Source organism: Lactuca saligna, chromosome 6 (assembly GCF_052625555.1).
Source record: "Lactuca saligna cultivar CGN05327 chromosome 6, ASM5262555v1, whole genome shotgun sequence".
NCBI classification, from domain to species: Eukaryota; Viridiplantae; Streptophyta; class Magnoliopsida; order Asterales; family Asteraceae; genus Lactuca; species Lactuca saligna.
The window spans coordinates 93,356,048-93,428,136 of NC_136422.1; the positions used below are offsets into that span (position 1 = coordinate 93,356,048).

General features: G+C 33.5%; 3 protein-coding genes and 1 long non-coding RNA gene across 17 annotated transcripts; 2 read left to right on the plus strand and 2 right to left on the minus strand.

Annotated features, from left to right (window-relative positions):
- Positions 1–13,521: 13,521 nt before the first annotated feature.
- LOC145003330 (electron carrier/iron ion-binding protein) lies at positions 13,522–17,839 on the minus strand. 2 transcript variants are annotated; one of them, XM_078962461.1, is made up of 5 exons: positions 17,433–17,835; positions 15,960–16,021; positions 15,466–15,556; positions 14,774–14,876; positions 13,522–14,112 (listed from the first exon to the last, which is right to left on the minus strand). In XM_078962461.1, exons 1-5 carry the CDS (start codon positions 17,633–17,635, stop codon positions 13,597–13,599), a joined length of 975 nt encoding a protein of 324 aa, XP_078818587.1. In that variant the 5' UTR covers positions 17,636–17,835; the 3' UTR covers positions 13,522–13,596. The 2 variants fall into 2 exon arrangements, with proteins under 2 accessions (XP_078818587.1, XP_078818588.1); XM_078962462.1 differs by lacking the exon at positions 13,522–14,112 and adding an exon at positions 14,439–14,706 and having other exon boundaries at positions 17,433–17,839.
- A 6,539-nt stretch (positions 17,840–24,378) lies between these two features.
- On the minus strand, positions 24,379–27,276 carry LOC145002785 (protein FAR1-RELATED SEQUENCE 5-like). Its single transcript, XM_078961981.1, has 4 exons — positions 26,603–27,276; positions 26,266–26,524; positions 25,084–25,740; positions 24,379–24,984 (listed from the first exon to the last, which is right to left on the minus strand). The coding sequence occupies exons 1-4, from the start codon at positions 27,274–27,276 to the stop codon at positions 24,379–24,381; spliced, it is 2,196 nt and encodes a 731-aa protein (XP_078818107.1).
- Positions 27,277–31,555: 4,279 nt separating this feature from the next.
- Positions 31,556–36,467, plus strand: LOC145002786 (uncharacterized). Its single transcript, XM_078961982.1, has 6 exons — positions 31,556–31,756; positions 32,631–32,819; positions 34,755–35,382; positions 35,466–35,630; positions 35,696–35,723; positions 35,804–36,467. Exons 1-6 carry the CDS (start codon positions 31,556–31,558, stop codon positions 36,465–36,467), a joined length of 1,875 nt encoding a protein of 624 aa, XP_078818108.1.
- Positions 36,468–37,824: 1,357 nt separating this feature from the next.
- LOC144999627 (uncharacterized) lies at positions 37,825–43,068 on the plus strand. Of its 13 annotated transcripts, none has more exons than XR_013660940.1 (12): positions 37,826–38,284; positions 38,428–38,502; positions 38,670–38,820; positions 39,170–39,390; positions 39,485–39,570; positions 39,669–39,791; positions 40,015–40,119; positions 40,796–40,915; positions 40,993–41,031; positions 41,431–41,974; positions 42,523–42,588; positions 42,707–43,068. It is a non-coding gene; the product is annotated as an uncharacterized LOC144999627 (long non-coding RNA). The 13 variants fall into 13 exon arrangements; XR_013660942.1 differs by having other exon boundaries at positions 37,827–38,284; positions 38,777–38,820; XR_013660936.1 differs by adding an exon at positions 40,211–40,419 and having other exon boundaries at positions 37,825–38,820.
- Positions 43,069–72,089: the final 29,021 nt, after the last annotated feature.

Below are 72,089 nucleotides of genomic sequence, written 5' to 3' on the forward strand. Positions count from 1 at the left end.
TCCACGCAAATCAAGGAAGCCCAAATACAAGCCTTGAAATCCAAAAATATGGTGGGGGAAGCCTTAAGGGGAATGGATAAGAACTTTGAAGTCAAGAATGATGGAGTTCATTACTTCATGGATCGGATCTGGACACCGAAGTTTGGTGGATTCAGAGAAGTCATCATGAACAAAGCCCATAAGACACGATACTCCATACATCCCGGCTCTGATAAGATGTATTTGGACCTCAAGAAGCTGTACTGGTGGCCGAACATGAAAGCTAAAATTGCTACCTACGTGAGCAAATATCTGACGTGCGCCAAAATTAACGTGGAATACCAAAATCCATCGGGATTGTTACAACAACCAGAAATACCTGAATGGAAGTGGGAGCGGATAACCATGGATTTCATAACCAAATTACCCAAGACGACAAGCAGACTCAACATCATCTGGGTGATCGTCGACAGGTTAACTAAATGTGCGCACTTCCTACCAATCAAAGAAATGGATAAGTTGGAGAAGCTAACTAGAACATATCTCAGGAAGATTATATGGTTGCATGGTGTGCCAATATCCATTATCTCAAACCGACATAGTAGATTCACCTCAAGGTTCTGGCAATCGCTGCAAAGAGCTCTAGAAACAAGACTAGACATGAGTATTGCGTATCACCCTCAAACCGACGGCCAGAGTGAAAGAACTATACAAACCCTAGAAGATATGCTGAGGGCTTGCGTAATCGATTTTGGCAAGGCATGGGACACCCATTTACCATTGGTCGAGTTTTTGTACAACAATAGCTACCACACTAGCATCAAGGCAGCCCCGTTCGAAGCCCTCTACGGCCGCAAGTGCAGGTCACCTCTATGTTGGGCTAAAGTGGGTGACACACAACTAGCAAGAGGACAAGCAACGGACAACACTCTCACTGGGCCAGAAATCATAAGAGAAACTACGGAGAAGATTGTTCAGATCCGGGAACAACTGAAGGAATCAAGGGACATACAAAAGAGTTATGCTGATAAAAGACAGAAACCCTTGGAATTCCAAGTTGCAGACCGTGTCCTACTAAATGTCTCGTCGTGGAAAGGATTAATACGTTTTGGAAAGTGTGGGAAGCTGAACCCAAGGTACATTGGACCATTAGAGATCCTTGCCAAGATCGGTCTGGTGGCTTACAAACTCCGATTACCTCAGGAACTCCGCAACGTACACCCTACCTTTCACGTATCAAACCTAAATAAGTGTTTGTCCGATGAGACTCTCGGCGTCCCTCTGGATGAAATTGCAATAAATGAGAATCTCCAGTTCATAGAAGAACCAGTAGAGATCATGGATCGGAAATTAAGAGAACTAAACAAAGCCGCATACCTATTGTAAAGGTCCGCTGGAACGCCAAGCGAGGACCTGAATACACCTGGGAACGCGAGGATCAGATGAAACAAAAGTACCCACATCTTTTTCCTAACCCGTAAACTCTGTCTTAGACTAAATTTCGGGACGAAATTTCCTCTAACGGGGGGATGATGTGACAACCCTATATTTTTCCAAAACAACGTAACACTCAAAAGTCAAATACAACGAAACTATTTTGAATCAATGAAATGAACCTCAAAAATAAAGTGTTCAAAAATCTAAATTTGGGATGCATCAAATGTTAGATATAGTGCCAAAGTGTCCAAAAACATAAAGAACATTCAAAATCGGGCTATAATGAAGAAATTATGACCGCTCAAATATTCACGACACACCCGGTAAAACATTATTTAACATTAAAAGTGAAATTTCAATAAAATATATTTTAGCCTTAAGTATCTAAACAAAATTCGTAGGGTTCGTTAAACCATAAACGTACATAAAAAGATCACCCAAATTGGACCTCGTATGAAGAAGTTACGAATTTTCTAAGTTTCGTAACAGCAGTAGAGGGCTAAAAACTCGGATTAAAAATCGAACGATATTTAGCTAACGCAACCTAAACGAGAGTTGAAGGTCTCCACAACAGGAGTAAGATGATAAAAAGACAAACGAGAACAGACGTCGGATAAAGAAGTTATGAATTTTTAACGGACTTTAGCAGTCCCGGCCTATTAAAAACATAACATTAAAAATAAAGTCAAAACTAGCCGACAGAGTCTAAATGAAAGTTGTAGAGCATAGTCTCACCTACGCGTGGATATAAAGAACGCGAAAAACGGAGCCCGTACGCAAAAGTTACGGAATTTAGAAGATTGAAGCAGGAATTACGCCCAACGTAATTTAAGAGTACGCCCAGCGTACTCAGGTGCAGGGTCGAGTCCCATCGGCTGCAGGATCTACGCCTAGCTAGACGCGAGTCGTAAGGCATGATGCAAATTTACGCCCAACGTAACGCATACGCCTAGCGTACTCCGGTAGTACGCCAGCGTACTCACGTTTTCAACCCTATAAATAGAGGGCATGAGCTCCGGCTTTTGGTACACCTTTCTCAAACTCTCACTCACTCTCACACACTTATAAGCTCCAGAGGCCATCCCGACGCCCTCGATTCCATACCTGAGCCCCCAGCAAAGGTTCTACGCTACCGAGATCCCTGAAAAGCTCGAAGACGCAGCTTTCCGCAGTTGAAGTTCTGCTCGACTCTAGTCTCACTCTCTTCAAACCGAACAAGTGAGTTCATAACCCTACTTTTCAAGTCTTTTCATGTTTTAGGTGGGGAATACAAGTACAATACAATAAAACATATCATTTTACATAGATATAAATACAACTTCTATCGTATTCTTATTCGATATCAACATTTTACTTTACGTATCAAGTAGTATTTCACCGAGTTACTTTCACCAAATGGAACACACTTTTTGAAAACAAAAACTATAATGGGTATAGTTTGTGAGTTATTCATACATTCTTATGTACACATCTTGAAAAACGAAATACTTTTATCTGAAGGGAAATAACGACTTACTTATCGTAAATCTATTTATACTAAGTATTGTGAGATACTAAACTTCAACATACTCTCAATGTATGCATTTCAAGTCCTATATTATAAACCATAATCTCTTGGAGGGAGAGCGTGATACTTGTGTATAGATCTATACGGGATTGACAACCCCTCACCTAAACTGTTAGCCACAGTTCAACCGGCAAGTCCGGGGTGACAAATGTCATAACACTACAACACCTGAAGAATGTTGTTACAAGCAGCCTATGTCAATAACATGGTTAAAAGAATCACATGAAAGTATAAAACAAGTTTGATTTACGAAACTCATAAATGCATTTAGTATTTACATTATTTTGAGTACAAAATTCATTGTTATCATTTAAAGCACGAAAGATACTAGCGCCCTCCCACTTTGGGAACTTTTCAAACTATAAGTGGAAAATATTGGATTTTTTGGAAACTATGTTCATCTATTTTCTTCCAAAAAGACATACTTTTTCAATACAAAAACACTTCTGAACTCACCAACTTTATTGTTGACACTTTTTCGAAACCACTTGTATTTCTCAGGTAATCAGTAATACAGGTAACTACCAGCTTTTGAAGAAGGAACGCCAAGGCATTTATTATCAAACATTTTGAATCATCATATTGTAATATTCTTTTGTAAATATGTACAACGCAACAATGAACGTTTTTATTATATTTATGATGGTTGTGTTACTTTCTTTACGATATTCAATTGTTATGGTACTACGTGAAGTCATCCACCCCCGAATGTTTCCACCATTCTGGTTTGGGGGTGTGACATTAGCATTCTGTCTGTGTTGTATGGTTTCTATATAATGACAGAAGGCAATACATTTATCAGTGATTGTACACTGGTGGATTTGGATGAACCCGCTAACTACAAGGAAGCAATGGCAGGCCCTGAGGCTACCAAGTGGAAAGAGGTAATGGACAGAGAGATCAAGTCAATGTATGACAACCAAGTTTGGAATTTGGGTAACAATGTAACAGGTCGTAAGGTAGTTGGGTGCAAATGGCTCTTCAAGAAGAAGACTGACATTGATGGAAAGGTACACACTTTCAAAGCTCGACTTGTTGCGAAGGGCTTTGATCAAACCCCATAGGTTTACTATGATAAGACCTTATCACCAGTATCCAAGATTAAATCTATTAGGGTGATGCTAACCATAGTTACATTTCATGACTATGAAATCTAGCAGTTAGATGTCAAAACTGCTTTCCTTAATGGGAAATTCGTTGATAATGTTTACATGTGTCATCCAGATGGTTTTCTGGATGATAAGTACCCGAATAAAGTGTGTAAGCTTGAGAAATCAATCTATGGATTGAAACAAGTTTCTCGTAGATGGAATCTTTGCTTTGATGAGAAAGTTAAAGAGTTTGGCTTCTTAAGAAGTGAAGATGAATCTCGTGTATATGTCAAAGCTAGTGGGAGGATAATGACCTTCCTGATATTGTATGTTGATGACATACTTCTCATCGACATTCCAACTTTGAAAGAAGTTAAGTCTTAGCTTGGAAACTGATTCGCTATGAAGGATCTGGGAGAGGTTGCTTATATTATGGGGATAAGGATTTTGAGAGACAGGAGTAAAAGGCTAATTGGACTTAGTCAAAGTACATACTTGGATAAGGTACTAAAACATTTTAGTATGGAGAATTCCAACAAGGGAGAATTACCAATTCAGAGTAATACCAAACTAAGTAAGACTCTAAGTCCGAGTACCGATGTAGAGATAGCAAAAATGAGTAGAGTTCCATATGATTTCATCGTTGGACCCATCATGTATGCTATGAAATATACTCTCCCTGATGTGGCTTTCGCTTTGAGCATGGTTAGTCATTAGCAGGGGAATTCGGGAAGATCTCATTGGATAACGGTCAAGAATATTCTCAAGTATCTGTGAAGAACTAAGGACTGGGTCCTTATGCTCGGCGGTAGTGACAACTTAAGAGTAATCGGGTGTAGCGCCAGCTTTCAAACAGACAGATACAACTTTCATTCTCAAACTAGATGGGTGTTTACCCTTAATGGAGGAGCGGTAACCTGGAAATGTTCCAAATAGGGAACATTGGCTGATTCTACCAGTGAATCAGAGTATATAGCAGCAAGTGAAGAATCAAAGGAGGCTATATGTTGAAGAACTTCATCAGAAACCTTGGAGTTGTGCCAGCCATAAAGGATCCAATGGAGATTTTATGTGATAATGAAGGAGCGGTTTCCTTGACAAATGAACCAATATATCATGGCAGATCGAGACATACCGACAGAAAATATCATTTTATCAGACATAGAGTAGAAGAAAGACACCTCGTTGTGAAGAGGGTATCGTTAGAAGAAAATCCTATATATCCCCTCACTAAGGGTCTGAGTAGGGTTAAGCATATTCAGCATGCAAGGAGCATTGGTCTAAAGGATGATATTAGTTTTAGTAGTGAGATAAGTGTTTTGAAACTTGTAACAAAGTAAATGTAAGTGTCATTTGATGATTAAGTAATGGGGAACTATTTATAAGTATTGTTTACTATCTTTTGTCAATCGTTTATAAGTGTGTTTCATTTTGCATGTTTTACTTCAAAATTAATTAAATTATTCAGACATCCACAATCAATCGTACTTTTGGAAGTAAGTAATGAAATAAGACTATCATGAATCAGACTGTAGATTGTCTAAGGGTTTAGACATAGAAATAGTTTGTTATAGTATTCTTGAGTACTTTTGAAATGGCGAATTTAAGTATAACCCACGCTTAGAGAATTACTTCTTAGAATTTACGATAATATCTTGTCATCTTTAAACGGAGATATATGAGTTGTTGTTTACAAGTTGGTTGTGCATTGATAATGTGTAAACGCATCAGTAACTTGATGTTATAAATTGTATTGGTGTGCATGATTTGATGAGTAAATAGTACAACATATAAGTCAAAGTTTATCTGTTCTAAAATAATTAGATTATTCAAACATCCACAATCAATCATACTTTTGGAAGTAAGTCATGAAATAATACTATCATGAATCAGATTGTAGATTGTCTAAGGGTTTAGACATAGAAATAGTTTGCTATAGTATTCTTGAGTACTTTTGAAATGGAGAATTTAAGTATTGGATTAACCCGCGCTTAGAGGATTACTTCATAGAATTTATCACAAGTAATTCTGAGATGATAATATCTTGTAATCTTGAAACGGTGATATATGAGTTGTTGTTTACAAGTTGATTATGCATTGATAATGTATAAACGTATCAGAAACTTGATGTTATAAAATGTATTGTTGTGCATGATTTGATGAGTAAATAGTACAAGCATATAAGTCAAAGTTTATATGTTCCTTTTGTCCTACCGGGAAAAGTGATATCTTGGACCCCTCGATGATTTGGTGTTGACTTATAGTGTCGGGCCCAGCCAGGACTAAATTGATGTGTTCAATTAGTAGTTCTTTATCATTACAAATTATAAATCGGGAAACAAAGTTTTGGATAATAAGATTGATTATGTTCCATGTCATTTGTCCACATGATATCTTGCAGCACGGAGGATTATATGATCACTTATCTTAGGACACGTAACTGACTGGGTCAGAGTTCGACAGCGGATTTGAGAGCTATAATTTGCAAATCAATTTTAGAGCATATACTTGCAACTGTACTTATTAGACTTATCCAAGTAGGAGACTATTGGATTAGGTGTCTAAGCCCATAACTATAATTAGTATATACTTGAATTGATAGTAGCATAGTCCTTTTGAGTTGCCATCAAGACTAGCAACTGGGAAGGATGATTTTTGAGAAAGAGGTTGATTTATTAATTTGATTAATAAATTGAAATAATTAATTTATTAATATGTTATGAGAATAATATATTAATTAGAAATAGTAATATTTAATTAATATATAATTAGAAATTAATTAGAATTAATTATGGGATTAAAAGAATTAATTAAAAGTGTAGGGACTGATTTGTAATTGTCCAATAGTTGAGCAAGAGGCAGTCAAGAACCTTCCATAGGCTATGGACACTTTTATTAGAGCCTTAGGGTTTCTAGAATAGTCTCTAATTGATAATCAGGAAATTGGATAATTACCTAGTTTAAGATAATCCTAGACTTGGGCTTATCTAGGGTTTCCTGATTCCACTATAAATAGGGATATAACTCTAATGTTTTCGGATACTTCTTCCTAGAGAATTCCAACTGAAAATTTGTCTCCTTTTTCCTTTTCCATAATCTTCTTCAATTGCTAGTGTTGGGTGTGAGCCACTAGAAGCGTGAAAATTGTGACGCTTGTTCTCAAAGTCTCAACAACATTATTGATTCGGATTGTTATTGCTATATAATAATCAAAGAGTATGCTTTGTAACCCTAATTATGTAATTGTGATTATATACTAGAGTTATGTTGGTGATTTTATATCACTAATGTTATTTAAGTGTAATGGGGTTAATTTGTTGATCAATGTCACTTTTGACAATTATTGAACAAATCAGTATGGTGCGGAGTGCACATTTGTTTGATTTCATCTTTGTTGAAAGTATACTTCTATTTAGGAGCAAAGCCCCTAAACTGACGGGGGTCCGGGGGCAACGCCTCTGGGAGCGGGGTCCAAGGGGAAGAGCCCGTGGCTGGGGTCGATATTCTATTTTTAATATAGTAATATGTTATATTACTATATTAAAAATGCAATTCGGATTTTTGGTAAATGTACCCAGTTTTTTGATCCATATGCTAGACCCGAATTTAAGTTAGTTTATGACCGTTTTTTGGACAGTTTTAAGACATAAAACTGTTATGGCAGTTTTAAGACAGGAAGTTTTTCTGGTTATATGATCATTTTCAAAATCAGTTGTTGGTACTCTTCTTCTCATAACATCTTGAATATTCTCTCTTCTGTTTTCTCAATTTTAAGTCTTATCCGATTAAAGATTGGGAGTACCACCCAAATACTTTAATCTAAAAGTGAAACCACAATTCTCAGAATTTCCAAGGCTATTTCTATAACCCAATTTCTTACAAAGATTAAAGTATTTTTATAATCATGGCAAGTGGTGATTCTATGAAGGAAATTACAAGTAAGTTTGAAAAACTGAACAAGTTTGAAGGGCAAGATTTTCGTAGATGGCAGAAGAAGATTAAGTTTTTCCTTACCACTCTGAAAGTGGTGTATGTTCTGAGTACACCTATGTCATTCTTACCAGAATCTGTTGAAGATGAACCTTTGGAGGCAACAAGAAGAAGATCAAAGTGGGAAAATGATGATTACATATGTCATGGTCATATTCTCAATGGTATGTCTGACTCTCTTTTTGATATCTATCAAAATTTCGAATCTGCAAAAGAATTGTGGGATTCTCTTGAATCCAAGTACATGGCTGAAGATGCTTCTAGTAAGAAGTTTCTTGTTAGTAACTTTATGGGTTACAATATGATTGACTCCAAACCTGTTATAGAACAATTCCATGAAATGTTAAGGATTTTAGGATAGCTTGCTCAACACAATCTGAAAATGGATGAAGCCATTTATGTGGCTATGATCATTGACAAACTGCCCCCTTCCTGGAAGGATTTTAAACATAATATGAAACATACCAAAGAGGAATTGACTTTGACTCAACTTGGAATCCATTTAAGGATTGAAGAGTCCATAAGGACTCAAGAACTTGATAACAATCCTAAAGGCAAGAACCAAGTTGGTTCCTCTTCTGTGAACATGGTAGAAGGAGAAAGTTCAAAGAATCCTAAGAAGTCTAATGGAAAAAGGAAGTCTAAAGGAAAGGATGACAAGTCTTCAAAAAGAAGGCTAAGTTGGTTTGTTGGAATTGTAACAAACCGGGTCACTTCAAGAAAGATTGTCGTCTTCGCAAAGTGAACAAGGATGGTGTTGCACCAAGTGGATCCAAGGATCCAGAAAAGCAACAAGGTCAGATTTCTATTTTCATGCAGAATTCTAAATATATTCAAAATTATATTTCTATGATTTCTGAAGCATTTTATGTGTAGGATGATAAAGTTGCATGGTGGGAGCAACAAGTCATGTTTGAAAAGATCTATATTGGTTCAAGGACTTGCAACCAATTGAAGATGGATCTGTTGTGAAGATGGGGAATGTTGCAAGTGAACCAATCAATGGCATAGGATCTGTTTTACTTACTTTTACTTCTGGGAAATATTTATGTTTGAACAATGTTTTATATGTTCCATGGATTCGTAAGAATCTCGTGTCTGAAATTGTATTAAATAATTGTGGTTACAAACAAGTCTTAGAAAGTGACAAGTATATCTTGTCAAGACATGGTTCTTTTATGGGATTTGGCTATATATGTAATGGAATGATTAGGTTTAATATTAATTATCCTTCTAGTGAAAATTCTATTTGCATGCCTTGTAGTAGTACTAACAATAATTTTCATAAATCTGAATTATGGCATGCTAGACTAGGACACATTCATTACAAGAGATCAAAAGACATGTCAAAAATGAGTTTAATTCCTGCTTTTGATATGCAAAATAATGAAAAATGTAAAACATGCATGCTAACTAAAAGTAACAACATACCTCTTGTTTCCAAGAAGTTTATTTTGAATCAACTAGAATAATACATTAAACCACAGCTCCATATACACCACAGCAAAATGGAGTAGCTGAAAGGAAGAATAAGACTTTGAAAGAAATGGTTAATTCCATGTTGTCATATTTTGGTTTAAGTGAAGGGTTTTGGGGTGAGGCAGTGTTAACTGCATGTTATATCTTGAATAGAACTCCAAATAAAATAAGTAAGAATACTCCTTATGAACTTTGGTGTAAAAAGGTACCAAATTTGAGTTATCTCAAAGTTTGGGATTGTAGAGCAGTTGTAAGGCTCACTAAACCCAAAAGGAAAACATTGGGTAAGAGAGGTGTAGATTGTATCTTTATTGGATATGCTAAGCATTCCAAAGCATATAGATTCTATTTTTTAGAATCTAATGACTCTGTGTCTATAAACATAGCGATAGAGTCAAGAGATGTTATCTTTGATGAAGAAAGATTTACATCTATACCTAGACCAAGGGACATGATTCATCAATCTTCTAGCAAGAGTACTACTCAAGCTGAAGATGTTTCTGGTGGTGCAAGTTCTATACCTGAACCTAGGAAAATCACCATAGCTAAAAAAGCTAAGTCTTTTGGATCTGATTTTCAACTATATATGGTTGAAGGAACAAGTTGAAGAAATCATTATATGGTTTGATACAAGCACCAAAACAATGTCATCAAAAGTTTGATGATGTTGTCTTGTCTAATGGTTTTGCATTAAACCAAGCTGACAAGTGTGTATATAGAAAATTTGATACTTCTAGTAAAGGAGTCATGATTTGCTTATATGTGGATGATATGTTGATTTTTGGTATTGATTTAGAAGAAGTTGATAAAACTATGAAATTTGTATCATCTAGTTTTGATATGAAAGACATGGGGGAGATTGAGGTAATTCTTGGTATAAGAATTAGAAAATGAAACAATGGGATTTCAATTTCTCAATCTCATTATATTGAGAAGATATTGAAAAAGTTTAACTTTGAGAATTTTTCTCCTCTTAGCACTCCTATAGATCCTAGTCTTAAGCTTCTACCTAATAAAGGATCTCCAGTGTCTCAACTTGAATACTCAGGGGCTATTGGTTGTCTAATGTATGCCATGATTAGTACTAGGCCTGATATAGCATATGATGTGGGATGGCTTAGTAGATATACTAGTAATCCTAGTTCACATCATTGGCAAGCTGTGAGTGGAGTATTCAAGTACTTGAAAGGGACCATGAATTATGGTTTAACTTATAGTGGATATCCTTCTGTTTTGGAAGGTTATTCAGATGCTAGGTGGATTAACAACTTAGAGGATCACTCCTCTACAAGTGGTTGGGTGTTTCTTCTTGGAGGAGGTGCCATTTCTTGGACATCTAAGAAACAGACTTATATTACTAACTCAACCATGGAGTCTGAGTTTGTTGCATTGTCTGTTGCTGGTAAAGAAGTTGAGTGGCTAAGGAATTTAATTTATGAAATTCCATTATGGCCCAAACCGATATCTACCATTTCTATCAGATGTGATAGTGTTGCAACCTTGGCTAAGGCTTATATTTAAGTGTACAATGGAAAGTCTAGACATTTAGGTGTTAGACATAGCATGATTCATGAGCTCATCATGACTGGTGTGATATTTGTGGAGTTTGTAAGAACTCAGTTGAATTTGGTTGATCATCTAACCAAAGGGTTAGCAAGAGATTATGTGCACAAGGCGACTGTAGGGATGGGTTTAAAGTCCACTTAAAATCTTTTATATTGAGATACCAAGTTCCCATCTAATGTAATATTAGATGTTGAATTCAATGTGGAAAGCTTGATATTTAAAGATTGAAACACATTATTATTATCATCCCAAGGTATGTGTTCAGTACTGCAAGTTAAGGAGATTGAATTTATATTCTTAATAGTTCTTTTGAAAAATTGCATTTACGGGTGCAAGAATAAAAGGACTACATATATAAGCATGAAGTTTAGCTCCTTCAAGAAGTTAGGACTTGGCTTTGATATGCTTATTGAAGGATGGGACACAAGCTAGTAAAATATAGTGTCAAGTTAGAACTTTGAGAATGTAAATTGTTGTGTATATTATCTTCATGTATTCACTTAGAATAGAAAGGGTTCAATCCTTAGTAACACCCTGATATTCGAATATTTGGAATGAGTAATATACTAATGTGAAAGTCAATCATCACGATATTTCATTTATGCATCAGTTTGTGGTTGTTATGATTTTAATGTTAATTTAATCAAGATTACACTTAAATGGGGGAGGTTTGTTGGTGATTTTATATCACTAATGTTATTAAAGTGTAATTTTGACAATTATTGAACAAATTGGTATGGTGCAGAGTGCATATTTGTTTAATTTTGTCTTTGTTGAAAGCATACTGTTATTTAGGGGCAAAGCCCCTAAACTGACAGGGGTCCGGGGGCAGCGCCCCTGGGAGCGGGGTCGAAGGGGCAGAGCTCCTGGCTGGGGTCGATATTCTATTTTTAATATAGTAATATGTTATATTAATATAGTAATATGTTATATTACTATATTAAAAATGCATCAGAAATCCGGATTTTTGGTAAATGTACCTAGTTTTGTGATCCATATTCTAGACCCGGATTTAAGTTAGTGTGTGACCGTTTTTTGGATAGTTTTAAGACATAAAACTATTACGGCAGTTTTAAGCCAGGAAGTTTTTCTGGTTATATGATCATTTTCGAAATCAGTTGTTGGTACTCTTCTTCTTCATAACATCTTGAACATTCTCTCTTCTATTTTCTCAATTCTAAGTCTTATCCGATTAAAGATTAGAAGTACCACCCAAATACTTTAATCTGAAAATGAAACCACAATTCTCAGAATTTTCAAGGCTATTTCTATAACCCAATTTCTTACAAGTTATAGGGTTTCTACATTCTTGTTCTTATTGTATGTTCAATTAGAGTAAATGTAGCTCAAATCTAGGGTTGCATGCTCACGTAGGATTGTTTGTTATGCTCAAAACTCATCAGAGTTTGGGTTTGACAATTCTCTTAATTTGTGAATTAATGTAATGTTGATTATATTAATTAAGAATTTTATGTATTAAATTGTAAATTGACTGTATAAATTTGTATTTTATATAAATTTTTTGTTAAAATATGAATGAATGCATGAATGAAAATATTAGACCAAAAAAATTTACGATCTTACCCTTTTTTCCAAAAAGACAATTTTGGATTTTAATATATTTAGTAATATTCACAATATATATTTACTTATAAAACACGGGTTCTTAACCTTTTGCAGCTTTCATTTGAACAACTCCTTATATATATATATATATATATATATATATATATATATATATATATATATATATATATATATATATATATATATAGTTTTAAAACAGTCTCATTAGTGAATATATCCAACAATTCATGTTACCTTTTGAAAAAAATTATATTTCTTGTACAAGGTTCTTTTTTGTTGTAAATAAAATCTTCATTTTGTTAGCCTTAGCGATCAACATAAACTAGTATATTATATTCAAGTTTAGACGTTAAACTAATATCTTAAGTTTGACTTTAAGCTAATATTTTATGATAACATCGGCGTTCATTTTTTATGAAAATTGTTTGTATGTTAATTATAGCATCATATTTCATTTCATTGATGGACTTGATACATTGTTTGACATTCATGTCCATTGTACTCTTGAAGACCTGAAAACTACCTAGCTAGCATATATAAATATAGGCTTATTTATATGTATCCTTCCCTTGTGTGAGTGTGTATGTTTAATTTTTAAATATAGGCTTATTTTGTATGTACCCTTCCCACGTGTTAAGGTGTGTATGTTTGAATTTTTATGTGAGTAACAAGGGTTACATAAGGGTTTAAGGCCTATTTATCTTGCAAGAAAGACACACAACTTGAAACTCACAATCTTACCACCAGATCTTCAAAACAAGAATGTAATTAATTGCAATGAAACACAACCATCGATCTCATGAAACAAGACAAAACAAAACAAAATCAACCAACCAACCACCGGTGTTTTATTTAACTAAGAAGAGTAACGAGTTATACAAGATAATTAATTAGCACAATCTAAAGCTGCTCAATCTCCTTAAGGCCATTAAACCGCTCATCAATATGACCAAGAGCTTCTTGATGAATGGTAACCGTAGTAAACCATTTTAATGACTTTTGCTGAGGCTCAGCATCCTCGGATCGATTGAGGAGTTGAGACTTGAGTAACCGACAAGATTTCAAATCTTCAGTGGTTCTGGCATTTGTTAGTTTTTTATTGAGTTCAACCAGACTAGAATACCGGGCCTTCTTAGGCCCAGTGGTGGTGGTTTCTTGGGTCTCAGTTTCCAGATTTTTTAAACCGTTGTTCACAATGAACCGCATCCTATCCCTCAAGTTTTCGCTTCTTATAATTTTCAATTTTGATACCATTGTATCATTCTCTCCTTCTAAATTGGAATTTAGGGCAAACACGTCCTCCAATAAACTGATATTTTTTAAATATCTATCGAATGATTCATTTTCGATTTCCATGTTTCTATCTTTGTATTCTTTCAACTTTGAAAACCGCCACTCGTTTATCTGAGATGCCTCCTGTATATAGTTCAATTCAGTTTTGTAATTTCAGAAACTCTCGTGATAGAATAAAACATCAAAATACACTGCTTTTACTTATTTTATCAGTTTTGCTATTTAATCGGTGTTTTTTGTTGCAATTAAATATCCTTGATATACATCGTCTGTTGTGCTTTCTGTATTTTCCCTCGTAAAAATAAAAAATAATAATAATAAGTTTAATCATTAGAGGACAAAAATCAGTTGGATGGTTTAAGGTACAAGTTTTTCTCTGTAATTTGAAATATTGTCCTTATAGAATAAGGGTAAAATACAAAAAAGCTTACAATTTTATCAATTTAGCGAATTAATCTAATTTGTCACTTTTCTCAGTCACATGGTTTTAAAAAAGGTTAAAATAGAGAAACACAACAGAGTTTCACCATCATATCGATTCAGTCATTAAACTATTGTTTACTACTGTTTCTGTATAATTTGATGCAGAAAGATCGAACAACTTAATAGAGAATATCAGTATCAGTCAAAGCAAGCTTTCCCCATTAAGTTCTAACTGTTTACAGATTTGCTTTTATTTATTTTTTCATCCATTTCCCAAAGTGAGCCCGTCATTTTCTGAAATATTTTTTTTATAAACTTCATTAATCCAGAAAAAAAAAAAAGGCATGAATTGAATATGCACCTTTCTTGTGAGTGGCTTCTTTGCACGTGCAGGAGTTTGCAAATTGTTGAACTGAGCGAAATTGTTGGAGAGTTGTCTGAGTGAGGTGACTCTATGTGCATTCCTATAAAATAAATAACAATGTAATAATTTAAAAAATATTTTCTAGTTATTTTTTAGAAAATAAATCAGTAAATTAACTGAGATCATGAAAATGGGTTCTACTTCTACCACAATTTCATGATGGAAAGAAAAAGAACCCCACTTTGCTAAGGAATAAAGTTAACAAAATGGAAGGGAACACATTCTTACAACAACAATTCATTCCATCCCTTCAGTGTTTTTTTATTCATTTCATTGGAACAAACCAGTAAAAGTTAGATAAATGAAAATGGGTTCTATTGCATATGATGGACTAAATTTGAAACACTACAATTTCATTTATAACATAAAATGGTAAAATATCAAAGAGCGTTCAGAAAAGAAAAAAAAATGTAAACAATCTTAATCTTTCATATGCAATAACTCTAATGAGTAATAACTGGCTGGGCTGCAAAAAAGAACAATGCTCACTGTATTCTTAAAAATGTATTAAAACTCTTGTGTACTATTATACTATTAAGAATACTGGATAACTGTTACTGTTATTGTTATTGGTATGACTATTGTTATTATTATGTTACAGTTACCTATATAGAAATACAAAAACTTACCCTGATGAGGATGTCTCATTTGAGTGCTGAAAGTTGAAAGATGAGGTTGAGGATGGTGTCTTATCTGGAAATGATGAATTGCCCTTCAACACTGCGATAAAAAATAATAATAATAATAATAACCATGGACATGGTATCAATAAAGCAAATGACTAGACTTAGCTTTTTCTGTTACTAACAATTTCAAAATCCTTCAGGTTTTCTACTGATATAGCAACTTACTTAAATTTTATAGCATCCTGTTTCCATTCCTTTCTAATATAAGTTATAACACTGCACTTCCAGTTTCTTTCTTAGGAAGACATTCTAATGTCCCAATTATAGCATTGTACTATCAAAAGTATTTTGAAAGGTCTAGTGCAAATTATTTGGTATTTGGAAGGCGTTTCCATAATCAGCTTGGGTTTTAAAGTACAATGCTGTAATAGGAAAAAGGGTATCTCTCACTACTCACTGGTGCTTAGGATATGATAACCCTGTATTCGTTGTCATACCGTGTATATGGCATGGATTTTGAGCTTTTGCACAGCAACTTTTGCATGCCTGATACGGACACCTGCAAAGTCGTTTCAGAATCAATCTAAAAATAAAAGACAAGCATAAGAGCACCAAATGACACAAAAGACAAATGTATGAGGAATGAATTTATGATTATGATCTATGGATTCATGGCATTCAGACATTTGATAAAAGGAGACGAACCAGTAGTAACTACCAGCTACTGGTAGAGACTGCTATATAATACATATGCATACGTTATGCCATTCTAAAATCTCAATGTCACTTCTTTCTTCTCAGATCCAGTAAAACCCACAATCACATGAGAATTAAGAACTTTTATTCATAAGAAATAAATCTTTCTCCAAGTAAAAAAGGATGTAAAACACACCTGAAAGCACTATATGTGTGTGTGTGTGTGTGTGTGTGTGTGTGTGTGTATATATAACTTCCCTAGTTAATTTAAAAGGTTAAATGCATATTCATACCAAGATTGTAACAGGGACAAAAATTATGCAACCATGTTTCATTCCATAAATTCTTGACTATGCAACAATGTTTTTTATTTTACTTTTACAAATTTATGGAGCTATATATTGCTTCTTTCACCAATCCGTGCAATCATATTTCACTTTTTTACCAATTTAAGCAACTGACTAACCATGACTCAACAATTACGGGTAAAATAATGTCTCTTCTGGTCCTAAACCAAAACGTCACTTATTTTGTATAAGAAAACACTTTGTTGTATAAACAAGGAAAAAGGCTTCGTTGCATTGCATAAATATTTGACCTAATTTACAATCCATAATCTAACCATTTTATAGTTAGGAGTTCTATTCTATGATCAAGATTCCTATCACTAAAATGATTAGTTCACTGTAAACAGCTTCACTTGTACGTAAGTGTTTTCTGCCACCCTGAATATCAAAGGCTCAAAAGAAATAAGACCTTGATCCAAAGTGATTAAGGAATTAATAATTAGTTTATATTCATTTCTTCAGGATTTAGCTTCTAGATCTTTTTTTAGTTTGTTTTCAATTCTAGTCTTACATCAGATACAATTACTTATTCAATATAAACCCACGCTCCTTTATTATTTCACTTCCAAATTTATTCGTTAGCTTGATCGTTTCAATCCATTATGGTTGTAATTCTCAAACTCACTAGAGATACTTAGTGTTTTGGACATAACACGGTGGAAGCTGAAACCCTAGGCTTTCATACAGTCGCTATAGCTAGATTGCCTTCATATCGGTCATTTTTTTCATGTTATTCATGTCGCCTATTGGCAGCGGAAACATAAATTATCATCCTCAAAACCCTAGGCTTTCGTTATGCAAATTATACAAGAACGCAAACGGAAACATGCAGAAAAATATCTGTTCCGAAAATATAAAGTGAAATTAAGAAAGAAAATAACATCGAAAAACCAATATTTACTTGAAATCAAAGGAAACGATATGGACCTGGAACGAGCGACATTGCCACACTTGATGCATTTGGGCTTGTTAAGGCCGCGGAGGTTCTTAGAAGTATTGATGCTCGAATTACTCATCACCATAGAGGTTGTGGCGGTAGATGTGGTTTTTACAGCGCCGGAGCTGGCGTAACCGGTGTTTGATGTAGTATCCGCACTAGTATTGCTTAAAGCAGGTGAAGCCGTAGCCATTACGCAACTCCTATATGCAAACCTTTCAAATTTTCAGATGATTCTACACGATGATTAAACAGTCTATAAGATTTACAGAAAAAAAAAATGAATCGTTGTTTCGTGCAGAGGGCACAGGGCGGACAGCGGAGGACGACGGAAGGTGAATAAAGAATTAAAGATGCCCAATTTGTATCTCTTATTGGGCTGGGCTGCATCGTTATATCGCTGAAAAAAAAGAGCAACGAGCCTTTGAAAATTTAAACATTTATATAGTAGGTTGGCAATATATATATATATATATATATATAGGGTTAGGTTATTTTGTTTTTGATAAGTATTGTGTGCCCATGTAAATGAATGTAGGCCAATCATTTGTGGTAATTTAAGAAAGTGGTTTTCTTTTTAAATTAAATATTAAAAAATCAAATAAATGAGGTTTAATCAATTGACCGGTCAAACAAGGGTAGAATGGTATTTTGCCCCGTCATTTAATTAGGAAACGGTGGATAATATGGAATGATCAACCGATAATCCCAAATATCTCGCTTACTCTCATAATCAAGAACCCAAATCCTTAGGAGGTTGAAAAACATTCCGATTTATTGTAATCAGTCTTCAAAAATCGGAAGATCGTTTGTAGGTTTTCCCTATAAATATCGACATTTAACCCTAGAAAACGAAATCGACATTTGGGGGTTATATTAGCGGTATTCTGCAACAATGAGGAGTACACGATCCAGTTCATTTAAGTCAAAGTTCAAGAACACAGTAGAAACGGCGTTGAATCTTGAAGACGACAATGATGATTACGTTGCTGAAACTGAAGGTAATAATTTTATTGTGTTATTTAATGTTTATTTAGTTCGAAAAATGTAGTAGAATTTAGGAAGTGTTTTTGAAAATCTTTTATATGCATGTATGATTTGTGGTCTGGAAGAAAAAATGTGTCATTTTTTCGTATTTTATTAAGAATGGTTACTGTGTATGGTATTCTTCAAGAATGTTCGGTTTATATGATCGTGGACGTGGTTGTTATTCTAGTAGAATAAGTATGCTTGTTTTACTGGTTAAAATTGTAAAGTAAATTGTTATATTTAAGTTGTTAATTAGCTTTTAAACAGGTTTTAAATTCTAATGGAATCACAATTTGTATATGATTTAGTACCTAAAAACTGAAAAAATCGTAGTTATTGTATGTTGAATAATGTTACATGGTCATATTCTGATAGAATGTTCTGTATATGAACCAGAATAATGTTGATATTCTGGTAGATTTGTAATATTTGGAAGAAAAATGTGTTTAAATTTCGTATTTTATTAAGAAACTTGAAAATGTTCTGAACTTTAAGTTGTTATATCATAGTCATTGTATGTTGAATAAGGTTTCATTTTTTATATTCTAATAGAATGTTTTGTATATGTCAACCTAAATATTGTTAATAATCTGGTAGAGTTGTAATCTAATTTTTTAAATTTAAATAGTTAATTAGCATGTTTAAGTGAAAAATTCATAGTTGTTGTATGTGGAATAAGTATGCAAAAAACACGTTCTATTAGAATGTAATGTGTAGAAGAACTTGAACATGGTTGATATTCTGATAGAATAAGTGTTTTGTGTATGTCAACCTAAATATTGTTAATAATCTGGTAGAGTTGTAATCTAATTTTTTAAATTTAAATAGTTAATTAGCATGTTTAAGTGAAAAATTCATAGTTGTTGTATGTGGAATAAGTATGCAAAAAAACACGTTCTATTAGAATGTAATGTGTAGAAGAACTTGAACATGGTTGATATTCTGATAGAATAAGTGTATTTGTTTTACTAGTTAGCATTGTAAGATAAATTTCTATACTGAAGCAGTTAAATAGCATTTTATATATAATTTTAATTCTAATGGAACCATAGTATGTAAGATAAATTTCTATACTGATAGAACAAGTGTATTTGTTTCACTAGTTAGCATTGTAAGATAAATTTCTATACTGAAGCAGTTAAATAGCATTATATTCTAATAGAATGTTTTGTGTATGTCAACCTAAATATTGTTAATAATCTGGTAGAGTTGTAATCTAATTTTTTAAATTTAAATAGTTAATTAGCATGTTTAAGTGAAAAATTCATAGTTGTTGTATGTGGAATAAGTAGGCAAAAAAACACGTTCTATTAGAATGTAATGTGTAGAAGAACTTGAACATTGTTGATATTCTGATAGAATAAGTGTATTTGTTTTACTAGTTAGCATTGTAAGATAAATTTCTATACTGAAGCAGTTAAATAGCATTTTATATATAATTTTAATTCTAATGGAACCATAGTATGTAGATGATTAATGAATGATACTGAAGAATTGATAGTTACTGTATGTAGAATAAGGTTACATGTTTCATATTCTGGCTGAATTGTAATCTAAATTTCTATATCTAAGTGTTTGTATGTGAAATAAGCTTAGATGTTTCATATTCTAAAAGAATGTTCTGTGTATATGAAACTGAAAATGGTTGATATTCTGCTAGCATAAGTCGACTTGTTTGACTATTAAACACTCCTAAATAGAATGTGATATTATATATGAGTGTGAAATTTGATTGTATGAATCTGATAGAATTCTAAATTAAATGTATTTGATTCTTGTAGAGTTAGCCTACTTGTTTTATTAGTTAACTCTGTAATGAAAATTTATGCTATCTATTGTTTGTTGTAGCAGATCAAATTCATGAAGAAGAACATTTGAACCGAGAAAGAAGGTCAAAGAAAAAACTTGATAAATCAGTTGAACAAAAGACAACTCCTAAACCTTTAAATGCACTAATTTTGGAAAGAGAGATAAGGTCGAAGAGGCAATTTGATAGAGTTCCAATTGTAAAACATTTTAAAAATAAGGGAATTGCTGAAAACGTCAAAGAAGAAAAAGAAGATAATGTTAGAAAAACAAATAAGGAATACCCACCTGGTTTAAGATACCTTCCAACCAGAATGAAATGTGATAACATCACTGCAGCTGTTATGGGAATGTCGCCGGAACAGAAACAAGCAATCTTGAGGATGGGTTTTGGATCAATTCTGCAAGTGAATATTACAAGTTATTCGGGACAACTTAGCTACTATCTTTTAGATGTTTATGACGCAGATAGTAAAAGACTTGTCCTACAAAACTCTGTTATTGAGATAACAGAACAAACAGTGCATGATATGATGGGGTTGCCATTTGGTGGAGAAGACATCAATGAGTTACCATTGTGTGATAAGGGAAATCAAATTCTAGAAGAATGGAGGGGACAATATAGTGGTGATAAGTTCAATGGTGAGGAGTATTTAAGAAGGATTCAGGCTACAACGAAGGATAATTTGATGTTTAGGCTGAATTTTTTGACCCTATTTGTTAACAACTTCATAGAGTCAATGTTGATGGGAACAAATCAAATAAAAGTGGTAAGGAAGTTGGTGTTGGTAGAAGACTTCTCAAAGTTAAATTGGTGTAAATATATGCTTGATTGTTTGGGATCTAGAAAAAAACTATGGAAAAGGGATGACAAATCAAGCTACTACAGTGGTCCTATTACACTTCTGATTGTAAGTTTGAAATATTTTTATATGAATGTATATATTTCGTATCGATTTATTATTGATGTATTGATTAAGTTAATGTTTTTTTTTCAATTGGTGTACGTGTATAACATGAAGTATTCTATCAAGATAGACAAAAGGCTTCCTTTTATTGGGCATATAAATGGTGCTAAATTGTTAGAGGTTCAAAAATTAGAAATCAGTTTGGGAGGGTTCGGGAGGCAGTTTCGGGATGAGCATGATGATGTCGATATGGTCGATGAAACAGGAGCTGAAGAACAGCAAATGCTAAGCTTTAAGAGGGATTTTGGATATGAAGAGGTAATATTATGGTAGATTATGAAGTAAATATTATGAAAGTAATAGTTAATGATATATTCTAATAGAATATATAGTACACATTTTTGTAATGTTATCATTTATTAATTATATGTGTTTCAGGCATACGCAGCTGTTATAGAGCATAGTTATGGAGTTATTGTAACAGAGAAAAGTACTATGGAGGTTGCGTTGAAGGATGGGTTGTTAAAATTCCCTCATAGTGTGGTGCTGAATGAGTGGATGGAGAAAATGAATGAACTTTTTAAGGGAGTATTTAAAGGGGCAGGTAACCAAAAAGTGCATGAGCCTGCCTGCTTTAATGAGGTAAATATGAATGATGTAGGTGATGGCGGTGAAGGAAATAGTTCACCTGTTAGAGGATTGATACTTACTGAAGTAAATACTGAAAAGGACGACAATTATACCACACCTGTTGATACGACTTCTTTAACAATGACTCAGTTTCATCGACTTCCAGGGGTGAATGACGAAATGATCAAGTTGTTGGAGGAAACTGAGTTACAAGTGTATAAAAAGAAAAAGCAAATGTCAGTAATCAGTAGGGATAATCTGGTAGGAAGAAATATAAGAGAAGCTGTTGATAATGCTGGAGGATATGATGATAATGACAAAAGGGAAAAACGTATTCCTAAAAAAGCAAAAGTATTTAATTCGCCCTATATTGAAAGAATTGTTAAGGTTGGGGAAAAACTGTCTAAGGATGAAACATGGATATGCAATTCAGTTTTTGCATCTACAAGAGATGATGGGTATGTATTTATATATATATATATATATATATATATATATGTTTATATATGTGTCACCTATTATATTTATCTATAATTTTAAAATGAATGTTTTAAAATTGATGTTATACATATTTTTTTTCACAGGGATGAGATTTGGGACATTGGAACAGGTCATTTGCTGCACCAGGGTTTTGCATATCAATTTAATCATGGAATGTTTTTGCATTCTAAAATAATTGATTGTTGGGCTGCGTTTTTAAATAAAATGGAAAACTACAAGGATGAGTCATTGCTTTCAAGATTTTTCTTCGATACAACTATTGTGGTATGAATTTATGTTGTAAAAAAAAATTTTAATTCAAATTTATTTCTGTAGAATTAATATTGATGTTGAGTTGGGGTTTTTCAAACAGAAGATATATTGAATGAGCTAAAGTCGGAAGATATGAAATGTAGGCTTTTTGCTACTTTATTGCGAATCTACACTAAGAAATTTGACGTGAAGCCAAGTTTTAGAAACGTTGCACTTGTAAGATTATTTTATAAATATAATATTTGTGGCATCAATTAATATTAACGTAACCTCTTCTTTTAATGTGTACAAGGTTTTCTTCCCAATAGTTGATGATGGAAAGTATTACTTACTCATCTTTGATCTGAGATCAAGTTTGTACTACATAGTAGATCATGTGAAGAGAACAGGAACTTTGGAAAGAAAGTATGGCATGATACCAAACCTGGTGGTAAGATAATCAATAAATTTCTGATTAATAGTTTTCCATTCTAAGGAATATTATAAGATTATTTTTTATGTATTTGTTGTAATTAATGCCAGAAAAAACTGTTTTGCAACTACTTGACATCACAACATCATCCAATGGCAAAAACGTTAACTTTTAAAGCAGCACGTGTGATGAACATATCTTGGCTAGTCGAAAAAGCTGGAACAAAATGTGGAATATACCTCATGAGGCATATGGAAACGTACATGGGGGAATATAAAGGGCGTTGGGAGTGTGGTCTTACAGGTAAAATGCCTGCTAATGTGAGTGCTACAATTAAGCTAAGGACAAAATACATGGCAAGATTGTTGACATCTGATTTCAATAAGTTCAAGAGTATGATAGTTAAAGATATTGAAGCGTTTCGTAAGCTTGATATTTTGGAACAAGATATGCTTCTAAGAGAGTCAGCTGAAAACAGGAAGAAAAAAAGAAAAACAAAGGGTCGTAGGTAAGAATTTGGCGTGGTATTTAATAAGTTGACAGATAAACTTTGATATGTCATGAGCTGAACTTGTTTTTTTTAATGTTGAAACATGAATCTGCCTTATGTTAGATGTTTGAAAAAGTAGATTGTGTATCAGACGTTATGAAGTAATGTTATCAGTAGTATTCGATATATGTTATAATGGAATGGTAATTTTCGTATAATGGGTGTGTTGATGCGTTGTTTAAATTCTGGGATGATGATGTTGTGCATTGTGAAAATCTATGGTTCTTGTTAGTAATGTAGTTTTCATATAATGCAACTTAATATTACTAATGCATGTGTTGATGTTTTTTTTGTTTCTAATAATTTTGTTAATATAATTCAATGTTATGGTTAATAATGTTTTGTGACTATTGTGAATAGAATTTTTTTTTTTTTTACAAATTATATGATGATGATGCAAGGTAGTATTTGTTATGATTCTGGTAGAATACGTTATGTAGATATTATGAAATATGATATAAATATAATGAATTCTTGTATACAAATTGCATGTATCGTTTGTATATTACAGTGAATAATAAAACATTTTTGTTAACATTAAAATCAAACTTAAAATGATTGAAAGAATTTGTATATGTTGCTGTAAATTATACAATCGATGGAAATTTTGTATTAGAAGTTTTGAAAATAATGAATTTATACAGTCGATGGAATGAATTTTTGTATTACGTTTTATGAGTATTTTAAAGTAATAAGATAATATGAATATTGTTATGTTGATTGACAATGTCGATGTCAATAGTAATAAAAGTGAATACTTTATTGAACGACATAAAAGATAACAATAAGTGTGAATCGACAGAATTAAATCAAATGTCATTCTAATAAACTAAAAAAAAACAAGGAACTTATTTCTTGGTGTTCTTTAGAGGACAATTTCTTTTGTCATGATGAACCATCTGTTCACATATAGCACATTTTCTCTTTGGTTTCGAGATTTCCTTCTCAATCATCTCTTTTGTAGATTTTAATCTTTTTCCACGACTACCGCAGCCTTTGTTACGAATATCTGTAGGATTCTGAATGTCATTAACATCAGATTCTACATCAGGAACAACCACACCTAAAAGCTGCTTGAAATGATCTGCTCTGGTCGGTAGATCATGATTTGAACAGTTGTCTACGAATTTTTTTTTCAAGTTATTCTGTTCGTCAAGGTATAACTTTAACTTTGCTGCATCGTGGCTCAAAAAAGACACACAACGGTCAACAGTTGAAAAAATATCAATAGCAGTCATGTCGGAAGTAGATACGTCGAAAGAATTATTGAAGCGTCTTTTCAGTAATTCTGTTGGAATGACATCCCTACGCCAACGTTTCAAAATGTACTTTTCAGGAATTTGTTCGATGCCATAAAACTTAAACACACAGAATATGTGTCTGCATAAGATACCTAAATGTTCAAAATGCATACAAGTACATTTGAATGAACCATCTTTAGTTGAGTGTGTGACCTGGAAAATATAAGATGATTAGTGAAAATAATTAAGTTGTAAATTTTTAGTGTTTAAATGTAAATGATAAAATGACAATTAATGTGAAAAAAAACATACCATGTATTCAGTATCCCTTATAAGACAATCGTAATTGTATTCCTCATCTTTGTCATCAACATCGACATCATTTGTTTGCCTAATAGTTATGTTCTTTCTTTTCTCTATAACAATAATCGTGTCAACACCGTTGGAAAATATCACATTCTTTTGGAAACAATTATCTTCAGATCTTGATATCTCCTTCTGAACCTGATAAAAAATATTTCGTGTATATACATTTGAAGCATGAGGTTCATACGGAGTACGGGTAATGAATTTAGGAAAAGTGGTGGCAGTATTAAAATCATTGAGAATTTGGTTATGTCGTTGTCGTTCCATAACTGATTCAAATGTCATCATAAACATAACAAGATAAGAACCGGTTAGTGTCGTTGTTTGAAATGACCAATTCTGACTTTCAGACAGCGATGTAGTCCGCATAAGACCAGACATTGGAATGTGCTTGAAAAATGCGGGGATCCAAGATTTTCGCAATCCATACATTGTATTCATCCAAGTGTTATCAGTAATTTTAAACTCTTCCAACATCTGACGCCACACATTTTCGAATTCATGTGGTTCCAACTTAGAATTCCAAATTATAGAGTGAAAACGCTTTCGAAATTTTTGATTGGTTGTTGCGTCTTCAATTGATAAAATCTGTATAAATTCATTCTGTTAGAATATGATATCATGAAGTTATAATGTGGAAAATTAATTGTAGAATCAGAACAAACGTAAGAGTTAAACCAATTGATTCTGTCAGAATATGATATAATTGTATAATCATAACAAAAAGTAGGAGTTAAAGACAATGGGTTTGTTAACATGAATTGATTCTGTGAGAATATGAGATAACGAATGCAGAATTTTAAAAGAAATTGTAGAATGATAAGAAAAATTAAGAGTTAATGCAATTAATTCTGGTTAAAACAAAACATTCTTCCAGAATACGATATAATTGTATAATCATAACAAAAAGTAAGAGTTAAAGACAATGGGTTTGTTAACATGAATTGATTACGTTAGAATATGAGATAACGAATGCAGAATTTTAAAAGAAATTGTAGAATGATAAGAAAAGTTACGAGTTAATGCAATTGAATGTTTTTGTTTAAAACAAAACATTCTGACAGAATATGAGAAAACAATTGTATAATCATACCAAAAAAATAAGAATAGTATTCTTTTTATGTATACCTTATTTGGCAACTTCTTCGTTATATGCCACATACATAACCTATGATGTGCCAATGGGAAAACCTTATCTATAGCTTTTTTCAAAGCTGGATCTTGATCAGATAAAACCAATTGAGGTTGTTTTCTAAAAGCTTTCAAAAAAGCTCTAAGCAACCATTCATAAGAAACTCCATCTTCTTTACTTAAAAGACCAGCACCAAATGTTACACATTTTTTGTGATTGTCAATGCCAGTAAACGGTACAAAAACCATATCATACCTATTTAAAAAAAAATATTAGTTTACATAAATGGAAATAATGAAATTCTTATTGAAAAATATTAAAGGTTATAAATACTTATTCATGCTGAATGTGGCATCGAATGATATAACGTCTCCGAATGAATTGTAATTATACTTTGCTGTTTCGTCAGCCCAGAATAAAGAATTCAATCTGTTGTTCGACACTTTATACTCAAAAGTAAATGATGGGACATTTTTCTTCCTATCATTCATCTTGTCAACAAGGAATTTCGCGTCCCTCCCACCTATGTAACAATTAAGATTCCTCCTAGCATTCTTGAAATCAGTAACCAATCCACCTCGAACCGAAGGACCAACCTGAAGAGCACTATACAGTCTATGTGCTTTTACAGGACCAATGTTCTGTTTTGACAAATTATGAATGAAAATTTCTTGGGAATAATCAAGTTTTCTTTTTGAACGAGATAAGTGCATATTGCCTTTGCTAAACAACTCATGATTATGTCGCTCTACAAAATCACTCACGACATATGTAAGAGTACCGGGAATTATTTCTAAAACAACTTTCGCTTTACAATTCCTCCTAAATAGATCTTTCCTTCTTTGAGTCTTCTTATGCTGAATATCTAGAGTATCTAGTTTACTAGTATTCAGATTACCTTCCCGATTGCACACAAGATGTCTATTTGTAATAATCCCATTTTTCATTTTTTGGACTCTTCCAAGCCTGACATCAAAACCAGATTCTAATGCATATTTTCTATACATTGTTTCTGCTTCACCATATGAATTAAATTTTGATGAAACTTTTGGTTTGATGTCGTCTAAAACAATCGGAGTTCAATACAAGGTGCCACCAGGAGAAACATAATCATGAGTAACATGTGGTTGTCCTGCTTAAACATAGCAAATACAAAATTATTATGAAAGAATTATATAACTTTTATTCTGACACAATTTTATTTTTTCTGTAAAAAATAAAAAATAAAAAATTCTGAATTGAAATTGGTACCTTCAATGAAATCAATATTAAACTCTGTATCTTCATGAGTAACATGTGGTTGTCCTGTTTAAAATAGAAAATACATAATCATTCTGAAAGAAATTGGTACCTTCAATGAAATCAATATTAACTTTTTTCTGTAGCAACTTCAGTATCATGAATTGAATTTATTACCTTCACTGTAATCAATATTAACCTCTATATCTTCATCAACAAAGTGATTTTCGTCTTCATCATTATTTGCCTCCTCTGTATGTTCAGCAATGAAAGTATTAACAATATAGAATCTGAAAACAGAATGAAAAATTAAACAAAAAATCAAAAAACTAACCTAAATTAGGATTACTGCTTTCTCCTGTTTGAAATTCGTCATTATATAGTGTATCATTATCAGGAAAATCGAAATCTTCAATTCCATTTCCATCATCACTAGCCAAATAATGTTCCTCATACATATGATTATTGACATCTGCTTCTTGATCGCCCATTGCTAAGAAATTCCGAGAGTGTTTGTCTATGCTTTGTTAGTTAAAAAATCAAAATATTTAAAAATGTCATACAAACTAGATAGGGATGAAAACGGATTCTATGCAAATTAAAAGCCTTGATATTAGGGATCATTGATAAAAATAAATGATTCCGATTTGATTTTTTTTTAAAAACATGATAAAGGGAAAACATGAAAACGGTACTATATTCACATTCCAAATATAAAAAATTCCAACATTACATTATATTAACTACTTAACAATAAAATTATGTATTTTTTTAAAGAAAAGTTGCAGAATATTTTATTAACGAAAGTATTCGATTAGAATGATATATAAATATGCCTTACAAAACTCTGCATGTTATCGGAATGAAATAATTCTATCAGAATGCTATCGGAAGTATGACTTATAAAACATATCAATTTTTGTTAACTCGAATCAATGCACGCATAAACAACTCTTGTTAACTCGACTCTACTATGATATTCTGTTAGAAAGATAACCTGTATGATCATATAACACATAAATATATCATAGAACACGAACAACTTATTAATTTTAACCATAATACTTAAAGAAAAACACATAGAATTCATCAAACGACAACTTTATTACACTGAACTGAAACTTGATAATACCATATAATTCCTCAAAAATTACTTTTATTTTACTGAAATCCAACTAAATAATATCTAAAAACGTCCAATTTGATGAAGTTCTTGTAGTTCTATGATTTCTTCAATCCAGAAGGACAATTTCTGCTATCATGACCAACTCCAAAGCATGTTTTACATCTTCTTATTTTCTTCACAACTTTATTCACCGGATTCTTGGAATCATTGACATTACCCAAATCCTTCCCGGGATTTTGATCATCGTTTGCCTGGAATATTATCAAATTGAAGAAAAGGGTGTGTGGGGGAAATTTGAAACAAAATCAGTATTATCGTTGACAGAAGCTTGTAAATATGTATCAATACCTGGTTTTGATTTCCAAAATGAACATCCATCGAATGAGTAACACAAATTGATCGGCAGAGTATGTATTCGAGAATTGTGATCTGTGTTTTTGATCGGACGTTAAAATCAATTATATAGAGAAAATTACATTAAAGATAAATACATCAATCAAAGAAAATTGCCTAATATAAAGGGATAAGACCCAGATTAAAAAAGGAATTAAAATGAAAGATTACATAATTACCCTTATGGATTAAAAAAAATTAATTAATAATTTGCTAAATTGTGATTGGTGCATTTAGGCACACAATAGTTATTGAAAACATTTGAACCTAACTCTCTCTCTCTCTCTCTCTATATATATATATATATATATATATATATATATATATATATATATATATATTGGTGGGTTCAATTGAGAAAATAAAAAAGGTTGAGAATTGAAGAATCATTCTCAGCCATTCATTTAATCTAAACATAAAAGATACGGTGGCAAACTTGTAAATATCGTAATAACCTTCAATCTCAAATACGTAACTATAGAGAATTCGATAACTGTTCGTTCATCATCAAAAAATTTCCTCCAACTTTCAATAATCATCCAGATTTCTTCAACTAAACCGGAATTTCTTCGTTGTTCATGAAATTGGAATCGGAGTTCTGGACTCGCAATCACAGTCGACATTAAGGGACTTAGACTCGGTACTCACAGGTTCCCAATCAGATTTTCGGAAATCAAAATCAAATTGAGAAATCGATCAGAGATAGGATGTCACATCTGAAGTCGAAATCGGAAGTATATGATGATTTGGAATTGATAACTTGATGTTTTTAACATTTTTAAAATAGTTAACTTGTTTGCACTCCAACTGTTTGATGAAATGCATAAACTAAATTACCACGTTATATTCACATATGAATATGTTTTCTCACCTGAATCAGTATATGATTATTAAAAACACAAAACAAATATGCAAATATGTATGATATTCATATGTGAATAACATATAAAAATTATATATATATATTTGTCAAAATACTATCAATATTCATAAGTGAATATACATTGTAATATTCATATGTGAATATACTGTGTAATATTCATAAGTGAATATATCATCTAATATTCACAAGTGAATATACTCTGTAATATTCACATGTGATATATCATGTAATACTATGTAATATTCACATATGAAATATCATTTAATACTCATAAGTGAATACACCATCTAATATTCACAAGTGAATATACTGTGTTAATATTCATAAGTGAATTCATCGTCCAATATTAAAATATGAATATACTATGTTTATTATATGCTATATTCATATATTAATGATACTTAAAAAAAAATCTTACTTTTTATTCATAAGTGAATAACGAATATACTGTAATAAAACCTGATGCATTGTTATTCATTTATGAATAACGATACCTGAAAATATAAAAAAAAAAAAAATTATTTTATCTTAAAACTATATCAATATGGATGTCTATTTGTAGAGAATAAAAAATCATGAATTTTTGTATATTTAAAATCATTTTTTGATAAAAATAGCTTATAAAAATTTAAAAAAAAAATGAAAAAAAAACTATGTTTTTGTATATATTAAGGTAATATTTAGCATAGTTTAAGAAAATATGTTATGTTGGAAAACACATATGCATTCGTTTCCCATTTCCGCTGGTACGTCGGAGCCTTTTGCGGCAAAAATAAATGATTGGATGAGAATGATTCCCCCATTCTCAACCTTTTTTTTTCCTCAATTGAACCCTCCCCTAAATATATATATATATATATATATATATATATATATATATATATATATATATATATATATATCAATTACCTATACGTAAGACCCTTTTCTGTAAGATTAGGGTGTCTACGTCGACTCCCGGTTTCCCACCGACCACTCCTCATCCCTCTGTCATTTGTTGGTAAGCTGTTTGCCTGCTTAAACTCTTCTCAGCCATACATCTGACGTGACACTGGGATTATACAGAAACGGCATCGTTTGGCTGTGTATGAAAGCATCCTGCCTGCTTGCTTCCGGTCAGCCTGACCTCATGAAGAGGAAGAAGACTTAGCAATGGGTTTTTCTTCTTGATGGCGTTGTTTCCCCCGATGCCGATTGCCACTCTTGGATCTCCTTTTACTGCCACCTCCCCTTATTGCGTCTGAGTCATCCTCTTGACTTCCTCTTCACGTCGACTTCATTTGACTTCCTCTCTGGTCGACTTCATCTTCATTCTGTATTTAAGGTGCATATAATTTGTGTAATTGATGTTTGTGGTTATTTGTTTTTTTAGGATTTAAGATAATTTCAACCGGGTATCGGTCAAATTTCTTCATCGATTACCAAGATCCCTAGGTCAGGTACCCGCATAATTTCTTCCCTAATTGGGTTCTAAATTGCTATACATGTCTTGCTTGCTTCCAGGGTTTGTCGTCCGTTATACCAATTGGTAAGTTTCTTTTTATTAATTTAAGTTCCTTTCCACCCTTCAATATGTTATTGGTTTTCAATCCAAGTTGAATTGTTTAGGGTTCGTCATACCACTTGCTATGGTTGTAAACTGAAAATGGTTTTGTGTTACAGAACATCGATTGCATTTCAGACTTTTAGTGGCGAGGTGAAGATATACTCCCCCTATCAAAATACATATTTTGGATTTCTTATTGAAGATGTTGTGGTGGGGGTTGGGGTTAGGACCGTAGATGAACAGGTTAACGACACACACAAAGGATTTTGCCAAATAAGACCAAATTTAGCTGATTATCTGGTAAGTGAAAGAGGTTTTCTTTCCTACTTAGACCGACAAAGAAGACAGGCTCCATTCTTTTTCTTTTTCTGAGTCCTAGCATACAAGACGAAGAAGTTGAAGACTAATATTCATTTTTGAATAAACCAAATGTTTATTCATAGAAACACCGTCTGAAGAGGAACACACAGTTAAAAGGTTTTTTTCTTCTATTTAGGGCATATTAATCGCTACCACACAAGTCGTCCATCGAAGAAAAAGGTTGGTAGGTTGCTTTATCTTTATTTTTCTCTTTTCAAATCTACTCCAATCACGCTTTGTGCTTTCTTAATTTTGCAATAAAGTGTTTTGCTGGATGGTGATTACGGGTTTCAGGAGTACGCCTAATTGATCCTTATGATTTTGGAGTTTGCTGGATGAAGGAAATTCAATTGGGTATTAACGAGTTACAGCTGCCATCCTCTCCTCTGATTCTATTTGCCGACTCAGCCTCTATTAAGAGCTCAACTGCCTTGACTTTGCCACCTGAAATAGCCGACTATCTCTCTTTCCCCTCAAATAGCCTTACTCACCCGTCAATACCGGTTTGGTTTCACCCTAATCCTTGTCATCTGAATTCTCTTTGCCGACAAATCAAAAGAAAAAGAAAGCGCTGCCTCAAGAGGAGCACCATACAGAGTTAAAAGGTTTTTTTTGTTGTCTATCTCTCTGTTTTTAAGCTTGATTTAAGGTAATCTATTTTTCCCATTTTCTCTGTCTAGATTTCTTAGTGCACACTATCCACTATTATGACCAGATTTTGTTCCTACTCTTCCCTTTTGTTGACTGTTAGATAAATTTATTTTTAAAATTTTTTACATATAAAATGACTTTCTTGATTCTCTTTTGATTTTAGGTATCATACGCATATATAGTACCTGCACAGCAACTGTTAGATGAAATGCTTACACAAAATGGGGGTGCATTTCTATTGTGTGTCCACATCTCGTGGGACTTACAGTTCTGCTTTTCTGAAGTGGATAGTTTAACCTCTCCAAAAGAGCTCCATTTGAATCCAGGTTATCAAAGGAAAAGTTTTGTCCAGGTTTTTACTTGGATTCAAGAATAGACAACTATTTGAGAAAGGTGAAGATACAGACTTTTTATTTTAAAATGATTTTAAAGAGGTTAGGATTTCCCATTTTATTGTGTCATTCATAAATTACAGAAGGTGTTTATTTCAAAGACAAAAGGTGTGGTCCTATTTTGTTGCAGATGCCAGGATGTTTCAGTACTATTTGAAGGGCCATTATTCTGTGCTATTTTAAAATGTTGTTCCATCAGCTGTATTTTAGGTTGATTTCTCATCCAACTGTGTGGTGAGTTCAATTCAACTTATGTATGGTATTGTCAATCTTTCGGCTCATTCTTTATGAATCTTATTTTCATCGATTTCAATATCCTTAACATAAAGCATAACAATTGTAAGCATAACAGTTGTAAGCTCTGTGGCTAGCCGAATCTCCACCTACTCACCAACCTCCTCCTTTAGCACTACCAATAATCACACCTTCACCAATTGTAGCCAAAAAGTCATCTAAACAACCCATTATACAATATTCCCTTTTATAAAATAAATTGGTATTGAACTTTATGATAATTAATAGAATTAAAAATAAAAACATGTACAATATTCCCTTTCATAAAATAAATTGGTATTGAACTTTATGACAAATAATAGAATTAAAAATAAAAACATGTCAGTAGCATGAATTCTTATATCAACTACTTATTTTCCATGTTTTAGACAACCTTCATCTTTGGTATTAACAAAGGACCCAAAATGTTAACTGATGCTGAAACTATCATTTAGACCGACTGGTAAAGTATAATGCCTGCATCCACAACGGAATGTAAGTACAAAGCTCATCTGATGTTATTTTATTTTACATGCTTTTCTATGGTTTGTTTGTTAATTAAATTTTACAATTTATCTATGATTTTTCAATTACTTTTATCTATACAAATAACAATTTTATGGTTCTTTTCTATTTTTAACGCACATGTAGGTTCTTTCTACAATAATTCAAATTGCATGTGGTTATAAAATAATTTGAAGTGCTTTCGTTTTATCTATGATTTTTTACTATATGTTGGGATACACTAATTCTTGTTGTAGCATTTAAACAATAATTGTTTTATTTTCTTTCATTGAATTTTTAATTTTTTTTTCTGAACTATAAAATATCAGTGGATGTTATTGTAGATAAGTTGTAATAGATGCATTGATCATCATATTTCAAAATAGCACCTTTCTTATTGGTTGCCCATAACATGTTTGTAGAAAGGCCTGAAAGAAATTTCTTATTTAGGAACACATTGATTTGTAGATGTGCTCTAATTAATTGCAATTTCATTTTCGCTCACTAAATAGAAACCTTTTATCTAAAACACTGCCTGCCCTATTATAACCATTGCAATGATTACACATAATTCATTATTTTTTTTCATTTGTAGGTTATGTTTAACACACTTTGGATTTGAAGGATCAAAAAAAGAAATACATCAAAGCATTACTTTCATAATCACTCTGGTGGAAGTCAAATTATTAACAAAAAAAGCCCGTTATATGTCTATGCATTTTCACAACAATAATTGATCACCTTTCAAATATATTACTCATACCAATTAATATCACGATAATAATAACATTCCTTAATGCAATAGATTTTTATGTGGGAAATTATTTGTTTTTTTTTTCTCTGTAGGTATATATATATATAAGGTGTAAAAGATTACTATGTGGAGGTTGAAATGAATTCGGTCTATGATGTAAGAAATTTAGTTTTCCATGCGGAAACTACAGATTTTAATAATGTTCTTAATAAGAAAGAGTACAGAAAGCGTGCTATTCTAAGGTGGAAAGAAAAAAAAAATTAAGAAGCGCCAACGTTACAATCCAAATTTTGTTTTGGAGCCTAAAAATAATAGATGCAAGAGGAAAATTTCTTCTAATACATCAGGTAGAGATTTGTTACAGATTATTCCTTCGGCTGCTACCTGTTTGCCTGTTGTTAGTGATTGTCCCCATTGTGGTGCTGTTAAATTTTATACAGAGACTTCTGAGTTTTGTTGTTTAACTGGTCGTATTGTTTTATCAAATAATGTTCTTCCAATTGTTATGCAAGATCTTTTAACTTCAATGTCTGAGGAGGCGAAGCATTTTAGAAATTATATTAGGACATACAATAATCATTTTGCTTTTACGTCTTTAGGTGTTACATCAGATATTAACTTTAATAAGAGAGATAAAGGAATATATACTTTTAGAGTTCAAGGTCAAGTTTATCATTTTGTAAATGATTTATGTCCTCAAGGTAATCGTGAGAAAATTTTGCAGCTTTATTTTCATGATACTGATAATGAAATAGAAAATCGTTTGTTGGTTACTCCTCGAATGTCTAAATTGCAAACTGAAAAATGTGTAGATTATCTTAAACATAATCCATATGCTTTTTTCTTCCGGAGTCTGAGAGATGTTCCTGATTTTCATGACTATAAGATAGTTCTTAAGACTATTTCTACTCAAGATCAAAGAGTGTATAATAAGCCACATGTGTCACAGGTTGCAGTTATTTGGGTTGAGAGTCAGGAGAATGAGGAATATGGTCCAAGAGATATTGAAGTTCAAATGCATTCTGATCAGTCTAAAAGTATTAAATATTTTTATGGATGTTATGATCCTTTGCAGTATCCGTTGATGTTTCTGTTTGGGGAGTTGGGTTGGCATCAGGGTATTATAAAAAAAAAAGTTTTGAAGATTATAGTGGATATTCTATAGTGTCTACGTCGGCCAAACTCATTGCTCCTGGAAGTATAGCAAATGCTGAAAGCTTATTGCAAATGGAAGAAAAAGGTACGGTGGTGCTTTTTAAAATTTCTATCTTACTTTTTCTTGCATTTTGAATATTTATTTTTCAGTGTTGGGAAAAAATGCTGAAAGTAGTAGGTTTGTATCTGTTAGAGAATATTATGCTTACAAGCTTCAGATTAGACCTCATGATAAATCCTTTTATTATACTTTGGTAGATTATTACAACAGTATATAGTTGACCATTTTGTTAAATTAGAAACACAACGATTAGACTTCCATAGAACACAACAAGAGGAAATACGACAAGAATTTCGTCAAGGAATTGTAGATGCCATGGCAAGTGGGGAAACTGAGGGTTCGGCTGTCGGTAAACGAATAGTTTTGCCTGCTAATTTTATTGGTGGCCCTAGAAATAGGAGGCAAAAATATGTGGATGCTATGGCATTGGTTCAAAAGTTTGGAAAACCTGATATTTTTTTAACCGTAACATGTAACCCTAATTGGCCTGAAATAAAGCAAAATCTTAGTGTTCATGAAGAGGCACAGAACAGGGCTGATTTGATTGTTAGAGTTTTTCATGCTAAACTTGAACAACTTAAACATGAAGTTTTTAAGAATCATATATTTGGAGATGTAGCTGCTTCTACTTACGTTATCGAATTTCAAAAAAGAGGGCTTCCACATGCACACTTTCTTATTATATTGAAGCCTAACTTTAAGATGTATACTACTGAAGAGTATGATAGAATTGTGTATGCAGAGATACCTGATAAGAGTGTTAATCCTCATTTATATCGTATGGTAGTAAAGCATATGCTTCATGGCCCTTGTGGTCTTCTTAATCCTTCAAATGTTTGTATGAAAAAAAGCTGTCTGTAAAAATTTGTATCCCAAAAAATTTTCTTCTGAGACAAGTCAAACTGACGATGCATATCCTATATATCGCAGGCGGGACAATGGCTCTAAGGTTAAGGTTAGAGGTGCTATACTTGATAATAGGTGGGTTATTCCCTATAACACCTATTTGCTTTCTAAGTTCGACTGTCATATTAATATAGAAATTTGCTCTACAATAAAGGCTGTCAAGTATATATATATATATATATATATATATATGCAAAGGTTGTGATAGAATAAGTTTCAATGTTTCTTCAGATAATAATCATATACTTTTAAATGAAATTGACCAGTATCAATCAGGTAGGTGGGTTTCTCCTCCTGAAGGTGCTTGGCGAATTTTTAAGTTCTCTTTAGGTGAAATTAAGCCGGCTCTTATCCATTTGCCACTTCATCTAGAAAACTATCAACCATTGACTTTTAAAAGAAAAGAACGTTTGATTAATGTTTTGAATAATCCTACCAAAAAAAACCATGTTGACTGAGTACTTCGTTGAGAATACTAGAAATAAATTAGCACAGAAACTTAATCTTACATATTCTCAGTTTCCAGATCACTTTGTGTGGAAACTAGGCGAGAAGATGTGGTCACCTAGGCAAATAGGTGATTCAATAGGTCGCATTGTTATTGCTCATCCAAGTGAAGGCGAAAGGTATTATCTTAGGATTCTGTTATCGAAAGTTCGTTGTCCCAAAGACATGTTTTTTTTGCAAGATGGTAAACAAGTTTTTTGGGTACTTAACAATGTAAATATTAAGTAACCGCAATTAATGGCGTAGCTTCTTTTGGTGTATATAGACCATTACTTTTGATAGCAGCTTCTTATAGTCTGCATTGTATGTATATATAAGTTTCTAATGAATCAGTTTCCTTATTATATGTATAAATGATTACCATACAAAATATTTTTTTTGTAAATATTAGTTATATACCATTTTCAATTTATATGCATTTTAACTGTAATTTTTATATTTTATCTGATTTTGTAAACAATATGCATATATACCTTTAATCAACTTCCAAACATCTAAATCAACAAAACTTAATTTATTAATTGAAACCTTTTAAGATAATACATTGCACATTGTTTTTAAAATTCTAAAATTACCCTTCATGGATCTCTCAGGTCCTTAGAAATTCACTAGTATATATATATATATATATATATAAAACTTGGACAATGAATATCCTAAGTGACTTCATGCTAATTTGCGCAGAATAGGAACTGATGTTAAATTACGCAGAAATGATGTCTACGTGTTTCATTGGTGTGCTTCTTTTCTTTTCTTTATTTATTTTGGGTCATTATCTGCATTGTCGTACACGTGTTGTTTGTGCTTTGCTTCACTATCTTCTCAGCCAATAATATTCTGATTTCTGTAACCCACCGCCATTGATCCAACTGTCACCGCCTTATCAATACAGGTTCCCCTTTCGTTGATTTTGTCTCCTAAATCCGAAATCGCTGACTGTCTTCTTCTGCTCACCGCCGCTTCCTCCATTCATATGTGTTCTGCTCCTATTCTTCTTCATGTCACGAGTTCTTTCCATCTGATCCATCTTTCTCCGGTGAGATCATCGGCCCTCACTACGGCGGCTGCCTAGCGCCGCCATACCCACTATTCTCTCTGTTTCCTCGACCATGGTAATATCGATCCTTCAGTCTCTTTGTTCTTATCTAACCTTTTCTTCTCCCATCAAAATCGTGTACAAGCCCTAAAACCACCCCACCCTACCCATCGATTTTGCTCCTTCTACTACGGTGCCTTCAATGGCTACCATGGATTTGGTGGCACAGGTAACCTTCGATTTCATTTGAGCCTCCGATTTCCTTTTACACATTTATATCCTCCATCACCATTCTTCCATCACTATCTAAAGATGCGTTCTCTCTCTCTCTCTCTCTCTCTCTCTCTTGCTCACCCTAAATTTGGACATCAGCGACCATCATTTTTCTCCCATCTCGACCTCCTGCTGATACAGTCGTACACAGATATAAGCCAGCACATCCTCTAGGTTCGATTTTTTTTTTTTCTTTCTTTGCTTTATTCTGATTACTTTAAGCCTCCGATTCGTCCAATATCGGCCAATTTGAAGCTGATATCGATTTAGAGGTCACCGTATCGCTGTTTGATTTTTCATACTTATGCGAAAAATGATTAGTGGTTGTTCTTATTCATTAGCACAATCGAGTCCCTTCTACCATCAATGAATCAGCTTCCTGAAAAAAAAACCCATTTTATGATTCATACCCATTACAATCATCGCTCCCTGTAAAATTTTTTGCCAGATACTCCGACAACACCGCCCGCTTCTCCCTCCCACTGGTTCTGCGTAAGTTTTTTTTTTTTTTTTTTTTTTTTTTTTTTTTTTTCTATCTCGCTCTAAAGATGAATTATCGATTTTTGAGATTTTTCCCCTTTCCGGATTTGTCTTCTTCCTTCTGGATTTGTCTGGGTTTTTGGTTAATTTAATGAAGGTGATTCTCGTTTTCATTTTGGGTCACCTTAGGTTTCTTTTTCCTGCCAAATACACCTCCGCCTGTTGTATTTTTCATCCTCTTCCTTTTATATTTATTATTAATATTAGGTATTTCTGACATGTTTGTGTATGAAATGCATAGCCTAGATTTATGACAAAAAGTGAATTTGTTGTTTCAATTGAATGCTTCTTATGATTACAGGTAAAAGAAGCGCTTATGTTTCTGGAGTTTGATGTTAATCAAGACAGCAATTTGCATATCACTGCTTGTGAAGGGCATGTTGAGGTTGTTCAGCTTCTGTTGTGTTACAAGGCCAACATTGATGCCCGTGATCGGTGGGGAAGCATGGTATATGCATGATTTCATCACTCAAATCATATTATCATGTTTGAATCATTTGCAAAAGTGATGGCATCTCAAAGGCAAGATTGCGATTTGTGTTTCATATTTAGATCAAAGTTTATATCTTTTCATTATATTAATGATACTATATGGACATTTTGCTCATTTTGACAGGAAACCTATCAAGTTGCTAAATGGATTGGAACTAAAGTTTCATTGAAGATATTAGACAAAGATAGCTACTTTGACCCTGAAAGCGTGTATGTATTTACTATTTACACATTCTTTATTTTTAACTTTAACAATATAACTTCATTGTGATTTCACTTTTGTACCCTTTTGGTTTTTATATATGCAGAAATGCTTTTAAAGATGAGTTGACTTTGTTGGAGGAAGTCAGACATCCTAATGTGGTTCAATTTGTTGGGATGTGGATTGGAAGGAAAGAATATAAGGGTTGAAACTAAAACAAGACAAAAACGTAATGCTTATCCTTAAATACCCATTGTATATTATCTCTCTTATCTGTAAACAAAAGTTTAAATATGGAGAGTGCCCTAATATCAGATGGTAAGAATGGGAGCTTTTGGTAATGCGTGAGTATAATAAAAAAAAATTAAGTTGTGGATAGCGACTTTTAAAAAGAAATCCTACAATCGTTTTGTGCATTCGTTGTTGGTATCTGATTATTGCTATTGGTCCAGTCACTTTGACAAGTTTGTGGAGCTTCATTTCGATGAGAAGGGGAAGCGGAAGAAGGTGATTTCATTGACAAGGTTCTGAGGTATCAGCAAAAGGGCATACAAAATGTAAGTATTTCTATTGTTGTTTAACATTGTCAATTTTATGATATTATGATTCCGTTTTTTAATCATTTTTTTTTTTTTGGTTTTTGGTCAGTAGTTTTCTATCATGTTCAGGTCCAATATGATGCTACACGAAACTGTTATCTATTAATATATATGATGCACATCATAACACAAAAGCATCTAAGATAGTTCATGTTGAAGAGATTAAGACTTTGCGGCGAATGGTTCCCAAGTCCCTCTGCAAAAGATTTTTGTGGCTTTTTATTATTTATAAGTTTTGTGCACCTGTTACTTGACTAGGTTGGTACTGATTGTTACTTTCATTATATCAAAACCCTAATTACAGTTACGATTTGGTGTCTAATTGAAATAGAATCTACGATTTCTATATTCGTTTTTTTCATTTTTTCATATCAGGTTCCATTCAAGAAACATAAATGGTTTTTTTTTTTTTTTTTTTTCATATTAGGTTCCATTCAAGTAACATATTGCTTCTTTATTAATCTTAAAAGCATCTTCTGTTGAGTGTTGCATTTATAGATATTTATAAGTTATAACTAACTTCTGCATAATCCTACGATGTTGTCCTAATGCTTTAGAGAGAAATATATAAACGACTATAAGTTTTTTTTTATAATGTGTATAATTTATAATACTTTTTTTTCTTTCATTACAGATTTGAGGAAATGTCAACAAACAATTATGTTCAAAGCATGTAGTTTTATTATGCTTCATTTCTAATGATTCGTGAACTTGAGAAGTCGCTTCATGTGGGAGGATGCTTCCTTCAAATGCAGTAATATAGTCAATTATCAACTATAAGCTTTTTTATAATGTGTATAAATTATAATACTCTTTTTTCTTTGATTGTAGATTTGAGGAAATGTCAACAAACAATTATGTTGAAAGCAGGTAGCTTTATTATTCTTCATTTCTAATGATTCGTGTATGGTGTATAGTCATTGTTATCACTTATAGTTTATAATCATATGTAAAAAAAATACAGTTTCTGCAACTTTTATGCACTTTACTGTTACTGTTAAGGTTGATTCCTAATGTCCGTATGCTAATAGAAATGGTTTGAAACTGGGAAACAACATCAAATGAAGTAATCAGTTTTCCAAGTCTGTTTTAAGATTTGCATTGCTATTGTTATCTTATTTTTTTCGTACTTGAAGGAGGGGACAAAAAAATGCTTTGTAAAAACAAAAAACGAGAAAAAAAGGAACAATAACAAAAGATTTATGTTTGGGTAATGATGAAGCCGTTTCACGCACTGAACATATTATTTGGTGTAATTTTTTTTTTCAGGGACATGTGTATAGGGTGTGTAGCACACTACTTCAAAGATAGAGACAACGGACAAGGTTTTCATGGAAAATAGGAGGGGTGCGAGGTATGCTTCCTTCAAAGGTGATCAAGGGTGACATGCAATAATTGTTATGTTTTTTTTTTTTTTCACTTTTCTCATACAATCCTATAATCAGGTCACCTTTTGACTATCATATTTTTTTAACTTTTTTATATTATCTCTTCGTTGGCTTGATTTTCATCAAATCAAGGTATGAACTTCGTCTCCATCTATCATTGTAACAACTGCTTCAAAACTAATGGTTGGTGGTTGTTTCATTTTTCTATTTTAGGTTAAACATCCACGTAGATATGATCTCCATTTTACTATACAAAGTTTTTTATATTGTTAATTATAAATATTTTTTCGGGGGCACCAGATTGACTCTTATTATCTTTATAAAATATATCAAATACAAATTATAATATTCTGTAAGTGTAAACCTCTAGGGTGAAGAGGAGGCAGTGGTGGAATTTCAACACTCCAACTACTCTATTTTTCTAGGTTAATTCTCCTTTTTCTTTTTATTTATTCCCATTATTCATGTTTGCATGTGTAATAGTTGTTTTTTGATCATATAAGATATGGAAATGCTTTGTCTTTATTTTTAATGCATTGTGTGTGTAATAGTTGGTTTTCGATCATATAATGATATTTTGTCTAACGGTCTGCTTTGTCATTGTTTGTGTTGTTCGGATTGGTTGAGTGTACGTGTTCTCGGTATGGTTGACCGTCGTAAGTGGCCTTGTGTCGATGTTAAATCGTCTTCTATCGGAGGCAGTGTTGGTGCATCTTCTGTCGGGTTTGTTGGGTCTATCGTTGTTGATAATTAAGAAAGATGGTAGAGAAAGATCATGAAATGAGGAGTGCTACCAATATTCAATCTCACTCTAGCTTTTCTACGTTTGCTATAAATATTTATACTTTATGTAATATGTCTTGTATATTGTTCCCTTTTTCATAATCTCATGATTGATAAATACATCCAGTTTTCACTTCTAGATTTCATGGATTGAATAAACTCGGTTCTTATTTGTTGCTTTGTTTTACAGACTAGAAATCTAATATTGTGAAAAAAGTTCTCGGGATTCATGAAAAACGTTAGAGTTGGAGGAATGGTATGTATTGATTATGCCTATTGCAAAATATATTAATGTTCTACCTGTATCATTTTGATCCCTATTATGTGCAACCATTATTAAATTATTATTTTTTCATTTCTTTTGTATTTTGTAGCTATCCTCTAGATTATGCTGCAAAAACTATTAATGATATAGGGTCATCTAGTCAAAGAGTCATATGGAATCAAAATGATATAGGTGGAACGAATGGAATCTACATCTCCCAATTGATTCATTATCAGACAAAATTTTATGGAATCAAAATGATATAAGGTGGAACGAATGGAATCTACATCTCCCAATTGATTCACATTTTCTTTTTTAGTTTTCTTTATTGTTGGAAAGAAATGCTTATTTTGTTTTGGTGATGAGTTATAACCATTATCGACTTGAATAGTATTTTAATTCATTATCAGACAAAATTCCCAACAAACTATACATTATTAACATAAATAATCGATTATGTTGGAACGGAAAGAGCTATAACACAAACTATTCATATTTATTTATTTATTTATTCATGTATTTAATTACATTCTTTCTTTTCAAAGTAGTTAAACAAATACAATCCGGGTACAAAAACAAGACCAAAACAACTAAACGATAATAAGGGACCATTTCTGCAAAAAAATGTGTAACAACCCGAAGTTTTCCATCGTCGAAAACCCATTCTACCCGTAAAAATTCGCTGTTTGTCAATTCATTCCGTTTTTGTTTTGGGTTAAATTATTTAAATTTTTATGTTTATTATAATACAATGAGTGTCCAAACCATTTAGGAACTCATGAAACTAGCCCAAAAATGTTTATTTCAAAAAGTTTAGAAACGTTCCCGCCGGGTGACGGAAACTTAATCGGGTGCGATTTAAAGCCCTGTTTAATGTAGGTATCGGGTAGAATTTCACCGTGTCCAAGTTTTAGGACCTATATAAACGTGTTTAAACATCCATTTGAAGCTTTTTCTTCGTCTCTCTACTCTGTCTCTAATCTCTCTCCTAAATCCAAGTTTAAGGGTCCAAATCATCAATTTAAGGCTCCAAATCTTTGAGGTACCTTTCCTAACTTGTTATGCAACCTCTCTAGCCTTCAAATTCGAGTTTAAACCATGGATTAGGACCATTGTGATGAATTTACGGCCCTAGAACAGCCCTAGGCCGTAAACCCATCTAAATGGGGTTTTTGGAGCAACAAAACCCTTCCAAACCACAATTGGATTTTAGATATGGCTAGATGACTTTATGGAATGAACCTAAAATGCATTAAACCATAATTTAGAGCCTTGTATATGAGTTTACGGCCTGAATGGTGCTTAGTTCGTAAACCCATATTTAAAGGGTTTTTAAGCCCTTAAACCCTTCCATGACTCAAACTAAACCTAGATATGACTTTTAGAAATGTGGTAATGGACTTAGAACACTTTAAACATAAATTTTGGGGGATTTATATGAGTTTACAGCCAAGGCATGTGCTTGGGCCGTAAACTCCTCAACCATGGGTGTAAACACATTTTCAAGGTGTTAGAAAGCCATCCAACACCACCAAAAGCCTTGGAATAAATCATAGAACCAACCAAAAATAGTTTAGGGGCTTTAAACACAACCAAATTCATAATTTGAGAGTTTACGGCCATAGCATGTGTCCCATGGCCGTAAACTCCCAAAAACATGTCATATTGTGCCCAAAAATCATTTTAAGGCTTGTAGGAATTTTTAGAATCACATGTGATTAACTTTGGAACCTTAAAAACACATATTCTAAGGAGTATGAGAGTTTACGGCCATAGGCTCCATGCCAAGGCCGTAAACTCCCATAAGTGTGTTATTTGATGTTTTAAATTAATTCCAAGCCTTAGGAAAAATTATTCCAAGCATTCCCAAGTGATATTAGCCATTTATGACTCATTAAGCACCATAAACCACCCCACCATGAGTTTACGGCCGTAAACTCATGGGGAATGGGTGTTATAGGCCAAAAACTCTTGTATGAGTTTACTCTTGGGGAGTAAACTCAAATTCCAAGTCCCTAATGCCATTACACATCCGTAGATGTCACCCGAGTCCTTCCAAACACTTGAAATGGGGTGTTTCAGCGACTAAAAATGTTTGTCCCTAACAATTAAGTAATCTAAGTCCTAATTAAATACAAATGTGTATCTTTTCATTTTAAATAGGAATCTCGTACGTTTGCAAGCCTCGAACCAACGTTTAGCACCCGAAATCATCACATTTCTCGTCCAGTGAGTTCATACCCCTACGCTTTTTCCGTGTTTTCAGGGGGGAATACAAGCAAACTATAACTGTTTTCAAAACATAACATTGATGTGTTTCAAATAATATCTGGCAAAATTTATAAATACCTTTACCCCTTATGTATTATGTTGAGCATAAGGGATGATTTATCAACTACAACTAAAATGGATTTTAGTTAAGAAAATAACCAAACTAATCAAATTATTATGGGAATAATTTGGGGTTCTTTAGTGTTCGTTTTATCATGTACTAATATGTATATAAATTTATTAGATAAACTATGTCTGATTTAGTTTATCTCTGTATCATTTTAATGTATTTCCAGATAGTTTCATTCTATGTATATTCACTGTATTATGTTTCATAATCTTTTGTATGTTTGATATCGTATAAGAAACCTGTGAATAGTTTAGTACTAGTTTGTGAGTTAGTCACTACCCTTTATGGATGATCAGTAAATCCTCCCCGGAAGTGTAACCAGAGTCTCCTGGAGGGAGAGCGAGGAATTTGTGAATTGATCTATTCGGGACTGACAATCCCACACCTTAACTGCTAGCTACAGTTACGCGGGCACGCCTGGGGTGACGAATTTCTGGATATCATTCGACGTCTGACAAGCGTCAAGGAGGTCTCTTTGTTGTATCAGCATGATTACCCGACTCATAATATGTATTAATATAAGTTTATTCACAGTATCGTTTTGGGTTTGGTTTTGACTTTGTTTCGATTCCATATCTACTTTTTATAATGTATCTATAACTTGTACGGGATGTTAGTCCCATGGTTTTTAACTATATCTTATACGGGATAGTAATCCCATGGTTTTGGATCTATATCTATTACGGGATAGTAATCCCATGGTTTACACTTATATCTAGTCCGGGATAGTAATCCCATGATTTCAATCTATATCTATTTCGGGATAGTAATCCCATGATTTCGATCTATATCAAGTACGAGATGATAATCCCATGGTTTAAATCTATATCTTGTCCGGGATAGTAATCCCATGGTTTCCAATCTATATTTTCATATATATCAAATTATCTTGTATCTAGTCCGGGATGGTAGTCCCATGGTCTTCAATATGTATTTTCATATGTATCAAACTATCTTATATCTAGTTCGTGATAGTAATCCCATGATCCTCAATATATATAGTTTTATGTATTAAACTATACTCTGTAATATTCAACCGGTCTTTCATTTAGGAAAATATGGGATTTTCCTGGGGTAAAATGCAACACATAAACGAATTGGTAACAAGTGATAACTAAACCAACTTTACATAAGAAATTATGGGATTTTCTTGGATAACAACCTCTTTGGTAAACCAACTTTACATAAGAAAATATGGGATTTTCTTGAATAACAACCTCTTTGGTAAACTAAAGGAAACTGATACATTTTCAGAAAACAAACATCTTATGAACTCACCAGCTTTATGCTGATTTTCAAACCGCTTGTATTCTCAGGTCAGCGATAGACAGGTACCCAACAATCCTTTTGGAGAAGATGGAGCGTACTGAAGATCTCGTCTTTACTTTTGTTAATATGATGCATATGTATATCACTTGTATAACTTTACTTTTGAAACAAATGTAAATTCCATATGTAATGTAATGGTTGTTTACTTTACTTACTATGTGCATTGGATTTGATACTTAACGTGGAGTCCGCCCCGGAAATGTTTCCGCCTTCGGTTTTCGGGGTGTGACAAAATGACGCAGGTTCACCATTGCAAAAGGTGGCAAGCCGTCCAATTCCATCCTATCAACCAAACGATAAACCCATGAAGTATATATTTCGAAAAATAATTTATCCGATGACCGACAACAAAAAATTATAGTTGATCAAATAACAATTACAAAGAACACACAATGGAAAAAATTACCGCATCCGGCCCCCGCAACGCGGGGGTTCCCCACCTAGTTTATATTAAAATTAATCAATTTAACCAAATTATTTTAGAAGTTAAATTTCAATAAACTTCAAAGAAAATTACAATAAACAAACCAAAAAAACAACATAGAATTTAAAAATACAAAACATGAAAATTAAAGTTACCAAACCTAGATAGACTTAAAAGACATCTTCATCGAAAAACTGATCGTCTAAAGCATTGATCAGTTCCGCGAACTCGATGTGGTTAACGGTCCAAATATGTTCTGTCAAGTTTCTAGATAGGTCTCCACGTCATGAATTATTTCCTTCCTTGCCAAGTACTCCTCACTTCCAACCTTAAAATCTTGTATCGGTGGAATGATCACGTTTTCATTATACTCACAAATTGCATTTTCTTCATCTTCAATAATCATATTATGCAATATGATACAAGTATACGTCACCTCACTCATTTTCTTCTCATCAACAAAGAGTGCATGGTATTTAAGTATATGACAACATTTTTTAAGAGTGTTAAATGCTCGTTCAACACCCTTATTGGCTTTCTCTTGAGCTCTCTTAAACTTCAATATTTTCCGATTATGAGGACAAGACAACGACTTCACAAAATAAGCATGCTCCAAATAGATCTCGTCCACAATATCCATACCTATATGACGTTCCATGCACATCAAACGAAGATTTTGGTGTAGTCATGTTATACATGTCATCGAATAACGTGTTTCAAGAACATTTATGTCATTAAGTGAACCAACAGAACCAAAGAATGCATGTCATATACAAATCATGTAAGGCCACTGCTTCAAGTATGATAGTGGGATAACCATGATCACCTCAGGTGTATTTGTTGGATTAGTGTCTAAGTCCATAACTATTTTGGTATGTACTTGACCCGATGGTGCATGGTCCTTTTGGGTTGCCTTCACCAAAACAACTTGATTGGAGAAATAAAGAAAGAGAGGTTATTATGATTTATTAATATGTTATAAGAATAATATATTAAAGGAGAAATCATATTTGTTTAATTAATATTGGTCAATAATTAATTAGGAATTAATTTTGTGGTCAAGTGTAATTAATTAAACTAGAGGGGCTGATTTGTAATTATGTGATAGTTACAAAATAAGGTAAGGATTATCTTAAATATAGGGTGAACAAATTTAAGGAGATAATGCCTTAGAATTTGACTAGGATAAGGGTTTCTAAGACTTATCTTATGGTTACTTGGTGGGCAAGCAACTAGATGAGGATAAGGACTAAAACCCTAATCTTTACACCTATATAAACCCCCTAAGGCTCATGAATTCGTCTAAGCCTTCCCAAGAAGTCCTAAGGACGAATTTCTACCTCTCTCCTCTCTCTTTATACCTTCTCCATTTGCTCTTGGTGTTTGTAAGCCATTAGAGGAGTGACACTTGTGACTCTAAGCCTTCCAAAGTCAATTCAAGGAGGAATTAGGATTGCTATTGCTACATAACAATCAAGGTAATATCTTAAACCTAATTATATGTTAATATCGATTTCCATATGCTAGAATTAGGGTTTATAGTCTTGGATTCAAAGCATATACAATAGAGAAACCTAGATCCAAGCATTAGGGTTTGTATAAGCACATAAGATGTCTTATGACCAAAACCCATCAGTATTGGCATTGATGTGCATTTGGGCAATTACCCTATTCCCAGTGGAGGAAAGCTAAGCTTCCTAACATTCCAGGGAAGTTGTGCACATTCGAATAATACGTATATAGTTGTTGGACATCACTTTGTCGTGCAGTACATTCAGTCATCCTAAGATTCCCATATAGTTCATCGAGGGAAGTGACATACGCTAATTGACGTAGTGCAGCGATGCATTTTTGTAAAAGGAGTAAAACGAATTGTACATTGTAAAGTTTCGAATGTATGGTGAGGTGTCGAATGTATCTTAGTTGTCTTTAATATCAAAGTATGTTTGTTATATTATTACTAGGGCATTTTTTGGTTTGAAGCTTAGTGTAATTAGTCCCTTGTATTTTTTTTTGTGCTTTCAGTTTTCCCTATAAATATAGGAAGGATACTTTTAGAGGTTAAGAACTATTCTCTGAATTGTAATTTATCTTTTCCTCTGTATTCAACTGATAAAGCAATACAACGAGCCAACCATATTATATTTAGATATTATGTTTAAATATGTTCTACCTTGATTTTGTTTCTACACTCGATTCAATTGTCACTACAACTGGTATCATAGTAGGAATCATATTGTTTTGATCTGACTTTCATTTCTTTCAAACGCTTTTTGAATCTCGTTTTAGATTCAAAAGTTTCTGCACTTTTGATTATGAAAACCTCAACAGATCTTCAGTTTTGATTTGATTATGTATTTCGATTGACTAATCGAGTGTTTATGATTCATTTTCTGGTTGATTCATCTAGTTATCTTCAAATTTCTCAAGCTTTTCTCTGAATTTGTCTGTACATCCATGGCGAACTTCAATATGAATAACATGACTTCTGTATCTCATCTGCTAGGATCTTCAACTAAGATTACTATGCTAATTCCGGAATACTACGATCAATGGGAGGATCATATGGAGGATTAATTGAACGGTATTGATGAAGAGTTGTGGAAGTGCAATACCGATGATGTTCATCCTCCTCCTTCTGTTCAAAGTGTTGGAACTCCTGCAACTAATGCAAAGGTCAATTATCAAACTACAAGGCTGCTAAAAAAATGAGAAAATGTGTATGAGAGAACTCCGTGGATCCCTTCCTCCTGTGGTGTACAATTATGTTCGTAGCGCAATGTCACACCCCGAAAATCAAAGGCGGAAACATTTCCAGGGTGGACTCCACGTTGTGTATCAAATCCAATGTACATAGTAATCACAGTAAACAACCATTACATTACATATATATGAAAGTTTACATTTGTTTTAAAAGTAAATTGTACAAAATTTATACATATATCATATGAACAAAACGAGACGAGTCTTCCATGCACCCCGTCTTCACCAAAAGAGATCACCGGGTACCTGTCTAACTTGGACCTGAGAATACAAGCGGTTTGAAAATCAGCATAAAGCTGGTGAGTTCATAAGTGGTTTTGTTTTATGAAAATGTATCGGTTTCCTTTAGTTTTCCGAAAAGGTTTGTTATCCAAGAAAATCCCATATTTTCTTATGTAAAGTTAGTTTAGTTATCATTTGTTACCAATTCGATTACGTGTTGTATTTTACCCCAGGAAAATCTCATATTTTCCTAATTGTAAGACCAGTTGTATATCACAAAGTATAGTTTAATACACAAAACTATATATTGAAAATCTTGGGATCACTATCCCGAAAGAGATATAAGATAGTTTGACACATATGAAAATACAGATTTAAGATCATGGGACTACCATCCCGGACTAGACACAAGATAATTTGATATATATGAAAATATAGATTAGGAACCATGGGATTATTATCCCGGACAAAATATAGATTTAGATCATGGGGTTATCATCCCGTACTTAATATAGATTGAAATTCATGGGATTACTATCCCGAAATAAATATAGATTGAAAACCATGGGATCACTATCCCGGACAAGATATAGGTTTAGACCATGGGATTACTATCCCGTAATAGTTATAGATTCAAAACCATGGGATTACTATCCCGTATAAAACATAGTTAAAAATCATGGGGCAAACATCCTGTACAAGTTGTAGATACCATATAAAAAGTAGATACGGAATCGAAACAAAGTCAAAACGATACTATGAATAAACTTATATTAATACATGTTGTGAGTCGGGTAACCATGCTAAAACGACAACGAGACCTCCTTGATGCTTGTCAGACGTCGAACGATATCCAAAAATTTGTCACCCCAGGCGTGCCCGCCTATCTGTAGCTAGCAGTTAAGGTGTGGGATTGTCAGTCCCGAATAGATCTATTCACAAATTCCTTGCTCTCCCTCCAGGAGACTCTGGTTACACTTCCGGGGAGGATTTACTGATCATCCATAAAAGGTAGTGACTATCTCACAAACTAGTACTAAACTATTCACAAGGTTCTCATACAATATCAACATACATAAGATTATGAAACGTAATACATCGAATATAGATACATACAATGAAACTATCTGACAATACATTCAGATGATACGGAGATAAACTGAATCAGACATAGTCTATCTAATAACTTTATATAGATATCAATACATGATAAAATGAACAGTAAAGAACCCCAAATTATTCCCATAATAATTTGATTAGTTTGGTTATTTCCTTAACTAAATCCACTTAGTTGTAATTGATAAATCATTCCTTATGCTCAGCATAATACATAAGGAGTAAAAGTATTTATAAATTTTCCAGATATTATTTGAAACATATCAATGTTATGATTTGAAAACAGTTATAGTTTGCTTGTATTCCCCCCCTGAAAACATTGAAAAACACGAAAAAGGGCGTAGGGGTATGAACTCACCGGACGAGAAACGTGACGATTTCGGATGCTAAACGTTGGCCCGGGGCTTGCAAACGCACGCGGTTCCTAACTATAATGTAAAGATACACATTTGTATCTAATTAGGACTTGGATTGATTATTTGATAGGGACAATTGCTTCTAGTCACGAAAACACCCCGACACAAGTGTTTGGAGGGACCCGGGTGGCGTTTAAGGACGTGTAATGATGTGAGAGACTTAGGAAATGAGTTTACTCCCCAAGAGTAAACTTCTAAATGATGTTTACCGCCTAAACACCCACTCCCCATGAGTTTACGGCCGTAAACTCATGGTGGGGTCAATTATGGGCAAAAATGACTTCAAGCACTTAGGGGAGTTTTTCTAGGTTTGGTTCAAAGTCTTGGAATGGATTTTTAACATCAAAATGACTTAATTATGGGAGTTTACGGCCTAGCATGGACTCCTGGCCATAAACTCCTAAATACCCATGAAAAATTGTGTTTTTGGATTCCAAACAAATCACATGTGATTGCTAAATTTATTCCTAAGCCTTACATGCATTTGCTTGAAGTTTTGAAGGGGTTTTTTGAGTTTACGGCCATGGGGCACCTTCTATGGCCGTAAACTCTCAAATGAAGAGTTTTGATGTGTTTAAGGTCCTTAAACTATTTTTGGTTGGTCCTATGATTTATTCCAAGGCTTTTGGTGGTGTTGGATGGCTTTCTAACACCTTGAAATTGAATTTACACCCATTTTTAAGGAGTTTACGGCCCAAGCACAAGCCTTGGCTGTAAACTCATATAAGTCCCCCAAAAATTATGTTTAAATTGTTCCAAGGCTAAAGCAATTATTCTAGAAGTCATATCCATGTCTTGTTGAGGTTTTGGAAGGGTTTAAGGTCATGAAAACCCCTTATACATGAGTTTACGGCCCAAGCATGTGCCTTGGCCGTAAACTCCTTCAAATGTCTCAAAATCCATGTTTTAAATGTTATAAGTCCATTACATGAAGCCATCTAGCCATATCTAAGGTCCAATTGTGTTTAGGAAGGGTTTTTGTGCTCCAAAACCCATATTATATGAGTTTACGGCCCAAGATGGCTCCATGGCTGTAAACTCATGAATGTGGTCTTAATCCATGCTTTGAACTCGAATTTGAAGGCTAGGGAGGTTACATAACAAGCTAGGGAAAGTACCTTAGAGATTTGAGGCTTTAAATTTGAGTTTTGGACCCTTTAACTTGGATTTAGGACTAAACCTGTGGCAATAAGTAGTCCACATACTTATGACTTTCGTCACCCTTGAACCATTTCGGTTCGGCTGTAGCTAGCAGCCAGGCGTGGGGTAGTCAGCCCCGTATAGATCTATACACTCAAGTCACGCTCTCTAAATCCCAGAGATTCTGGTTACGGGTGTAGTCCTCCACTTCCGTATCTCTGTGGAGTGTTCGCCGAGGACGTGTCTCCAATCATACAGGATTAACAAATTTACTAGTAATAATGTGATAATCCTCCACTCGCGTATATATGTGGAGTGTTACCAAGGACAAAACAGCGTACAGATATTAGGTTCAAATGTTTAATGTCATGCTTTTAACTGATAAAAATGTGGAAAGCCATTTGTGAAATGTATGTAAAACATAACAGTTTAAAACCCATTTCACAAATATAGGTTACGTGATCTGCATGTTCAAACGATTATCAGTTGTAGTATTCAGTATTAAAAGCATATGAAATGTGAAACACACATTTGAAAACATGTTTTGAGTACAAGAATTCCCTTGTACTTTGCTTGTGTTCCCCCCTAAAAACAGTGAAAACAGTGAAAAAGGGTAGGGGTATGAACTCACCAGACTCGGGAATGGACGGTTTCGGACACTAAACGTTGGTTCGGGATTTGATTACTTGCGATGTCCCTATGTAAAATGAAATAATGTCCATATATATTCAATTAGGGATACATTCACTAATTATATGGAACATTACACTCCGACGAGGTTAAACACCTCAAAACATGCGTTTGGAGTGACCCGGGTGACATCTACGGACGTGTATTGGCACTTGGGACTTGGGACTTGAGTTTACTCCCCAAGAGTAAACATTTAATTGAGTTTACAGCCATAAAACACACACATACATGAGTTTACGGCCGTAAACTCATGTTGGTGTCATTTTGAGGGTTTAATGGCTTGATTGGACTTGGGGATTGTTGGAATGGATTTCTAAAATGCCTTGGAATGGATTTAATGAATTTATACCACTTAGAAGGGAGTTTACAGCCACACACTTGGAGTTTACGGCCGTAAACTCAACCATGGTCAAGAAAAATTGGTTTAAGGCACAAGAAGCAATCACATGTGATTCTAACTAATTTTCTAAGGCTTGGTATCAATTTTTGGCTTCAATTAACACCTTTGTATGAGTTTACGGCCCAGATGCATACCCTCTGGCCGTAAACTCTAATATGGTTAAGAAAATTTCGTTTTTGATGCTTAAAACAATCACATGTGATTCTAGGAATTTATCCAAGCCTTTGGGGTGGTTTAAGGGCATCATTTGACAACTTATAGGAGTTTACAGCCCAGGAGAGGTTCTATGGCTGTAAACTCACTTATGTAGAGCATTTGATATGTTTAAGGTCTCCAAACTATTTTTAGATGGTTCTAGGATTTACCACAAGGCCATTGGTTGAGTTTCAAGGCACTTGGACATGTTTTAAGACACTTAATCCCCATTTTAGAGGAGTTTACGGCCCAAGCACATGCCTTGGCCGTAAAATCTTGTTTGTCCCCCAAAATTCATGTTTAATGTGATCCAAGTCCAGATTTGCAAGCCTCAAGGTCATATCTAAGTCCCAACTATGATTTGGAAGGGTAAATTTGGCTTAAAAAACCCCATTTTGAGGAGTTTACGGCCCAAGCTTGATCCTTGGCCGTAAACTCATGTTCTTGGTCCCAAAACTTAATTTAAACATCAATTTGAAGGCTAAAGAGGTTAGATAACAAGTTAGGGATGTTACCTCTTTGATTTGGAGCCTTAAATCTTTGTTTTTGGACCTTTGATTATGGATGAGGAGAGAGGTTGGAAGTGTATATGATAAAATGGCCAAAGGCTTCAAATGGAGGCTTAAAACACATTATATAGTGTCTAAGTTTTGGACACGGTGGAATTCTACCCGATACCGGCGTTAGGCGAGGCTTTTGGTCGTACCTGATTAGGTTGCCGTAACTCGATATGGTGAATTCTAGAAATATTCTGATCACTAAAGTGGGGTGTTAAAATGATTTCTAAATGTATTAAGACACCCATTAAGTCATTTTACATCCGTACAAGCTAATGACTTAATTAAACAGAAGATCGGAAATCGAATTTGGAAACGACGATTGGTTGCGTGAATTGTACTACGAAAGAGTTACAAGAGATGGTACGGAAATTTCGGGTTGTTACACAATCTCAATTTCATAATGGGGCTTCGAAGGGAGTGGAGGAATGTAAGTTTGATGGTAAAGACACAACAAAGCTTCGATTTCTATTCTCTAAATGATCTTTACAACGTGCTAAAAGCTCATGAAGCTGAAGTGAATGAAATCACAGAAGATTAAAGGATCAATTTAGGTGGTCCATTACAATTGGTGTCAAAGGTATCGGGAAGAGAAGCTGAGAAGGAAGTTACTAAGAAGGAAAGTTCTTATGATGAAGGAATTATCGTCAATTCTGATGACGAGGCTGTAGCTTTTTACTCAAACAACAAATTAAAGAAGTTTTACAAAAAGCCTTTTAATGTGAAGTCGAAAATTGGGGAAGTAAAAGGAAGCTACATTGGGAAGGTGAGTGAGGAGAAGAAGTTTGAAAAGAAAGAAGTGAAAGGAGAGGAGTCGAAGCAAGAGAAAAAACTTAAGGGTAATTCGGGAGTGGATTGTCACTAATGTAATGGGGCTAATCACTTGGCGGCTGACTGCATGTTGAGGAAGAAAGAAGAAAAGAAGAATAGGGTTAAGGATGAAGCATACTACACAGAGAGGTTAGAAGACGTGAGGACAATGTCGAAGGGATTGTCACTAGTAGCAAGATGAGAGCATGAAGATGAGGGAGCATATCAAGTATGGTCTTTGGGATCGGATGACGAAGAAATGAAAAATCCGACGTGTGGAGCCATGTTTGCAAGGTACGAGGAGGATGAAGAAGAGAAGATCACTGGTTGTTGCTTTGTTTCGACATCTACAGACAAAACACCAATGACATTGAAGGTACGTTCTCTACTTCAATCCTTTAATATTACTTCAAGTGCTTATAATTGTGTGTTAACTGAATTTGATGATGTTATTACTTATGTCAATAATCTGGTTATTTCTGCTAGCAATGATGCTAAGAAATATAGTACTCAGTTACTAGAAACTCAAAGGATGTTGGAGGCGAGTAGAGCTAAAATAGATCATCTAGAATTAAAAATCACAAATATCTATGGTTGGTGTTTTAATCTTTTTATAACTTGAAAGAAGTTCCTTGGTGAGTATAAATTGATGATGTTATTTTAAAAATTAAAGTCTTCCGTTGTTATATTTATCAAGTTTATGAAACTATTTTTGAACTAAAACCCAACATCAGCCTGACTGGACCGCCTCGTAGGGCCTACAACCTGGACTGCTTTATGGGCCTTCCTTATAATTGGACCACGTTGTAGAGCCTACATCCTATCCGAACCGCCCTAGGTGTCTTGGCCTTTAACACAAAGCAGGATTGCCTCAACCCAACCACAATATGTCGACATATGTAACAGATAAACATAAACACAGATCCAACAAATACAGATAATCATACAGATCTACTAACCAACCATATACTAGTATATCACTATCCTATAACCATGATACATAATCTAGTGGCCTGATATCGGTGCCTTCAACCCACGGGTGCAGTAAGGAAACACACCTCTCAGTCTGACGAGTAGCAGAAAAGTACACAACACTAAGTACAACTCCAACACCAACTCTACCAATCACCTAATGAAATCGATAACCCAAGCTTAGTTAATAATCCTAAAAGACCTAAAATACCCAAACTACTCTTAGGTTAACCTTGGTCAAAAGTTCAAAGTCAACAAACCAGCCGAGTATGTCGGGTGTTCCTAGCTGAACGTGGGGTGTACTCCTCTTGACCAAGAAGTCCAGGGTTTGACCGCGTACGCACAACATACTATATGGTGCACCTAATGTATGCACCTTGTCACCTCAACTTCTTATTAAGAGCTTAATACATCAATTCCTTACGTCCAAATCCATATTTAATCCCAAAAATAACATTATAAGTCATAAAGTTAGAACCTAATGTATGCACCTTGTCACCTCAACTTCTTATTAAGAGCTTAATACATCAATTCCTTACGTCCAAATCCATATTTAATACCAAAAATAACATTATAAGTCATAAAGTTTCTAACTTTATGACTTTACATGGCTAGAAGTGCTTAATACCAGTAAACCCTAACTTCTTAACCCATTAGGACATCATAACACATGCATAAGGAAGAACTAAGAGCCAAGATCATAGTTTTATGCTTCTATACATCTTAAAACATCTAAAATGATAACTTATATGGGCTGGAGCATGCCATACTTATAAAGGTCAAGACATAGGACCAAAATGCTTCATGAATCAAGAACTAACAAGATCTAAAGAACTGCAACCCAAGTTCAAAACTTTATACCTCTTGGAGGTTGCTAGGTAGATGAGGATTCCAGATCCAAAGCTTCTTCAAGCTCCCAAGGTGATTATGTTGGGTTTTGAGCATTCTAACACTCTTAAGTGTACGTGCAATCCTAAATACCTTGGATCTATGTTTTCTCTATTATACATGCAAATATGAACATCCAAGGTATTATCCTAATATAGCATACAAAACAATGAATATAACAAGATAGAATACATACCTCTTTGGTGTAGAATGTCCTCATGAAGCTTGAGTGCCTAGTGCCCTAAGTGTGACACCTCAAATGGTTCGCACAACACCAAATACACTTAGAATAATTTGAGAGAAACTTGAACACTTCTAAAATCGGCTAGCCCTTCTCTTCCTCACTTTGTGGGAGATTTTGTCAAAGAATATGATCTTATATAGTTGTAACAATTAGGGTAAACCCTAATTGTCATGGCTTTCCATTTCCTTGGATCCATGGGTTCAAATACACCATGGAGCATCCATGGGGGATCATATGGGTTTTAGCCCAACTTAACAATCCATGGAGCATTAGCCCACTATACAAGTATGAATGATTTACACAATCAACCCATATATTTAATTAGTCTTCTTTTGATCACTTAATTAATTCTAGATTAATTCTTGATCAATACTAATTAAACAATCTTATTAATATATTATAACTTATAATATATTAACAAACCTTAAGTGTTATTTCTCTCATTATAGTCTATCCAAATGCATGATGCCATGCAACCCAAATGGACCATGCCTGGTCGGGTCAAGTCTTACCAATTATAGTTATAGACTTAGACATTAATCCAACAGTCTCCCACTTGGATAAGTCTAAAACTATTATTGCATATGACTTCAAGAATCGACTGGCAATCGTAGCTCTCAAAAGCTTCCGTCGAACTCTGACCTTGCCAATGATCTCTGACCTTTGTCAATGACTTGTCCATTAGATAAGGGATCATATATTCCTCCATTCTGGATATCATATGGACTGAGACATGGATTGTAAATCATTCTCTATGTCCATCTGTTGTTTCCCAATTTCCGATTTATGACGACTGACTGATTGAACAAATCAAATCAGTCCTGGCTTGGCCAAGCACTCACATGTGTCATCGTTAAATCATCGAGGGGCCCACAGATATTGCTTTTATCCCGAAGGTAAAAGGAATGGATAAACTTCGACTCATATGGCTTGTTCTACTACTTGTTGAATCATACACAAAGACACGTTTTATAACATCGAGTTACCAATGCGGTTTTGTGCAATCAATGTATAACCAACTCATAGTAACAACTCATATCTCTAGGTTTGAAGAATATAAGATATTATCGTCTCATGATCACTCGTGATAAAATCCATAAAGCGATTCAAATGAGTGTGGGTTGAATCCAATACTCAGAACTTATGAGCACTCATGAGTGTTTTAGCACAACTTTGTCCACCAACTTCGACCTTTACAAGCCAACCCATGACAGTCTTGATTCATATCTACTTTCAACATATGACCGACTATGGATGGTTTGAATAACTTAATCAATCAGGAAGAACAACCTAGTTATTCTGGAAGTCAAAACATGCAAAATGAAACACAAGAATAATTGAATCTAATATGGTATCAAACCTATGAATATAAATAAAACACCTTTTATTTATCACCATATGATTACTCATTATTCATTATTTCGGTTTTATCAACTTTATACTTGAATTAAAAAACACTAGTTGTCCCATGCTCCAAGCATGTACACTATGTTTTTCTAAACAATAACTTTGCCATACACTAAGTATGCACTCTATGTTTATCTATGATCCTTAGTTTGTGAAATAAACCAACTGACCAAACTTTCAATGATTCTAATTTCACACTCCCAAATCGAAATCTTTGTTAGGCTTTAAACTTAAATGCACTACCCTCTTGCAATGAATGTGTACAAAGTCACAAAGACTTGTCAACAACCATTACAGGGTATTCCAATGAAGACCTACTCCATGGACACAAAAACTTATGTTCAAAGTATGCATTGCTTTGAACATGCTTCTTGCACTAAGTTCTTTCTAATCTTACACAGATTGCTTCTATCTATAGAGACAACTCTATATTCCCATTTTGACTACTACTTCTGAACAAGAGTTGCCTCTTTTTAGACTATGTCAATATGGCCCTTCCTAAATTCACATTATACTTCCAACTGTCCTTGAGCAACCAATCTTTGGTAAACCTTAGATTGTCCTTGACAATTGCTTAATCACTTTAGTCATATCCAATTCTAGAAATTTTCCTCCTTAATGCCCCAAGGCATTTGGAAAATTCAGAAAGAATAAATATTATAGCATAGGTAATCTTGTACCCAAAGTAAATGGGACACGATTCATGATGTTTCACATAAAGACATGGTTCTAGATCATTATTTTGCCATAATAATTTTTTTTGTTTGCCATATTCTCAAAATTTTTTCTATGAAAAGGGATGTCGTAATCATAATCGAATTTTGAGAACACAATATATAGAATTTTCTTAAGTTGAACCAATCCAACATGAAATTCATATATATATATATATATATATATACATATATATATATATATATATATATATATATATATATATATATATATATATATATATATATATATATATTCTTGACTAAAGGTGATTAAAATCTCAATATAAGCTCTTTAGAATGATTATAAACTCAATCTAAGCTTTTCATAATTGAAATGAAGTATAATTTCCTCTCCCTTAATTATAGCAAAACAACTTTTTCAACCCCTGCAACCTTACGAATTGAGACTTTTATTTTCTATAATTAACATTGCTAACTTGCAATACTTATCATAATTATCATGCTCCTACTAACATGATGATTATTAGCATAACGCTTATGCTCCCACTAGCTTTGACATGTACTTAGAAATCAGCTATTGAATTTTTTATTTTTTTTTACCAAAGTTCAAATTTCTGATACTAGATTGCTTTGATAAGACTTTATCAAAATCATACACCTTGTCTTAGATAGCTCACAGGTGTGTCTAAACAATTTCCCAACTATGAAAAGGGATTCCGTAATCATAGTCTTAATTGTTTAGACCTTTGCTATTTCTCATAAGTCCATGTTAGTGCGCCTACTAAAAACATTGAGAATGCAAAGATTACTATCTACTTACAAATCTACTTAGTGGAAGTGTTTCCTCACCATAATTTTCATGAATCGCAGAGAAACATTATGAAACTTAGATTTTTATGGTGTATGAGTTCCTACCCATATGAATTTGTCAAAACCTTAGTCGATAATGACAAATCCAAACACATATGGACTGAACTTATGCAATTTTAACTTCTTGCCACCCGGCAGTACAGGGCCCGCCATTGCTTCCAAGTTGTTATGCAACTAATTGAGAACTCTAAGAACTCATATGCAAAGCCAACTTTAACTGGAATGGGCACAGAATATGTCAACATGATAGGTTATAAACCTCAAGTCGTGTGCTAGTGAAGAACCTCAGGTTTTATTCTTGATTAGTTCTTGAGACTTTCAAGGTCTTTAAGACTCCCACTGTCCTCTTGACATATAAGACTCTCTTGTCAAATATTCAAGGGATAGTGCGAATTCTTTATCAAGACAAACACTTCACACAATTGGCCTAAGTTGGTCTTTGTTTTATCCAAAACATCACAACTTACCAACTTCAAATGTACAAGAGTAGGACACTTTTACTCTTTACATTTGACACGTGTTTTTAAACCTTTATTTAAGATACATCACTCAAGTTACAGTATTGGAGTATGACTCTAAGACTTGTTTTGAAACGAAGTATGACTCATCTTCTTGATTTGACCACTTCAACAATTCATAACTCCTCTTCTGAGCTATCAGAATGCACTTAGAGGATGAATTGTGATAAGGTCTCTTAATCATTAAGATGATCATATAACATGATACTAAAGTACTCTCCCATTTTTTCAGATTTGGGAAACTTTTATCCTTCTACCTAATTTGATTCTTCTCATTCGTTCTGCCATACATCGAAAATTTTCCAATGTATCAGAATTACACTTAAGTCTGTAAGTATAACCATATTTACTAAACTATAGTAAATCATGACGAATAGTCTTAACGATTATTTGTGGTGGGCTTGATCAGTGCACAAGACTGTGTACTCGATCCCTTACTCCTTTACTTGACTCACACATCCATGTGAACAAGTAATTAGTCTTAATTTTCCAATGCTTGAAAGTTCTCATTCATCATACTATACAACTTGCATGATTCCAAGTTTCGGTCCAATTGAAACTTATGTGATGAGAAACTTTCTTTATTTAGTAAATTTAGACACTACCACAAATGAAAGAATCAAAACCATTTTCCTATATTACTAGCAATGGAATCATATAAACAACAATTTTTTTTTTTCGTAAATGCCATTGTAAGGATTCTTAAAATAAATAAAATCAAACATTTCCTTTTATTTTAAAAACTTTGCGGAAAAACTTATCCTTACAATCCATATGAAAACCTTGTTGTTATATATTCCTAAGCAATGTGTCATAACTCCTAAGTAACATCTTCAAAATTTTGATGCGATTGAAGTCCATCTTCGCGATCAGAAGCAACATATACTTCCTTTAAGCTTTCTCTCTTTTCTTTGATTCTTATAACATCACCATGTGACTTAGTCACATTATGTAATAAGAATCTCCAATTAGGAGCTTAACAGAGTTAGACAATGGACTTTACCTGAAGTAGAGTCAAACTTATTGACTTTAACATTCTTAGGTAAGTTTGGCAACTTCGTAACCAAAGCCCCTTCCTCTGGCAATAGAAACATATGGACCCTTAGGTAATAGTACATGAGACTATCTCAGACTTAGCCTTTCTCTTTACCATTTTGTCAACCAAGATGACTATGGCCAATCCCTTTCCATTGGTAAGAGAATGCTTTTTCTCGATTTCCAGTGTCACTATTGTTCCTTTCCATAAAGTTTTGGGAAGTTGATCTTCTAATCAAATTTGCTTTACTAGCCTTCCAAATCATTGTTGATTCAGCAGTACCAAGCAAATAGATAAGATTATTAAGGGTCATGTCATAGTCTGTTTCATAGGAGTCCCAAAGGAACTCACTATGTGACTTAGAAAGTGATTGTACCACCAACTTTCTCAAGACTTTGACACCCAACTCTCCCGACTTGTCAATATGTGACTTCATCTCCAAGATGTGATCACACCTAGACCTTGCCTTGCTAATAGTGATGGGTTTTGGCCATAAGTACATCCTATGTGCTAATGCTTGGATCTAGGTTTCTCTATTGTACATGCTATTCATCCAAGACTATAAACCCTAAATCTAGCATATGATAATCAATATTAACAGAATAATGGGTTTAAGATATTACCTTGATTGTTATGTAGCAATAACAATCTTAAATCCTTCTTGTATTGACTTTAGAAAGCTTAGAGTCACAAATGTCACTCCTCTAATGGTTCACAAACACCAAGAGCAAGAGGATGAAGAGAAGAAGAGAAGGAGGCTACCCAAAATCATCCAAAACCCTAGAGAACAAGTTCACTACGTTTTTTGGGGCTTAAGGGTGCTATTTATACATGTAGGCTATTAGGGTTTTAAACTAGGAAACCCTAATCTGACTGCTTAAGCCCTAAGCAGCCCATGGATTCCTTTCTTAAAGGCCTTGGACGATTTCTAATGGGTTTCCCCATAGAATTCATCCAACCTTATAATATAAGGTAATCAATAGCCTAATTGCAATTATCTTATAATTACAATTCCAGTCCCTTAAGTTTAATTAATCTCTTTTAGTCACAAACTTAATTCTTATTAATTCTTGACTAATATTAATTAAACAATATGATTTCTCCTTTAATATATTATTCCCATAATATATTAATAAATCATATTTAATCCTTTCTCTCCATAATTCATACTATCAAGTTCCTTTGGTGAAGGCAACCCAAGAGGACCATGCACCATCGGGTCAAGTACATACCAAAATAGTTATGGACTTACACACTAATCCAACAGTCTCCCACTTGGATAAGTCTAATAACTATTCCGTGTATGACTTCAGATCCTGATCTGCAATCGTAACTTTCTAAAGTCATTGTCAACTCTGATCCTATCAGATACGCGTGTCCTTTAGATAAGGGATCATATATTCCTCCATTCTAGATAACGTATAGATATAAGACATGGATTCTAATCATTCTCTCTATACTATTTCCCGACTTCCGATTTATGACGACTGACTAATTGAACAAATCAAATTAGCCCTAGCCCGGCCGAGCATTTACGTTTGTCATCACTAAATCATCGAGGAGCCCAAAGACATTGCTTTTATCCTACCTTGGATAAAAGGAACGGATAAACTTTGATTCAATGTTCGCTTGCACTCACTCACCAAATCACACACAACAATATGTTTTATAACACCAAGTTACTGGTGTGTTTACATGTTATCAATGTGTAACCGATTCGCAAGATACAACTCACACATCTCGGTTTCAAGAATATAAGATATTATCATCTCACCAATCACTCGTGATAAAATCCATGAAGTGATCCAAGTGAGCGTGGGTTTACTCCAATGCTCAAATCATATTCATAAGCACTCATGAACGTTGCAGCAAACATTTGCTTATGTCTAATGCTCTTTAGACAATCCACACACCAATTCACGACAATCTTCATTCATATCTACTTCCAACATATGAACGACTGTGGCCCATTCGAATAATTTGACTGTTCTAAACCAATTAAATTATTCAGGAAGTCAAAACATGCAAAGTGAAACACAAGAATAATACTAATCCCATATGGCCTCAAACCTTTTGAGTATAAACAAAACACCTTTTATTTATCACCATATCGATTACTAATTATTTGTTGTTTCGGGTAATCAACGTCTTACTTGAATTTCAACACTTGTCCCATGCTCTGAGCATGCACACAATGTTTACCTATGGTTCTTACTTTGTGAAATGGATCAAATGAACACATTTCCAATCATACTCTAATTTCACAACTCCTAATCCTTTCCACAAGTGATAGAATATCAAATTCTTGCCACTTATAGAATATGTTAGATTCTAACATTTTATGCAATGATCCTTTCGTAATGTCACGGCACTAAAGTCACAATGACTATTGCCAATGAAATTACAAAGTCCTCTATCGGGGATTGTTACAAGACAATTCCATAGATGTGATGTCTCTCACTCAAAGTACATTTCTTTGAACATCCTTTTGCATAAAATATCTAATCTAGACATAGATTCTCAATATGTAACTCCCAACATGGAAACCTTTCCATACATACCATATGACAACTTATTCTTAATAGAATCTCATTTATTCATAATGATGTCGATATACTCCATCCAATACTATACTTCCAACTACTCACAAGCGACCAATCCTCGGTGAACTTTGGATTGTCCTTTGATAGTTGTTTAATTATCTTAGTTAAAACCGATTCTTGTCCTTTTTCCCTCTAAATGCGCTAAGGATTTGGAAAATTTTAGAATGGTCAAATATTATAGCATTTGCAATCGATCCTATACCCGAAGCATATGGGACACGATTCATAATGTTTTACATAAAGATTTGATACTTTATCAATCTTCTGCCATAATATTCTATGTACTATGTTCTCACAATTCGAATTATGAAGAGGAATCCCGTAATCATAATCAAAATTTAAAAACACACTATGTATCCTTGACTAAATTTATTAACATTCCACAACCTAAGCCTTTAGTTTTTGAAATGAAGCATAATATTCTCTCCCTTAATTATAGCAAAACAATTATTCAACCCTTACAACTTTGCAAAGTATGACTCTTGTTTTCTATAATTAATATTGCTAACTTGAAATACTTGCCTTAATAATCATACAATCATAACATTTATGCTCCCACTATCATGATGATTATTATAAACATAACACTTATGCTCCCACTAGCTTTGACATATATTCAGAAAACAGCTTAACTTCTAGAAAAACAGTACTTATTGAATTTCTTAAGTTCATGTTTCTAATACCTAATGCTTTGATAATCCTTTATCTAAGCTTATACACCTTTGCATTAGATAGCTCATATGTGTGTCTAAACAATTAATACTAATTGCCAAATCTCACAATTCGAATCATGGAAAGGGATACCGTAACCATAATCGAATTTGAGAATACAATTTTGCAATTGCTATCTTCTTAAAATCTCTCTTAGTGAAAGCATTTCCTCACAGTCATTTTCATGAAGGAGGGAATCTTATGACACTTAGATTTAATGGTGTATGTGTGTGTTCCTATCCATGTGAATTTATCAAAACCAAAGTTTGCATCAAATCCAAACTCATATGGACCGAACATTCTTAATCTTGATTTCTTGCCTTATGGTAACACGGCTGCCCACCATGTCTTCCAAGCAGTTAAGCAGCTCACCCTTTCCTATCAATGTACTTTTCATTGATTAAGGTCCTTGCCTTTTATGAATTCAAATGACAACTCATAGAACACACATGCATAATTAACTCAATTGGAATGGCACAAAAACAAAATAACGTCAATACGATAGGTTATAACCTCAAGTCGTGTGCTAGTGATGATCAATAAGGTCAATTTTGATTTGTTCTTGAAACCTTTCAAGACCATTAAGACTCCCACTGACTCTTCGACATATAATATTCTCTTCTCAATAAACATTTCTTGAAAAATATTCAAGAGTTAGTGTAGTTTTTATCAAAATACTTCATAAATAGGTCCTAGTTGGTCTTTGTCTTATCCAAGACATCACAACTTTCCTCATTTGATGAATATTATAAACCTTCTTAAGACTTGTCACTCAATGTCACAATCTTAACTTTAAGACTTGTTTTGGAACGAAGTGTGATTGACTTCTTGATTTAACCATTTCTTCAATTCTTGATTCCTCTTCTTAGACATACAATTGTACTAAGACTTACTTAGAGGATCAATTGAGAGATGGTTCTTAATCATTAAGACCTATCATAAAACATAATAAAAGGTACTCTCCCTTCTTCTTAGAATAGAGAAACGTTTATCTTTCTGCCTACTTGATTCTTCTTATTTATTCTACTTATTGACTTAAACTTTTACAATCAATTCAGAATTACACTTAATCTTATAAGTATAATCATATTTACTAAACCTTTAGTAAATCATGACGAATATCTTTATTACTCTTGTGGTGGACTTGATCAACACATAACCTTGTGTACTTGATCTCTTAGTCCTTCACTTGACACTTTGTCAACAATTAGTCTAATTTCCAAATGTGAAAGTTTATTCATTCATCATATAATTCTTGTTGTACGATTCCATATCTCTATCCAATAGAAACTTGGGCGATGAGAAACTTTTCCTATTTGGTAAATTCTTGACATTTCCACAAACAACATAATTAAGAATCACATCCATTTATTGTAAATATACGAACATCAATTTTTCATAATGATTTCATTGCAAGGAAATAAATAAATAAACACGTCAAACAAAATTTATTTTATTTATAAAAGTAGCGGAAAACATTTGTCCTTACAATGCAAAATCAACTGAAAACTATGTAATAATATTCCTAACAACTCTATTTAAGCTCAAAATCCAATCTTCGAATCCAAGTCTTCGTGATTAGATTCATCTTGCTATTTCATCAAGCTTCCTCTCTTTTCATCGATCCTGCAAAACATTCAAATGCAATCTTATCACATTATGTATTAAGAATCAACAAATAGGAACTTGATCGAGTTAGATAGTGGGTTTTACCTGAAGTACAGCCATACTCTTTGACTCTCCCATCTCTTGGACTCTTCAGGCTCTTAGGGCAGACTTGTATCCAACGCCCTTTCTCTTGGTAGCAAACGTTGGTCGGTTCTCCTAGAATGTCCTCGGAAGCATGGTTGGTTGACTTTCCCAACAAATATGCTCCATTGCTTGGCCAAACCATTTATGATTCAGTGGCAATGAGCATGTAAGCTAGGTCAATGAGGTTTGCATCATGATCCATCATATAATACTTTCTTTTGAACTCATTATATGATTCAGGGAGTGACTGTAGGACCCAGCCTATAGCCAACTCATCAGGGAATGATGCACCCAACATTATCAACCTATCGATGTGTGATTTCATTCCTAGAATGTGGGCACACACGGGTTTACCATCTTCATGTTTCATTTCCAATAGGGCTTTAGTGATATTGAACCTTTCAATTCTTCGATCTTGTGGGTTAGGGACAACAACGGGAGGAGGAGGAGGAAGTGAAGCATGATTTCTTGTTCCTCGATCGAATCGTGGAATATCATCTTCATGTGGAAAGCTTATTCCACGGGATTTGGGAAGACCATAGTTGTCGAAATTTGACATCTATGAAACGGGAGAAAATTTAAATTCAAGTTAGTTGATAGATTGAGTCCTTAGAAAATCACCCAAATGAGATACTAAGGCTAGGACCCAACACAATACGCTACAACCTAGAAAAGGGATGCCGTAATCTAGTTGCAGAATATTTTAAGGTAAGTGAATGATGATTCACTAATCTTGCACCATGAAAAACGAAAAAGAAATTTAAGTTTTAAATCTATGAAAACTCCTAGATCCTTTGAGATTCATTGAACTTTTCAATGGCACGTTTAAATCTCGATATGCCCCTCTTGTTTGTGACTGGGATGCCGAGGATCACAAAGCGGGTGTGAATAACCATGCAAACTTACTTGGTGCCCTCACATGTTACGGTTAACCATTCGATGTGCCGGTAAACCACACACACTCCACCGAACTATGACTACCATTGAGTCACCCTTTGCTACATTTGCTTATAACCATTTAGTGTTCCGGTAAATCACACACGCTCCATTAACATCTTCGCAAGGGCACAAAGTGTAATTTCATGGAATTGCATTAATTCACTTTTGCCTAAGTAACTAAGATTGAGAATTTATAAAACGTTTAGTTACTTTTGTACTTCATTATACTTATAATGGAAGGTTTTGTCCTATCCTACCCGTTCGGCTAACGACCCTCCACTAGTCAAGAGTGCGGTGGGTAAGAGTGGATACCCATTCAATCGCCATTTTATAGGCAATTTCCTTAAACACCCTTTATAGACCATCTTCGTGAATGAGGCCTACTAACGGTAAGACTGACTTTTACTCATATATATATATATATATATATATATATATATATATATATATATATATATATATATATATATATATATATATATATAATGTTAGACTTTTAATGTTATATATAGTATAAGGTGTATTTTACACTTTTTAAAATACTAGGTTGTCAAATTTAACAATTATACTTTTAACTAAATTAAATTGTAAACCAAAACTTTATGGATTTATTAAATCTCTTTAATTATACACCTTAATTAATTAATAAAACCATAAGGGTGTGATTTGAACTTTTCAAAACAATACTAGGGTTTTTAGAATTTAACATTTCTAAATTAAACTTTTAATCATCTTTTAAATTCCAAAACTTGAGGGCAAATTTTGAAACATTTTAAAACATTAGGGTTTCAACTATTTAAATTCCAAAACTAAACTTTTGAGATCAAATTTAAACTATAAAACCTAAAGCGGAAAATTGAAACTTTTCATAACACAAGGATCAAATAACAAATAATATAAATTAAACAATTAATTTCATCTTTATCTATATTTGACCTAATTTCAATTACTTGCAGAATAAGTTACCCAATTAATACAAATAATCCAATCTTTATCATATAAGGAAGTTATTATCTAATCAATTGGTAATTATCTTTTGTTTAATCAAGGATATACTCAAAATATGAATAAAATCGGATTTTAATGATCTAAAACAGATAAGGCAAGTATCCATGAGTAAAACAACAAGAAATCCCGAAATCCCCTCTTTTTGATGCTCGAACTTGCCGAGTACCCCCATGGACTCGCCGAGTAGGGGGCTACTCGCCGAGTCCACAATGGGACTCGCCGAGTTCATCAGGCAGGTTGGCCAAAAATCGAATTTGCAACTTGAACAAACACATAATGCATCAATACAACAGAAACCAATCAAGGCTCTGATACCACTGATGGGTTTTAGCCATAAGTATATCCTATGTGCTCATACAAACCCTAATGCTTGGATCTAGGTTTCTCTATTGTACATGCAATTCATCCAAGACTATAAACCCTAAATCTAGCATATGATAATCAATATTAACATAATAATGGGTTTAAGATATTACCTTGATTGTTATGTAGCAATAACAATCTCAAATCCTTCTTGGGAGATATTGGAGGAGGTGGAGGAAGTGAAGTTCCAAGAGATTTGGGAAGATCATAGATGTCTGAACTAGACATCTTTTGGGAGATATTCCAGTTTAGTTGATTTAAGTCCTTAATATAACACCCAATATGAGATATTAAGGCTAGGACACAACAACCTATTTATAACTGGAAGAGGGATGCCGTAATCCAAGTTATAAAATAGTTGAAGGTAGGTAAATGACAATTTACCAATTTCCACCATGAAAAACGAAATATAATTAAGTTTTAATTGGATTTGAAACTCCTGGATCTCTTAAGAGTCATTGAACTTTTCAATGAAATGTTTCAATCTCGAGTGTGCCCTTCAGGTTTTGTGACTGGGATGTCGAGGATCACAAAAAAGGTGTGAAGTAACCATGCAAATTACTTGGTACTCTTAAATGTTTATCACTCAACCGATGTGCCGGTAAACTGTCACACCCCCAAACCAAGGATGGCGGAAACGTCCGGGGGTGGAGGACTTCATGTACAGTATCACAACAACGAATATAATAGTGCTCAAAGTAAATACAACCACCATATATATATATATATATATATATATATATATATATATATATATATATATATATATATATATATATATATATATATATATATATATGAAAAAGTTACACCAAAGTATATGTTTACATGTTTCAAAAACAATTACATTATGATGACAAAAATAAATTGTTGACGGTTTAACGTCCCATCCTCAAAGCGATGAAGTTTTCCTGTTTCACGGATTTCCTGAGAATACAAGTAGTTTTGAAAAGTGTCAACAATTAAGTTGGTGAGTTCATAAGAGTTTTGTTTGAAGTAGAAACTGTTTTCCTTGTAAAATCGATATAGTTTGGTTTGCAGAAAATCCAATATTTTCTTAGTTAAGTGTGAATAGAAATATTCCTTTATGATGCATTAATGAGCCCTAGAATGACCCGTAGAGTTCCTCTATAATCCTCCAGCGTATATAAGTTATATAAGATTTAAATTAGATAAAACGTTGAATATAGTGGGTCTGCCCTAGGTCCACAACCCAACGAGGAACAGGAGATGAGGCGGCACCACCAATTCTAGGCCAATCGAGACTAAATTCTTATAGGACTCAAACATATACGCTCAACGATTATAGTTGAAGTCTAACAATTCTAGATGAAATATAGTTTGATTTCTAGAAAATCCAATATTTTCTTAGTTAAGTGTGAATAGAAATATTCCTTTATGATGCATTAATGAACCCTAGAATGACCCGTAGAGTTCCTCTATAATCGTCCAGCGTATATAAGTTATATAAGATTTAAATTAGATAAAACGTTGAATATAGTGGGTCTGCCCTAGGTCCACAACCCAACGAGGAACAGGAGATGAGGCGGGCACCACCAATTCTAGGCCAATCGAGACTAAATTCTTATAGGACTCAAACATATACGCTCAGCGATTATAGTTGAAGTCTAACAATTCTAGATGAAATATAGTTTTAATATCATAATATCTATCTTAAGTGAACCTGGTACTTTGTATCGGTACCCCCTTTTTGTATAGAGACCCGACACTTTGTATTTGTACCCCTTTTTGTATAGAGACCCGGCACTTTGTATTTGTACCCCTTTTTTGTATAGAGACCCGACACTTTGTATCTGTACCCTTTTTTTGTATAGAGACCCGACACTTTGTATTTGTACCCCTTTTTGTATATAAACCCGGCTCTTTGTATTTGTACCCCTTTTTGTACGAGTATGTTATGTAAATGATCATAAACTATACCTATTATAGTTTATTAAAATGTTTGAAATGTATATGTACCCTAACTATACCTATTATAGTTTAGTATATTTCTTTGTGGTGTTTAAGAATCTCATTCTATGGAAGTCAAATGTATAGTACATTATAGCTATGTTTAACTTGTTTTGTCTTGTACTAATGATTATGATGGAGGATCCTTATAAATTCAGCAAGTAATTTTCTATTATATAATTATATCATAACAAGAAATACATGTAATATATGAAGTTATCAAAGTTTTAACACTTTGCTCAACATGTTACAAAGTGTTTTGATAGTTAGAAGTTGTTAATTAATTCTTAGTCTTTCAGCACTGTTTTAGAAAAATCATAGAAAAATCATACAAAGTCGAAAACTAGATCCGTAAATTCTGAGAGTTCAAAAAATGTGTCTAGTTTACTCATAATTTTTATCAAGATTTTTAATGACCTCAAATTTGGGTGAAAAAGTCCATAATCACAGACTGGTCCAGATTGGTGTTTGAAATGATAGGCAGTTTTGTAAAATTCACCATAAATTGTAGAAAAATCGTATGGAGATGTGCAAGTAGTCATTTTAAAGCTAAGAACTTGAACTATTTGCACCTTGTACAGTTTTGAAAAATAAAATGTTTAAGTTGTCCAAAACAGTCCGTGAATGGAGTTGAACTTTTCTGATAAAGGCTGTTAGAAAAATTTAGTTATGTTTTTGGTGTTTTAACTTGTATTCCCCCCCTGAAAACTTGAGAAAACATGAAAATGTAGGGGTATGAACTCACCTTGAGTGATTTCAGTAGATAAGTGTTGAAGAAGAGAAGTGTTCAACCCAAGAACACTTGAAGAATCACTTGAAAATTCGAAGCTCTAACGCTAATACGATGGAGTTTGTGTAAGATATTCATGATTTGAGTAGAATGAAGTGAAATAATCATAAGGAGGATGAATTATACTTACTAAGAGTGGAAGAACACTTGAAAATCAGCCTTGAATCTCAAAATTGGAGTGGGAAAAGTTTGAGAGAAAAGTGGTGTTTGATACTTAGTGAAATGAGGGCAAATGAGAGAAAATGAGGAGAGAGGATGTTTGTTCCAGCTCTAAAAACGT

Coding starts and splice junctions, on each gene's coding strand:
- LOC145003330 (XM_078962461.1), bottom strand. CDS start 17,635: ATGGCTACGGCTTCACCTGCTTTAAGCAATACTAGTGCGGATACTACA. Junction 15,557..15,959: donor AAATCCATGCCATATACACG/GTATGACAACGA, acceptor TTTTTATCGCAG/TGTTGAAGGGCAATTCATCA. Junction 14,877..15,465: donor AATGAGACATCCTCATCAGG/GTAAGTTTTTGT, acceptor TTTATTTTATAG/GAATGCACATAGAGTCACCT.
- LOC145002785 (XM_078961981.1), bottom strand. CDS start 27,276: ATGTATAGAAAATATGCATTAGAATCTGGTTTTGATGTCAGGCTTGGA. Junction 26,525..26,602: donor GCCACATTCAGCATGAATAA/GTATTTATAACC, acceptor TTTTTTAAATAG/GTATGATATGGTTTTTGTAC. Junction 24,985..25,083: donor TAAGGGATACTGAATACATG/GTATGTTTTTTT, acceptor TATATTTTCCAG/GTCACACACTCAACTAAAGA.
- LOC145002786 (XM_078961982.1), top strand. CDS start 31,556: ATGGTTTTGTGTTACAGAACATCGATTGCATTTCAGACTTTTAGTGGC. Junction 31,757..32,630: donor CAAATTTAGCTGATTATCTG/GTAAGTGAAAGA, acceptor TTTTGATTTTAG/GTATCATACGCATATATAGT. Junction 32,820..34,754: donor AAAGGAAAAGTTTTGTCCAG/GTTTTTACTTGG, acceptor GATTTGTTACAG/ATTATTCCTTCGGCTGCTAC.